The 51896-nt window shown below is 60.3% G+C and overlaps 3 protein-coding genes across 3 annotated transcripts; 1 reads left to right on the top strand and 2 right to left on the bottom strand.

Moving 5' to 3' along the window:
• Positions 1-781: 781 nt before the first annotated feature.
• Positions 782-8334, bottom strand: LOC131574131 (claudin-7-like; the record flags this gene model as incomplete). Its single annotated transcript, XM_058828520.1, has 5 exons — positions 8305-8334; positions 7857-7911; positions 7578-7821; positions 2297-2427; positions 782-880 (listed from the first exon to the last, which is right to left on the bottom strand). Coding segments are annotated over exons 3-5 (468 nt in total), but the record flags the coding sequence as incomplete, so codon positions are not given.
• Positions 8335-9868: 1534 nt separating this feature from the next.
• FIS1 (fission, mitochondrial 1) lies at positions 9869-18050 on the bottom strand. The gene is made up of 5 exons (XM_058828521.1): positions 17938-18050; positions 15701-15833; positions 12304-12380; positions 11350-11455; positions 9869-10130 (listed from the first exon to the last, which is right to left on the bottom strand). The coding sequence occupies exons 1-5, from the start codon at positions 17980-17982 to the stop codon at positions 10042-10044; spliced, it is 450 nt and encodes a 149-aa protein (XP_058684504.1). The 5' UTR covers positions 17983-18050; the 3' UTR covers positions 9869-10041.
• A 4350-nt stretch (positions 18051-22400) lies between these two features.
• LOC131574130 (polyunsaturated fatty acid lipoxygenase ALOX15B-like) lies at positions 22401-50918 on the top strand. Its single transcript, XM_058828519.1, has 16 exons — positions 22401-22421; positions 23318-23774; positions 24334-24429; positions 25006-25087; positions 25626-25742; positions 27394-27497; positions 30398-30570; positions 33248-33391; positions 36751-36831; positions 40416-40610; positions 42851-42937; positions 44336-44505; positions 45526-45647; positions 46815-46915; positions 48056-48226; positions 49842-50918. Exons 1-16 carry the CDS (start codon positions 22401-22403, stop codon positions 50019-50021), a joined length of 2301 nt encoding a protein of 766 aa, XP_058684502.1. The 3' UTR covers positions 50022-50918.
• Positions 50919-51896: the final 978 nt, after the last annotated feature.

The following is a 51896-nucleotide window of genomic DNA, read 5'->3' as shown; positions in this document are numbered from 1 at the left end:
TACCCCAAAATCCCCCCAAAATTCACCCCAGCCCCTCCCAATCCCCTCAGATTCCCCCAAAACACCCCCCGAGACCCCCCCAAGACCCCAAAATCCCCCCCAGAACCCCCCAAAACCCTTCCAGGACCCCAAATCCCCTCGAAAATCCACCCCAGCCCCCCCCAATACCCTCAGATCCCCCCCAGGATCCCCCCAAAAACTCCCCCGGGACCCCCAAAATCCCCCCAAAATCCCCTTGGAACCCCCAAAGACCCCAAATCCACCCCAGACCCCCCCCGGGACCCCAAAATCCACTCCAGCCCCCCCAAAAACTCCCCCGGGCCCCCCAAATCCCCCCAAAATCCCCCCAAAATCCCCCCCGGACCCCCCCAATCCCCTCAGAGCCCCCCGAGGACCCCCCAAACCCCCCCCGGGACCCCCCAAAACCCTTCTGGGATCCCCAAAATTCCCCCAAAATCCACCCCGGACCCCCCCGGGACCCCCAAAATCCACCCCAAAATCTTCCCAAAACTCCCCCGGGACCCCCAAAATCCCCCAAAACCCCCTTGGAATCCCCAAAATCCCCCCAAAATCCACCCCAGACCCCCCCAATCCCTTCAGATCTCCCCAAAATCCCCCCAGGACCCCAAAATCCACCCCAAAATCCCCTCAAAACTCCCCCCGGGACCCCCAAATCTCCCCAAAATCCACCCCAGACCCCCCCCGGGACCCCAAAATCCCCCCAAAAATCCCCCCCAGCCCCCCCCAACCCCCTCAGAGCCCCCCAACCCCCCCGGGGTGCCCCCGCCCCTCCCCCACCTGACCCCCAGGGTGTTGGGGTCGAAGAATTCCTGGGAGGAGCCGACCCCGAACCAGAGCGCGGCGCCCACGGCGGCCAGGCCTGCGGGGACCCCAAAATCAACCCAAAATCGGCCAAAATCGACCCAAAATCAACCCAAAATCGGCCAAAATCAACCCAAAATCGGCCAAAATTGGCCAAAATTAACCCAAAATCGGCCAAAATTGACCAAAATTAACCCAAAATCGGCAAAAATTGACCAAAATTAACCCAAAATCGGCCAAAATTAACCCAAAATTGGCAAAAATTGACCAAAATTAACCCAAAATCGGCCAAAATTGACCAAAATTAACCCAAAATCAGAAAAAATCGGCACAAAATTGACCAAAATTAACCCAAAAATGGCCAAAATCAGCCAAGATTAACCAAAATTAACCCAAAATTAACCCAAATTCGGAAAAAATCGGCCAAAATTGAGCAAAATTAACCCAAAATCAGCCCAAAATCGGCCCAAAATTGACTAAAATTAACCCAAAATCAGCCAAAATTGGCCCAAAATCGACAAAAATCGGCACAAAATTGACCAAAATTAACCCAAAATCAGAAAAAAATCGGCCAAAATTGAGCAAAATTAACCCAAAAATGGTCAAAATCAGCCAAGATTGACCAAAATCAACCCAAAATTAACCCAAAATCAGCCCAAAATCATCCAAAATCAGCCAAAATCAGACCAAAATCGGCAAAAATCGGCACAAAATTGACGAAAATTAACCCAAAATTGGAAAAAATCGGCCAAAATTAACCCAAAAATTGCCAAAATCAGCCAAAATTCACCAAAATCATCCCAAAATCAGAAAAAAATCTGCCAAAATTCACCAAACTTAACCCAAAATTGGCCAAAATCTGCAAAAGTCAGCCCCAAATCAGCCAAATTTGGCCAAAACCGGCCAAAATCAACCCCAAATTGTCCAAATTAAACCCAAATTGACCCCAAATCAAACCCAAATCAGCCCCAAATTAAACCGAAATTGGCAAAAAAAAAACCCAAATCAACCCCAAAGCGGCCAAAATCAGCCCCAAAGCAGCAAAAATCAACCCCAAATTGGCAAAAAATATCCCAAATTGGCCAAATTAAACCCAAATGGGCCAAATCAGCCCCAAATCAACCCCAAACTGGCAAAAATCATCCCCAAAGCAGCAAAAATCAACCCCAGATTGGCAAAAATTAATCCAAAACAACCCCAAATTGGCCAAAATTTACCCAAATTGACCCCAAATTACCCCCAAATCAACCCCAAATTGGCAAAAATTAACCCAAATTGGCCAAAATTAACCCGAACTGGCCAAATCAGCCCCAAATCACCCCCAAATCAACCCCAAATTTTCCAAAATTAACCCGAATTGACCCCAAATCAGCCCCAAATCGACCCCAGATCCCCCTCCCCAGATCCCCCTCCCCCCTCCTCAGATCCCCTCCCCGCCCCTCCCCTCCCCCTCCCCCCCCTGCCCCTCCCCCACCTGCCAGCAGCAGCAGCGCCCCCCCGCGGCCCGGGGTCCCCTCCTGGGTCCGGCGCAGCCCCCCAGGGTCACCCCCAGCGCCCCCAGGGCCGCCCCCAGCACGGCCAGAGCGCGGCTGCCCTGCAGGTACCCTGGGGGGAGAGACGGGCATGGAACAGCCTGGAAACAGCCTGAAAACAGCCCCAAAATACCCCCAAAACAGCCCAAAAATAACCTCCAAATATCCCCAAAACAGCCCCAAAACAGCCCCAAAACAGCCCAAAAATAACCTCCAAATATCCCCCAAAACAGCCCCAAAACAGCCCAAAAATAACCTCCAAATACCCCCCAAAACAGCCCCAAAACAGCCCAAAAATAACCTCCAAATATCCCCCAGAACAGCCCCAAAACAGCCCAAAAATAACCTCCAAATACCCCCCAAAACAGCCCCAAAACAGCCCAAAAATAACCTCCAAATACCCCCCAAAACAGCCCAAAAACAGCCCCGAGACAGCCCAAAAATAACCTCCAAATATCCCCCAAAACAGCCCCAAAACAGCCCCAAAACAGCCCAAAAATAACCTCCAAATATCCCCCAAAACAGCCCCAAAACAGCCCAAAAATAACCTCCAAATATCCCCCAGAACAGCCCCAAAACAGCCCAAAAATAACCTCCAAATATCCCCCAAAACAGCCCCAAAACAGCCCAAAAATAACCTCCAAATATCCCCCAGAACAGCCCCAAAACAGCCTGAAAACAGCCCCGAGACAGCCTGAAAACAGCCTGAAAACAGCCCCAAAATACCCCCAAAACAGCCCAAAAATAACCTCCAAATATCCCCCAAAACAGCCCCAAAACAGCCTGAAAACAGCCCCGAGACAGCCTGAAAACAGCCTGAAAACAACCTGAAAACAGCCTGGAAACAGCCCCAAAATACCCCCAAATACCCCCAAACAGCCCCAAAACAGCCCAAAAATAACCTCCAAATATCCCCCAGAACAGCCCCAAAACAGCCCAAAAATAACCTCCAAATATCCCCCAAAACAGCCCCAAAACAGCCCCAAAACAGCCCAAAAATACCCCCAAAACAGCCCCAAAACAGCCCAAAAATAACCTCCAAATACCCCCCAAAACAGCCCCAAAACAGCCCCAAAACAGCCCAAAAATAACCTCCAAATATCCCCCAGAACAGCCCCAAAACAGCCCCAAAACAGCCCAAAAATAACCTCCAAATATCCCCCAAAACAGCCCCAAAACAGCCCAAAAATAACCTCCAAATATCCCCCAAAACAGCCCCAAAACAACCCCAAAACAGCCCAAAAATAACCTCCAAATATCCCCCAAAACAGCCCAAAAACAGCCCAAAAATAACCTCCAAATATCCCCCAAAACAGCCCCAAAACAACCCCAAAACAGCCCAAAAATAACCTCCAAATATCCCCCAAAACAGCCCCAAAACAGCCCCAAAACAGCCCAAAAATAACCTCCAAATATCCCCCAAAACAGCCTGAAAACAGACAAAAAATACCCCCAAAACACCCCCAAAACAGCCCAAAAACAGCCCAAAACCAGCCTGAAAACAGCCCCGAGACAGCCTGAAAACAGCCTGGAAACAGCCTGAAAATAGCCTGAAAACAGGCTGGAAACAGCCTGGAAACAGCCCCAAAATATCCCCAAATACCCCCCAAAAATACCCCCAAACAGCCCCAAAACCAGTCCCGAAACAGCCTGAAAACAGCCTGAAACAGCCTGAAAACAGCCTGAAAATACTCCCAAAACAGCCCGAGACAGCCTGAAAACAGCCTGGAAACAGCCTGGAAACAGCCCCAAAACAGCCCAAAAACACCCCGAAAACAGCCCCGAAAACAGCCTGAAAACAGGCTGAAAACAGCCCAAAACCAACCCGAAAACAGCCTGGAAACAGCCCCAAAATACCCCCAAATACCCCCCAAAAATACCCCCAAACAGCCCCAAAAACAGCCCCGAAACAGCCTGAAAACAGCCCTGAAACAACCCAAAAACAGCCTGAAAACAGCCTGAAAACAGCCTGAAAGGAGCCCCGAAACAGACCCAAAATAACCCCCAAATACCCCCAAAACAGCCCCAAAACAGCCCCAAAATACCCCAAAAATAGCCCAAAAATAACCCCCAAATACCCCAAATAACAGCCCCAAAATACCCCAAAAATAGCCCAAAACCAGCCCCAAACCAGCCTGAAAACAGCCCAAAACCAGCCCCAAAACAGCCTGAAAATAACCCCTAAATACCCCCCAAAATACCCAAAACATCCCTGAAACGTCCCAAAAACAGCCCCGAAACAGCACCAAAACACCCCAGAAATAACCCCCAAGTACCCCTAAAACCAGCCCAAAACCAGCCTGAAAACAGCCTGAAAACAACCCAAAACCAGCCCAAAAATACCCCCCAAATACCCCCAAAAGAGCCCCAAAATACCCCGAAAACAGCCCAAAAATAACCCCCAAGTACCCCTAAAACCAGCCCAAAAACAGCCTGAAAACAGCCTGAAAACAGCCTGAAAACAACCCAAAACCAGCCCAAAAATACCCCCAAAAACAGCCTGAAAACAGCCCAAAACCAGCCCAAAAATAACCCCCAAATACCCCCAAACCAGCCCAAAACCAGCCCAAAAACAGCCTGAAAACAGCCCAAAACAGCCCCAAACCAGCCCAAAAACAGCCCGAAAACAGCCCCAAACAACCCAAAACCAGCCCAAAAATACCCCCAAAAACAGCCTGAAAACAGCCCAAAACCAGCCCAAAAATAACCCCCAAATACCCCCAAACCAGCCCAAAACCAGCCCAAAAACAGCCTGAAAACAGCCCAAAAACAACCCAAAACAGCCTGAAACCAGCCCAAAAATACCCCCAAAACCAGCCCAAAAATAACCCCCAAATACCCCCAAACCAGCCCAAAAACAGCCCAAAACCAGCCTGAAAACAGCCCAAAACCAACCCAAAACAGCCTGAAAACAGCCCAAAAATAACCCCCAAATACCTCCCAAAATACCCCAAAACAGCCCAAAACACCCCAGAAATAACCCCCAAGTACCCCTAAAACCAGCCCAAAACAGCCCCAAAACAGCCCAAAAACAGCCCAAAAATACCCCAAAAACGCTCTGAAAACAGCCCAAAAATAACCTCCAAATACCCCCCAAAACAGCCCCAAAACAACCCCAAAACAACCCCAAAACAGCCCAAAAATACTCCCAAAACCAGTCTGAAACCACCCCAAAACAGCCCCAAATAGCATCAAAATACCCCCAAAACAGCCCCAAAACAGCCCAAAACCAGCCAAAAAATACCCAAAATACCCCAAAATACCCCCAAATACCCCAAACTTACCCCCAAAACCCCCAAAACCCCCAAACAGCATCAAAATACCCCCAAAACACCCCAAAACAACCCCAAAAACACCCCCAAAACAGCCCAAAACCAGCCAAGAAATACCCAAAATACCCCAAACCACCCCAAAATACCCCCAAAAACCTAAAATACCCCAAAATCCCCCAAAATTACCCCAAAATACCCCAAAATTACCCCAAAATCCCCAACCCTCCCCAGGGTCCTCGAAACCCCCCCTGGCGCCCCCTGATGTCCCCCAAAGTGTCCCCAAAATGTCCCCAAAGTGTCCCCAAAGTGTCCCCTGGTGTCACCCCCCCAGTGTCACCCCGGTGTCATCCCCAAGGTCACCCCAAGGTCACCCCAATGTCCCCAAAGTGTCCCTAAATGTCACCCCCGCAGTGTCACCCCCCATGTCCCCGCTGTCCCCAGCGTCCCCCCAAGGTCACCCCAAGGTCACCCTGATGTCCCCAAAGTGTCCCCAAAGTGTCCCCTGGTGTCACCGAGCCACCCCCAAGGTCACCCCAAGGTCACCCCGGTGTCACCCCAATGTCCCCAAAGTGTCCCCTGGTGTCACCCCCCCCAGTGTCACCCTGGTGCCATCCCCAAGGTCACCCCAAGGTCACCCCAATGTCCCCAAAGTGTCCCCACCCCTGTGTCACCCCCCATGTCCCCGATGTCCCCAAGGTCACCCCAAGGTCACCCCAAGGTCACCCCAAGATCACCCCAAGGTCACCCCAAAGTCACCCCGATGTCCCCAAAGTGTCCCTAAATGTCACCCCCCTGATGTCACCCCCCGTGTCCCCGATGTCCCCAAGGTCCCCTCAAGGTCACCCCAAGGTCACCCCGATGTCCCCAAAGTGTCCCCAAAGTGTCCCCACCCCTGTGTCACCCCCCATGTCCCCAATGTCCCCCCAAGGTCACCCCAAGGTCACCCCAAGGTCACTCCCATGTCCCCAAAGTGTCCCCCTGCTGTCCCCCAGTGTCCCCCTCGTGTCCCCCTCGTGTCCCCCCGGTCCCCCCTCCCCCATCCCCGTGTCTCTTCCTGTCCCTTCCTGTCCCCATCCCTGTCCCCTCCCCGATGTCCCCAATGTCCCCCCGGCTCTTCCTGTCCCCCCCCGGCCCTGTCCCATTGTCCCCTCCTGTCCCCTCCCCGATGTCCCCAATGTCCCCATCCCCCCAATGTCCCCATCCCCCCAATGTCCCCAACCCCCTCCAATGTCCCCAACGTCCCCATCCCCCCAATGTCCCCAACGTCCCCAACCCCCATCCCCACTGTCCCCACTGTCCCCAATGTCCCCAATGTCCCAAATGTCCCCAACCCCCATCCCCACTGTCCCCACTGTCCCCAATGTCCCCAATGTCCCAAATGTCCCCAACCCCCATCCCCACTGTCCCCACTGTCCCCAATGTCCCCAACCCCCCTCCCCAATGTCCCCAAATGTCCCCAAAGTCTCCCCAAATGTCCCCACCCCAGTGTCACCCTCACGTCCCTGATGTCCCCCAAAGTGTCCCCAAAGTGTTCCCCAAGGTCATCCCAAGGTCACCCTGATGTCCCCAAGGTGTCCCCACCCCTGTGTCACCCCCCTGTCCCCACTGTCCCCAACCCCCCAATGTCCCCAATCCCCCCAATGTCCTCAATGTCCCCAGTGTCCCCAATGTCCCCCCCACTGTCCCCAACCCCCCCAATGTCCCCAATGTCCCCAATGTCCCCAATGTCCCCAATGTCCCCAACCCCCCAATGTCCCCAGTGTCCCCAATCCCCCCAATGTCCCCACTGTCCCCCCAGTGTCCCCAGTACCGGGCAGGGTGACCAGTGACACCAGTGGCACGCAGGACATGACCCCGCTGTCCCCAGTGTCCCCAATGTCCCCAATGTCCCCAATCCCCCCACTGTCCCCAATCCCCCCAATGTCCCCAATGTCCCCAGTGTCCCCAGTACCGGGCAGGGTGACCAGTGACACCAGTGGCACGCAGGACATGACCCCGCTGGCGTCGGTGGCGCAGTCGCTCCAGAGCCCGCGGGTGACGATGACAGCGGTGACCGCGCTGCTCTGGCCCCCGCCCATCCCCCACACCCCCGCGGCCACCGCGGCCACCAGCAGCCCCCAGCCCGTCACCCCCAGGGCCACCGCGGCCACCGCGGCCACCGGGCCCCAGCGCCACCCGCCCGGAGCCATCGGACACTGGGGACGCTGGGGACACTGGGGACACTGGTCACTGCTGGTCACTGGTGGTCACTGGTGGTCACTGGTGGTCACTGGTGGTCACTGGTGGCACCAGTAACTGGAAGTGTTGGTCACTGGTCACTGACGGTCACTGGTGGTCACTGGTCACAGGTGGTCACTGGCGGCACTGGGAGTGCTGGTGGTGGTGGTCACTGGTCACTGGTCACTGGAAGTGTTGGTCACTGGTCACTGGTGGTCACTGGTGTTCACTGATGGTCACTGGTGGTCACTGGTGTTCACTGGTGGTCACTGGTGGTCACTGGTGTCATTGGTCACTGGGCACTGGGCACTGTTGGCGCTGGTCACTGGGAGCGCTGGTGTTGGTCACTGGTCACTGGTCACTGGTGGTCACTGGTGGTCACTGGTGTTGGTGGTCACTGGTCACTGATGGTCACCGGTGGCATTGGTGGCACTGGTCACTGGGGACACTGGGAGCGCTGGTCACTGGTGGTCACTGGTGGTCACTGATGGTCACTGGTCACTGGTCACTCATGGCACTGGGAGCGCTGCTCACTGGTGTCACTGGTGTCACTGGTCACTGGTGTCACTGGTCACTGGTGTCACTGGTGTCACTGGTCAGCGGTGTCACTGGTGTCACTGGTCACTGGTGTCACTGGTCACTGGTCACTGGTGTCACTGGTCACTGGTGTCACTGGTCACTGGTGTCACTGGTGTCACTGGTCAGCGGTGTCACTGGTGTCACTGGTCACTGGTGTCACTGGTCACTGGTCACTGGTGTCACTGGTCACTGGTGTCACTGGTGTCACTGGTCAGCGGTGTCACTGGTGTCACTGGTCACTGGTGTCACTGGTCACTGGTCACTGGTGTCACTGGTCACTGGTGTCACTGGTCAGTGTCTAGAGCTGGTCAGTGCTGTCCAGAGCCAATCACTGGTGTCACTGGTATCACTGGTCACTGGTGTCACTGGTGTCACTGGTCACTGGTGTCACTGGTCACTGGTGTCCATCCAGGATGTCACTGGTCAACGCTGTCCGGCTGGGATGTCACCGGTCACTGGTCACTGGTCACTCATGGCACTGGTGTCACTGGTCAGCGCTGTCCGGAGCCGGTCACTGGTGTCACTGGTCACTGGTGTCCCTGGTCATTGTCCGGAGCCGGTCACTGGTGTCACTGGTGTCACTGGTATCACTGGTCACTGGTCACTGGTGTCACTGGTGTCCATCCAGGATGTCACTGGTCAGTGCTGTCTGGCCAGGATGTCACCGGTCACTGGTGTCACTGGTGTCACTGGGGTCACTGGTGTCACTGGTGTCACTGGTCAGCGGTCACTGGTGTCACTGGTCAGTGTTACTGGTGTCACTGGTGTTACTGGTCAGTGTTACTGGTGTCACTGGTCAGCGCTGTCCGGAGCCGGGCGTGGCCGGGGGTGGGGGAGGGGCCGCCTGGCACTGTTTGGGGGGGGGGTGCCCCCCCCGCCCCTCCCCCCTCAGGAAGGAACCAGGTGTCCGGAGCCGCCCCTCCCCCCTTCCTGTCCCCCCTCCCCCCTTCCTGCCCCTCCCCCCTTCCTGACCCCCCTCCCCCCCTCCTGCCCCTCCCCCCTTCCTGCCCCCCCTCCTGCCCCTCCCCCCCAGGGGGTCACCCGAGGGGGCGGGGCCGCCCCTCCCCCACCCGGGCCCCTTCCTGTGACGCAGATCGGGGGGGGAAGGGGCAAAGGGGGGAGGGGCAGGGACCCCAAAACCCACCGGGGGGGGTCTGGGGACATTTGGGGACACTCGGGGGGCTCTTTGGGGACACTTGGGGACACTCGGGAGGGCTCTGGGGACACTCGGGGGGGCTCTGGGGACACTTGGGGGGGTCTGGGGACACTCGGGGGGTCTTTGGGGACACTCGGGGGGGGTCAGGGGACACTCGGGGGGGGTCTGGGGACACTCGGGGGGGGTCTGGGGACACTCGGGGACACTCGGGGGTCCCAGACCAGGGTCCCGCCCCTCCCCCCTCAGTGACGTCACACTCGGAGCCCAACCAGGTTTATTTACAGCGGGGGGAGGGGACAGCGCGGGGTGGGGGAGGGGCCGGGGGTGTCCCCAAGGCACTGGGGGGAGGGGCGGGGGATGTCCCTGACGTCACTCCGCGTCGTGACGTCACTCCGCCCCGACGCAATCCGCGGGCCGCTCTTTGCGCCCCTCCCACTCCGTGACGTCACAGAGGGGGGCGTGGTCAGTGCCGGGCGCGCGCGATGGCCACGCCCAAGAGCCCGGCCACGCCCATGACCACGCCCCCAACGATGGCCGCGCCCACCAGCCCGTCTGGGGACACGGGGGGACAAAGGGGGGGGACAAAGGGGGACATTGGGGACATCACGGGGGGGACACGGGGGTGACAAAGGGGGGGGACAAAGCGGGAGGGGACACACGGGGGGGACACGGGGAGGAGACACGTCACCCACCAGGCCTCCGGAACCCCCCGTGTCCCCCCCCAATGTCCCCTCAATGTCCCCAATGATGTCCCCTCACCCCCCAATGTCCCCCGGTGTCCCCAATGTCCCCCCCCATGTCCCCAGTGTCCCCAATGTCCCCCCCAGTGTCCCCTCACCCGCAATGTCCCCAATGCCCCCAATGTCCCCCCCTCACCCCCCGATGTCCCCAGTGTCCCCGCTGATGTCCCCCCCGCTGTCCCCGCTGTCCCCTCACCCCCGATGATGTCCCCTCACCCCCGATGTCCCCAGTGATGTCCCCAATGTCCCCCCCGCTGTCCCCTCACCCCCCAATGTCCCCAATGTCCCCCCGATGTCCCCGCTGTCCCCTCACTCCCGGTGTCCCCATTGTCCCCAATGTCCCCGCTGTCCCCTCACCCCCCGCTGTCCCCGCTGTCCCCAATGTCCCCCCATTGTCCCCTCACCCCCTGCTGTCCCCAGTGATGTCCCCGCTGTCCCCAATGTCCCCCCATTGTCCCCTCACCCCCCAATGTCCCCCCGCTGTCCCCAATGTCCCCCTGCTGTCCCCGCTGTCCCCCCATTGTCCCCTCACCCCCCGATGTCCCCAGTGATGTCCCCGCTGTCCCCAATGTCCCCCCATTGTCCCCTCACCCCCCGCTGTCCCCAATGTCCCCCCGCTGTCCCCGATGTCCCCCCAGTGTCCCCCCATTGTCCCCTCACCCCCCCAATGTCCCCCCGCTGTCCCCGCTGTCCCCCCATTGTCCCCTCACCCCCAATGTCCCCAGTGATGTCCCCGCTGCATTGTCCCCTCACCCCCCGCTGTCCCCGCTGTCCCCAATGTCCCCTCACCCCCCGATGTCCCCAGTGATGTCCCCGCTGTCCCCGCTGTCCCCCCATTGTCCCCTCACCCCCCGCTGTCCCCAGTGTCCCCCCGCTGTCCCCAATGTCCCCAATGTCCCCCCGCTGTCCCCCCATTGTCCCCTCACCCCCGCTGTCCCCCCGCTGTCCCCAATGTCCCCAATGTCCCCCCATTGTCCCCTCACCCCCCGATGTCCCCAGTGATGTCCCCATTGTCCCCATTGTCCCCTCACCCCTCCTCAGGCGGTTCCGGACGCGGCTCCGCAGCCGCAGCACCTGCGGGTTCTGGGGTTCGGCCGCCAGGAGGCGCTCGAGGTGCGCCAGGGAGCGCTCGTACTCCTGAGGGGACACCTGGGGGTCACCTGGGGGTCACCTGTGTCACCTGGGGGTCACCTGTGTCATCTGAGTGTCACCTGTGTCACCCCCCTGAGCCCCCCTGCCCTGCTCCAGGTGCGCCAGGGAGCGCTCGTACTCCTGAGGGGACACCTGGGGGTCACCTGTGTCACCTGAGTGTCACCTGAGTGTCACCTGAGTGTCACCTGGGGGTCACCTGTGTCACCTGGGGGTCACCTGTGTCACCTGAGTGTCACCTGTGTGTCACCTGTGTCACCTGTGTCACCTGTGTGTCACCTGTGTCACCCCCCTGAGCCCCCCTGCCCTGCTCCAGGTGCGCCAGGGAGCGCTCGTACTCCTGAGGGGACACCTGGGGGTCACCTGTGTCACCTGAGTGTCACCTGTGTGTCACCTGTGTGTCACCTGTGTCACCTGTGTGTCACCTGTGTGTCACCTGTGTGTCACCTGTGTCACCTGTGTCACTTCCTGTGTCACCTCCTGTGTCACCTGTGTCACCTGTGTGTCACCTGTGTGACCCCCCTGAGCCCCCCTGCTCTGCTCCAGGTGCGCCAGGGAGCGCTCGTACTCCTGTCCCTGTGTCCCCCCCCTATCCCCAGGTGTCCCCAGCTGTCTCAGGTGTGTCCCCAGGTGTGTCCCCAGGTGTCTCAGGGGTGTCCCCAGGTGTCCCCAGGTGTCCCCAGGTGTCCCAGGTATCCCAGCTGTCCCCAGGTGTCCCCAGCTGTCCCCAGCTGTCTCAGGTGTGTCCCAGGTGTCCCCAGCTGTCCCCAGGTGTGTCCCCAGCTGTCCCCAGCTGTCTCAGGTGTGTCCCCAGCTGTCCCCAGGTGTGTCCCCACCTGCAGCCGGTAGTTGCCCAGGGCCAGGTAGAACAGGACGTCTCTCTGCTCCTCCGGGGGGGTCTCGGGCAGCAGCTCTGGGGGGGGGAGGGGCACGAGCGGGGTCATCAACCCCTCCCCCACCCACGGGACCCCCAAACCACCCCAAAGCACCCCAAAACCACCCCAAAACTGCCCCAAAGCCCCCAGAACCGCCCCAAAGTGCCCCAAAGCCCCCCAAACCACCCCAAAACCCCCCAAAACTGCCCCAAAGTCTCCCAAACCCCCCAGAGCCCCCTCCAAAAAACCCCGTACGGCCCCTGGAGCCCCCCAAAAGCACCCCAAAGCACCCCAAACCCCCAAAACTGCCCCAAAGTGCCCCAAAACTTCCCCACAGCCCCCCAGAACCACCCCAAAACCCCCCAAAACTGCCCCACAGCCCCCCAGAACCACACCAAAATCCCCCAAACTCCCCAGAACCCCCCAAAACTGCCCCAAATCCCCCCCAAACCACCTCAGAACCACCCCAAAACTGCCCCAAAGTCACCCAAACCCCCCAGAACTCCCCAAAACTGCCCCAACCCCCCCCCCCAACCACCCCAAAATCCTCCAAACCCCCTCCAAAAAACCCCGTACGGCCTCTGGAGCCCCCCAAACCACCCCAAAGAGCCCCCAAAACCACCAAACTGCCCCAAAGCCCCCCAGAACCACCCCAAAACCACCAAAACTGCCCCACAGCCCCCCAAAACCGCCCCAAAGTCTCCCAAACCCTGCAGAACCCCCTCCAAAAAACCCCGTACGGCCTCTGGAGCCCCCCAGAACCACCTCAAAGCACCCCAAAACCCCCAAAACTGCCCCAAAGTCTCCCAAACCCCCCAGAACCCCCTCCAAAAAACCCCGTACGGCCCCCGGAGCCCCCCAAAACCACCCCAAAGCACCCCAAAACCCCCAAACTGCCCCAAACTGCCCCAAAACTTCCCCACAGCCTCCCAGAACCACCCCAAAATCCCCCAAAACTGCCCCAAAGCCCCCCAGAACCACACCAAAATCTCCCAAACTCCCCAGAACCCCCCAAAACTGCCCCAAATCCCCCCCAAACCACCGCAGAACCACCCCAAAACTGCCCCAAAGTCACCCAAACCCCCCAGAACTCCCCCAAACTGTCCCAACCCCCCCCAACCACCCCAAAATCCTCCAAACCCCCAGAGCCCCCTCCAAAAAACCCCGTACGGCCTCTGGAGCCCCCCAAAACCACCCCAAAGAGCCCCCAAAACCCCAAACTGCCCCAAAGCCCCCAGAACCACCCCAAAGCACCCCAAAACCCCCGAGAACCACCCAAAACCACCCCAAAGCACCCCAAAATCCCCCAAAACTGACCCACAACCCCCCAAAACCACCCCAAACCCCCAAACCCCCCCATTTGTTGTGGCCACGCCCCCAAATCAGGCCCCGCCCCAAACCCCGCCCGACAGCGCCCCCCCAGCGGGCGGGGCCGGAACGGTGATGGCCACGCCCCTCTTGGCCCCGCCCATCACTGGAGAGAGACCACGCCCCTCTTGGCCCCGCCCATCACTGGAGAGAGACCACGCCCCCTTTAGCCCCGCCCATCACTGGAGAGAGGCCACGCCCCCTCTTAGCCCCGCCCATCACTGGAGAGAGGCCGTGCCCCCTCCTTAGCCCCGCCCATCACTGGGAGACCACGCCCCCTTTAGCCCCGCCCATCACCAGAGAGAGGCCGCGCCCCCTTTAGCCCCGCCCATCACTGGTGAGAGGCCACGCCCCCTCTTAGTCCCGCCCATCACCAGAGAGGCCACGCCCCCCTTAGCCCCGCCATCACCGGAGAGAGGTCACGCCCCTTTAGCCCCGCCCATCAGCGGTGAGAGGCCACGCCCCCTCCCTAACCCCACCCATCACCAGAGAGAGGCCACGCCCCCTCCTTAGCCCCGCCCCTCAATGCGAGCAGTGAGACCACACCCCTTTTAATCCTGCCCCTCACATGAGAGAGGCCACGCCCCCTCCTTAGCCCCACCCATCACCGGAGAGCAGTGAGGCCACGCCCCCTCATTAGCCCCGCCCCTCACCGGGATCAATGAGACCATGCCCCCTCCTTAGCCCCGCCCATTGCCAGAGAGGCCACGCCCCCTCCTTAGCCCCGCCACACAGGGAGCAGTGAGGCCACGCCCCTCTTAGCCCCGCCCATCACCGGAGAGAGGCCACGCCCCTCTTAGCCCCGCCCATCACTGGAGAGAGGCCACGCCCCCTCTTAGCTCCGACCATCACCAGAGAGAGGCCACGCCCCCTCCTTAGCCCCGCCCATCACCGGAGAGAGGCCACGCCCCCTCCTTAGCCCCGCCCATCACCAGAAAGAGGCCACGCCCCCTCCTTAGCCCCGCCCATCACCGGAGAGAGGCCACGCCCCCTCCTTAGCCCCGCCCATCACCGGAGAGAGGCCACGCCCCCTCCTTAGCCCCGCCAATCACCGGAGAGCAGTGAGGCCACGCCCCCTCTTTGCCCCACCCACCACACGAGAGAGGCCACGCCCCCTCATTAACCCCGCCCCCGGAGCAACGAGGCCACGCCCCTCATTGGCCCCACCCCTCAATGAGAGCAGTGAGGCCACGCCCCCTCTTTGCCCCGCCCACCACACGAGAGAGGCCACGCCCCCTCATTAGCCACGCCCCTTAGCCCCGCCCCATCGGGAGCAAGGAGACCACGCCCCCTCTCAGCCCCGCCCATCACGGGTAGGAGCGAGGCCACGCCCCCCCGTTAGCCCCGCCCCTCACCGGAGAGCAGCTCCACCCCTCGGGCCGTGTCCTCCCGGTACCGGCTCCGAACCAGGGCCCAGCCCCGCCCCCGTTAGCCCCGCCCCTCACCGGAGAGCAGCTCCACCCCTCGGGCCGTGTCCCTCCCGGTACCGGCTCCGAACCAGGGCCCAGCCCCGCCCCCCGTTAGCCCCGCCCCTCACCGGAGAGCAGCTCCACCCCTCGGGCCGTGTCCTCCGGTACCGGCTCCGAACCAGGGCCCAGCCCGCCCCCCGTTAGCCCCGCCCCTCACCGGAGAGCAGCTCCACCCCTCGGGCCGTGTCCTCCCGGTACCGGCTCCGAACCAGGGCCCAGCCCCGCCCCCCGTTAGCCCCGCCCCTCACCGGAGAGCAGCTCCACCCCTCGGGCCGTGTCCTCCCGGTACCGGCTCCGAACCAGGGCCCAGCCCCGCCCCCCGTTAGCCCCGCCCCTCACCGGAGAGCAGCTCCACCCCTCGGGCCGTGTCCTCCCGGTACCGGCTCCGAACCAGGGCCCAGCCCCGCCCCCCGTTAGCCCCGCCCCTCACCGGAGAGCAGCTCCACCCCTCGGGCCGTGTCCTCCCGGTACCGGCTCCGAACCAGGGCCCAGCCCCGCCCCCCGTTAGCCCCGCCCCTCACCGGAGAGCAGCTCCACCCCTCGGGCCGTGTCCTCCCGGTACCGGCTCCGAACCAGGGCCCAGCCGTACTCGAAGCGGCTCTGCCGGGACAGCGCCCCCTGCTGCCGCTCGGCCGCGTAGCGCCGCTCCAGCGCCTGCGCACAACGGGCGGGCACGGGACAATGCGGGGGTCAGGGGGGGCTCAGGGTGACACTGGGGGGGGGTCAGTGGGACAATGGGGGGGTCAGGGTGACACTGGGGTGACAATAGGGGGGTCAGGGGGACACTGGGGGGGGTCAGGGTGACAATGGGGGGGTCAGGGTGACAATGGGGTGACAATGGGGGGGTCAGGGTGACACTGGGGTGACACTGGGGGGTCAGGGTGACAATGGGGGGGATCGGGGGGTGTCAGGGTGACATTTGGAGGGGTCAGGGTGGCAATGGGGGGGGTCAGGGTGACACTGGGGTGACCAGGGTGACACTGTGGTGACAATGGGGGGGAACACTGGGACATGGAGGGGACACTGGGAGGGTCAGGGTGACAATGGGGGTGACAATGGGGGGGTCAGGGTGACAATGGGGGTGTCAGGGTGACAATGGGGGGGTCAGGGTGACACTGGGGTGACCAGGGTGACACTGTGGTGACAATGGGGGGAACACTGGACATGGAGGGGACACTGGGAGGGTCAGGGTGACAATGGGGTGACAATGGGGGGGTCAGGGTGACAATGGGGGGGATCAGGGTGACACTGGGGTGACACTGGGGGGGGTCAGGGTGACAATGGGGGGGATCGGGGGGTGTCAGGGTGACATTTGGAGGGGTCAGGGTGACACTGGGGGGTATAAGGGTGACACTGGGGTGACCAGGGTGACACTGTGGTGACAATGGGGGGAACACTGGGACATGGAGGGGACACTGGGAGGGTCAGGGTGACACTGGGGGGGTGAGGGTGACACTGGAGGGGGGCACGGGGACATGGAAGGGACAATGGGGGGGGTCAGGGTGACACTGGGGGGGGTCAGGGTGACACTGGGGGTGACACTGGGGGGGGTCAGGGTGACACTGGGGGGGTGAGGGTGACACTGGGGGTCCCCGGTTGTCCCCAGAGAGGCCCTGGGTGACACTGGGGGGGTCGGGGGGGTCACTGAGGAGGCACCAGCCACACTGGGGGTTACTGGGAGCACTGGGGGGGTACTGGGAGCACTGGGGGTTACTGGGAAGGCACTGGGGGTTACTGGGAAGGCACTGGGGGTTACTGGGAAGGCACTGGGGGTTACTGGGAGCACTGGGGGGTTACTGGAAGGCACTGGGGAGGCACTGGGGGTTACTGGGAGCACTGGAGGTTACTGGGAGCACTGGGGGGGTTACTGGGAGGTTACTGGGAGCACTGGGAGCACTGGGGGGCACTGGGAAGGCACTGGGGGTTACTGGGGAGGCACTGGGGTTACTGGGAAGGCACTGGGGTTACTGGGAAGGCACTGGGGGTTACTGGGAGCACTGGGGGGGGTTACTGGGAACACTGGGAGCACTGGGGGGCGGGGCTTCCCCATGTGGGCGTGGCCTCCCCAAACGGGCGGCGCTGCCGGGGGGGCCCCAAAGACCCGGGGGGGGGGGGGTCCCGGAGGGGGCGTGGTCAAGGCAGGAGGGGGCGTGGCCAAGGCGCCAAAGGGGGCGTGGCCACACAGGGGGCGTGTCCTCGGGGAAAGGGGGCGTGGCCAAACGGGGGTCACGGGCCGGGTGAAAAAAGGGGCGTGGCCCGGGGTGGGCGGGGCCGTGAGGAAGGGGCGGGGTCAAGGCGCTAAAAGGGGCGTGGCCTCGGGAAGGGGGCGGGGCTAAGCCGGAGTCGCGGGCCGGGTGCAAAGGGGGCGTGGCCCGGGGGGTCACGGGAGCTGGGGGTGCACGGGGGTGGGCGTGGCCGTGGAAAAGGGGCGTGCCGAGTCGCAAAAGGGGCGTGGCCACACAGGGGGCGTGTCCACGGGAAAGGAGGCGTGGCCAAGCCGGGGGGGTCGCGTGCCAGGTGCAAAAGGGGTGGCTCGGGGGTGGGCGTGGCCGTGAGGAAGGGGCGGAGCCAAGGCGCTAAGGGGGCGTGGCACACAGGGGGCGTGGCCTCGGGGAAGGGGGCGGGGCTAAGCCGGAGTCGCGGGCTGGTTGCAAAAGGGGCGTGGCCCGGGGGGGTCGCGGGAGTTGGGGGGTGCACGGGGGTGGGCGTGGCCGTGAGAAAGGGGCGGGGCCAGGCGCTGAGGGGGGCGTGGCCTCACCATCAGATCCTCCACCGCCACCACATCGTCGAACTCGGGGTCCATCGCACCCGGAAGCGCCGCCGGAAGTGAAGGCGGAAGTGACGGTTTAACCCCGCCCCTTTCCCCCGCCCCGCGCAGCGATTGGCCGCGCCCCGGCGCGCCGCGCTCCCATTGGCTGGGAGGCGCGTGAGGCCGGCCGCGATTGGCTCCGCCCCGCGTCAATCACCGCCGGGATCCTCCGCCATGGCCGAGTACCGGGTGCGGGTCCGCACCGGCACCGCTCCCGGCGCCGGCACCAGCGACGCCATCGCCGTGACGCTGGTGGGGAGCCGCGGGAGCAGCCCCAGGACAGCCCTGGACCGATGGGGACCGGATTTCCACTGCGGGCGGTGAGGGGAGAGCCGGCGGCGCTGAGGGGAGGGGGGGGGCTCTGAGGGGAGGGGGGGATGGGGGCGATTTGGGGACATCTGGGGGTGGCTCTGTCACCTTTAGAGGGTGTCAGGAGAGGCTTGGGAGGGATTTGGGGGCTCTGGGGGACATTTGGGGGGATTTGGGGGTCTTTGGGGACATCTGGGGGTGGCTCTGTCACCTCTGGGGGGTCAGGAGAGGCTTGGGAGGGCTTTGGGGGGATTTGGGGACATCTGGGGGTGGTTGTGTCACCCTTGGGGGGGTCAGGAGAGGTCTGGGAGGGATTTGGGGGGGTCTGGGGGACACCTGGGGGGGTTTGGGGACATCTGGGGGTGGCTGTGTCACCCCTGGGGGGGTCAGGAGAGGCTTGGGAGGGATTTTGGGGGACATTTGGGGGGATTTGGGGACATTTGGAGGTGCCTGTGTCACCTCTGGGGGGTCAGGAGAGGTCTGGGAGGGATTTGGGGGGTTTTGGGGGGATTTGGGGACGTTTGGGGGTGGCTCTGTCACCTTTAGAGGGGTCAGGAGAGGTCTGGGAGGGATTTTGGGGGCTTTGGGGGACATCAGGGGGCTCTGGGGACATTTGTGGGGATTTGGAGAACATTTGGTGGCTCTGGGTGACACCTCGGAGTCTTTGGGGACACCTGGGGGTGGCTGTGTCACCTCTGGGGTGGCTCTGTCACCTCTGGGGGTGTCAGGAGAGGCTTGGGAGGGATTTGGGGGGCTCTGGGGGACATTTGGGGGATTTGGGGGTCTTTGGGGACACCTGGGGGTGGCTGTGTCGCCTTTGAGGGTGTCAGGAGAGGCTTGGGAGGGATTTGGGGGGATTTTGGGACATTTGGGGGTGGCTGTGTCACCTCTGGGGGGGCTCTGTCATCTTTGGGGGTGTCAGGAGAGGCTTGTGAGGGATTTGGGGACTTTTGGGGGTCTGGGGGACATTTTGGGGGGTCTGGAGAACATTTGGAGGATTTGGGAACATTTGGGGGGCTCTGGAGGACGCCTGGGGGGCTTTGGGGGGACTTGGGGACGTTTTGGGGTGGCTGTGTCACCTCTGGGGGGCTCAGGAGAGGCTTGGGAGGGATTTTGGGGGACATTTGGGGGGATTTGGGGACATTTGGGGGCTCTGGGGGACACCTGGGGGGGTCTGGGTGACATCTGGGGGTGGCTGTGTCACCTCTGGGGTGGCTGTGTCACCTCTGGGGGTGTCAGGAGAGGCTTGGGAGGGATTTGGGGGGTCTGGAGGACATTTGGGGGTTTTGGGGACACCTGGGGGTGGCTCTGTCACCTTTGGGGGTGTCAGGAGAGGCCTGGGAGGAATTTGGGGGGATTTGGGGACATTTGGGGGCTCTGGGTGACACCTGGGGGGGTCTGGGTGACATCTGGGGGTGGCTGTGTCACCTCTGGGGGTGTCAGGAGAGGTCTGGGAGGGATTTTTGGGGATTTTGGGGGATTTGTGGGGGTTTGGGGGACACTTGGGGGGATTTGGGGACATCTGGGAGGGTCTGGGGGACATTTGGGGGCTCTGGGTGACACCTGGGGGTGGCTGTGTCACCCCTGGGGGGGTCAGAGGGGACCGGGGGGGTGTGGGGTGTGGGGACAGCGGGTGAGGCGCGGGTGACACCCAGGGCGGGGCTGGCACAGGCGAGGAGCCTCCGTGGGTGGCACTGGGGACACGGGGACGGTGACACAGCGGTGGTGACACGGGGACAGTGACACGGGGATGGTGACACAGTGGGGACACGGGGACAGTGACACAGTGGGGACACAGGGATGGTGACACAGTGGGGACACGGGGATGGTGACACAGTGGGGACACGGGGACGGTGACACGGTGGGGACACGGGGATGGTGGCACAGTGGGGACACGGGGATGGTGACACAGTGGGGACACGGGGATGGTGGCACAGCGGTGGGGACACGGGGACGGTGACACGGTGGGGACACGGGGACGGTGACACGGGGATGGTGACACAGTGGGGACACGGGGACGGTGACATCATCACCTGCAGGGCGGGGACAGGGACACAGGGGTGGTGACATGGGGATGGTGACACAGTGGGGACACAGGGACGGTGACACGGGGATGGTGACACAGTGGTGACACGGGGACGGTGACACAGTGGGGACACGGGGACAGTGACACAGTGGGGACACGGGGACGGTGACACAGTGGGGACACGGGGATGGTGACACAGTGGGGACACGGGGACGGTGACACAGTGGGGACACGGGGATGGTGACACAGTGGGGACACGGGGACGGTGACACAGCAGTGGGGACACAGGGATGGTGACACAGTGGGGACACGGGGATGGTGACACAGTGGGGACACGGGGACAGTGACAGTGGGGACACGGGGATGGTGACACAGTGGGGACACGGGGATGGTGACACAGTGGGGACACGGGGATGGTGACACAGCAGTGGGGACACAGGGATGGTGACACGGGGATGGTGACACAGCAGTGGGGACATGGGGACGGTGACACAGTGGGGACACGGGGACGGTGACATCATCACCTGCAGGGCGGGGACAGGGACACAGGGGTGGTGACACGGGGATGGTGACACAGTGGGGACACAGGGACGGTGACACGGGGATGGTGACACAGCAGTGGGGACATGGGGACGGTGACACAGTGGGGACACGGGGACGGTGACACAGTGGGGACACGGGGACGGTGACACAGCAGTGGGGACACGGGGACGGTGACACCATCGCTGGCAGGGTGGGGATGGTGACACGGGGATGGTGACACAGCTGTGGGGACACGGGGACGGTGACACAGTGGGAACACGGGGATGGTGACACCATCGCTGGCAGGGCGGGGACGGTGACATGGAGACGGTGACACAGGCACGGTGACATGAGCATGGTGACACCGTGGGGACACGGGGACGGTGACACCATCGCTGGCAGGGCGGGGACGGTGACACGGGGATGGTGACACGGGCACGGTGACACAGCTGTGGGGACAGTGATGGTGACAGTGGTGGCACAACAGTGGTGACAATGCTGACACAGTGGTGGTGGCACAGTGGTGACAGTGGTGGCACAGCAGTGGTGACAGTGGTGACAATGATGGTGACAATGGTGACACAATGATGGTGACAATGGGCTGACAATGGTTGTTCCTCAGGCGGTGGCAGTGGTGGCCGTGACGCGGTGGTGGTGGCACGGTGACAGTGATGGTGACACAGTGGTGGTGGCACGGTGACAGCGATGGTGACACAGTGGTGGTGGCATGGTGACAGCGATGGTGACAGCAATGGTGGCACAGCGGTGGTGGTGGCACGGTGACAGCGATGGTGACACAGTGGTGGTGGCATGGTGACAGCGATGGTGACAGCAATGGTGGCACAGCGGTGGTGGTGGCACGGTGACAGCGATGGTGACACAGTGGTGGTGGCATGGTGACAGTGATGGTGACAGCGATGGTGGCACAGCGGTGGTGGCGCAGCAATGGTGACAACGGTGGCCTGCTGATGGTGACAGCGGTGACACAGCAACGGTGGCATGGTGACAGCAATGGTGACACAGCGGTGGCCTGGTGGTGGTGACAGCGATGGTGACAGTGGTGATACAGCAACGGTGGCACGGTGACAGCAATGGTGACACAGCGGTGGCCTGGTGGTGGTGGCACGGTGACAGTGATGGTGACACAGCAGTGGTGGCACGGTGACAGTGATGGTGACACAGCAGTGGTGGTGGCACAGTGACAGCGATGGTGACAGCGGTGACACAGCGGTGGTGGTGGCACAGTGACAGCGATGGTGACAGCAGTGACACAGCGGTGGCCTGGTGGTGGTGACAGCGATGGTGACAGCAGTGACACAGCGGTGGTGGTGGCACGGTGACAGCGATGGTGACAGCAGTGACACAGCAATGGTGGCACGGTGACAGCGATGGTGACAGTGGTGAGCGGTGGTGACACAGCCACGGTGGCGGTGACAGTGGCACTGTGGTGACAACAGCCGCGCAGCAAGGTGACGGTGACACTGCCAGGCTGGGGACAGCAGTGACAACGGTGGCACGGTGCGGGTGACATCACTGTCCACGTCACAGCCTGGAGATGGTGTGTGACAGGGACACGGTGACACGGTGACAGTGACACAGTGACATAGTGACACTGACAGTGACACAGTGACATGGTGATAGTGACATAGTGACAGTGACACAGTGACAGTGACACAGTGACAGTGACACAGTGACACAGTGATACAGTGACAGTGACACAGTGACACAGTGACACAGTGACAGTGACACAGTGACAGTGACACAGTGACAGTGACACAGTGACACAGTGACAGTGACACAGTGACAGTGACACAGTGACAGTGACACAGTGACACAGTGACAGTGACACAGTGACAGTGACAGTGACACAGTGACACAGTGACGGTGACACAGTGACACACTGACAGTGACACAGTGACACAGTGACAGTGACACAGTGACAGTGACACAGTGACACTGACAATGTCCCCGTGTCCCCAGGTGACAGAGTACCGTGTCCCTGTCCCCCGTCCCCTGGGCCGCCTGTTGCTGCTCCAGGTGCACAGTGCCAGTGACACAGTGCCAGTGACACAGTGCCAGTGACACAGTGACAGTGACACAGTGACACTGACATTGTCCCCGTGTCCCCAGGTGACAGAGTACCGTGTCCCTGTCCCCCGTCCCCTGGGCCGCCTGTTGCTGCTCCAGGTGCACAGTGACAGTGACACAGTGACAGTGACAGTGACACAGTGACAGTGACACAGTGACACAGTGATACAGTGACAGTGACACAGTGACACAGTGACAGTGACAGTGACACAGTGACAGTGACAGTGACACAGTGACAGTGACAGTGACACAGTGACAGTGACACAGTGACACAGTGACAGTGACAGTGACACAGTGACACAGTGACAGTGACAGTGACACAGTGACAGTGACAGTGACACAGTGACAGTGACAGTGACACTGACAATGTCCCCATGTCCCCAGGTGACAGAGTACCGTGTCCCTGTCCCCCGTCCCCTGGGCCGCCTGTTGCTGCTCCAGGTGCACAAGGGGCCCTGTGGGGGTCTCCCCGAGAGCTCCTGGTACCTGGAGAGCGTCACCGTGTGGGGACAGCGCGGGGACACCCCCGGGGACACCCCCGGGGACACCCCTGGGGACAGCGACGGTGACAGCGACGGTGACAGCGACGGTGACAGTGACGGTGACAGCGATGGGGACAGCGACGGGGACAGCAATGGGGACAGCGATGGGGACAGCGATGGGGACAGCCAGGACGAGGAGGAGGAGGAGGAGGAGGAGGAGGAGGAAGGTGACAGTGAAGAAGAGGTGACAGAGGAGGAGGAGGAGGGGACAGGTGACAACGAGGAGGAGGTGACAGAGGAGGAGGAGCTGGAGGAGGAGCCTGAGGACAGCGCGGGTGACATCAGCACTGCCAGCACAGGTGAGGGTGGTGGCACAGGTGACACCTGGAGTGGCACAGGTGACACCTGGAGTGGCACGGGTGACATCGGCACTGCCTGCATGGGTGAGGGTGGTGGCACTGCAGTGGCACCTGTAATGGCACGGGTGACACCTACAATGGCACGGGTGACACCTGGAGTGGTACAGGTGACATCGGCACTGCCAGCACAGGTGAGGGTGGTGGCACAGGTGACACCTGCAATGGCACAGGTGACACCTGCAATGGCACGCGTGACACCTGGAGTGGCACAGGTGACATCACCAGGTGCACAGGTGACACCTGCAGTGGCACAGGTGAGGGTGGTGGCACTGCGGGGACACCTGGAGTGGCACGGGTGACACCTGGAGTGGCAGAGGTGACATCACCACGTGCACAGGTGATACCTGTAATGGCACAGGTGACAACACCAGGGGCCCAGGGGTCACCTGCAATGGCACAGGTGAGGGTGGTGGCACAGGTGACACCTGGAGTGGCACAGGTGACATCATCACCTGCAGAAGTGACACCTGTGCCGCTCCAGGTGACGTCACCCCCGCAGGTGACACCGATGACGTCGCTGACCGGGGGCCGTTCCACTTCCCGTGCTACCGCTGGCTGGAGGGGTACAACACCTGGGAACTGCCCGAGGGTACAGGTGAGCACACCTGGACAGCTGGGGACACCTGGGGACACCTGGGGACACACCTGGGACAGCTGGGGACACACCTGGGACACACCTGGACAGCTGGGGACACACCTGGGGACAGCTGGGGACACACCTGGGGACAGCTGGGGACAGCTGGGGACACACCTGGGGACAGCTGGGGACACACCTGGGACACACCTGGGGACACCTGGGGACACACCTGGGGACAGCTGGGGACAGCTGGGGACACACCTGGACAGCTTGGGACACCTGGGGACAGCTGGGGACACCTGGGACAGCTGGGGGCAGCTGGGGACACCTGGGGACAGCTGGGGACACACCTGTCACACACCTGGGGACACTTTGGGGACACACCTGTCACACCTGTCACACACCTGTCACACACCTGTCACACACCTGTACACACCTGTCACACCTGTCACACCTGTCACACCTGTCACACACCTGGGGACACACCTGTCACACACCTGTCACACACCTGTCACACCTGTCACACCTGTCACACACCTGTCACACACCTGTCACACCTGTCACACACCTGTCACACCTGTGGTGTCACCGCAGCCACCACGCCGGCCATGGAGCGACACCCGCGGCTGCAGCGGCAGCGCCGGCGACACCTGGAGCAACAGCGCCGGCGCTACAGGTGAGGGGAGGGGACAGGTGGGGCTGGCACCTGGGGGGGGGGGGGACATCGCCGGGGGTGGCCCTGCCCTGTCCCCAGGGTGTCCCCAAGTGTGTCACCTGTCCCAGGTGTGTCCCCAGGTGTGTCCCCAGGTGTGTCCCAGGGTGTCCCCAGGTGTGTCCCCAGGTGTGTCCCAAGAGTGTCACCTGTCCCAGGTGTGTCCCAGGTGTGTCCCAGGTGTGCCACCTGTCCCCATGGTGTCCCCAGGCTGGCCCCAAGTGTGCCACCTGTCCCCATGGTGTCCCCAGGCTGGCCCCAAGTGTGTCACCTGTCCCCAGGTGTGTCACCTGTCCCAGGTGTGTCCCCAGGTGTGTCACCTGTCCCAGGTGTGTCACCTGTCCCCACCTGTCCCTTGCTGTCCCCAGGTATGTCCCCAGGTGTGTCCCCAGGTGTGTCCCCAGGTGTGTCACCTGTCCCCACCTGTCCCCACCTGTCCCCACCTGTCCCCAGGTGTCCCCAGGTGTGTCACCTGTCCCCACCTGTCCCCTGCTGTCCCCAGGTTGGCCCCGTTTGCCCCCGGCCTGCCCTGGGCGCTGCCCCTGGGGACGCCGCTGGACGCTGACCTGAGCTACTCGCTGGCCAAAGCCTCGGCCTTCTACCTGCGGGGCAGCGCTGCGTGAGTGACCACTGAGTGACCACTGACCACTGACCATCCCTGAGTGACCACTGAGTGACCACTGACACACCCTGACCCACCCTGACCCCTGAGCTACTCGCTGGCCAAAGCCTCGGCCTTCTACCTGCGGGGCAGCGCTGCGTGAGTGACCACTGACCACTGACCACTGAGTGACCACTGAGTGACCACTGAGTGGCCACTGACCATCCCTGAGTGACCACTGACCACTGACTGACCATCCCTGAGTGACCACTGACCACTGAGTGACCACTGAGTGACCACTGAGTGACCACTGACCCACCCTGAGTGACCACTGACCCACCCTGACCCCTGAGCTACTCGCTGGCCAAAGCCTCGGCCTTCTACCTGAGGGGCAGTGCTGCGTGAGTGACCACTGACCACTGAGTGACCACTGACCACTGACCATCCCTGAGTGACCACTGACCACTGAGTGACCACTGACCCACCCTGAGTGACCACTGAGTGACCACTGACCCACCCTGACCCCTGAGCTACTCACTGGCCAAAGCCTCGGCCTTCTACCTGCGGGGCAGCGCTGCGTGAGTGACCACTGACCACTGAGTGACCACTGAGTGACCACTGACCATCCCTGAGTGACCACTGACTATCCCTGACCCACCCTGACCCACCCTGACCCCTGAGCTACTCGCTGGCCAAAGCCTCGGCCTTCTACCTGCGGGGCAGCGCTGCGTGAGTGACCACTGACCACTGAGTGACCACCGAGTGACCACTGACCATCCCTGAGTGACCACTGAATGACCACTGAGTGACCACTGACCACTGAGTGACCACTGACCACTGACCATCCCTGAGTGACCACTGAGTGACCACTGACCACTGACCACTGAGTGACCACTGACCACTGACCACTAAGTGACCACTGAGTGACCACTTAGTGACCCTGAGTGACCACTGAGTGATCACTGACTGACCACTGACCACTGAGTGACCACTGAGTGACCCCTGAGTGACCCCTGACCCCTGACCCTCCTCTCTGACCCCTCTCTGGCCCCTGACCCCAAACCCGCCCCTGCCCTCACCCTCCCCCCATGGGACTCAGCCAGTGCCGATGTCCCCAAATGTCCCCCAATGTCCCCAATGTCCCCAATGTCCCCAATGTCTCCAATGTCCCCAAATGTCCCCAATGTGTCCCCAATGATGTCCCCAATGTCCCCAAATGTCCCCAATGTCCCCAATGATGTCCCCAATGTCCCCAGTGATGTCCCCCCAATGTCCCCAATGTCCCCAATGTCCCCAATGTCCCCAATGTCCCCAAATGTCCCCCAATGATGTCCCCAGTGTCCCCCCAATGTCCCCCAATGATGTCCCCAGTGTGTCCCCAGTGTCCCCAATGTCCCCAGTGTCCCCCCAATGTCCCCAATGTCCCCAATGTCCCCCCAATGTCCCCAATGTCCCCAATGTCCCCAGTGTCCCCATTGTCCCCAATGTCCCCAATGTCCCCAATGTCCCCCAATGTCCCCAATGATGTCCCCAATGTCTCCAATGTCCCCCAATGTCCCCCCCAATGTCCCCAGTGTCCCCAGTGTCCCCAGTGTCCCCAGTGTCCCCAATGATGTCCCCAGTGTCCCCAGTGTCCCCAGTGTCCCCAGTGTCCCCACTGTCCCCACAGGAACCTGGAGGCCAAGCTCCGGGGGTTCCTGGCCCGGCCCAGCTCCTGGCCCAGCGTGGACGCCATGACCCGAGTGTTCCGCTCCTTCCACACCCCCGTCACCGGTACGGACACAACCGGACACAACCGGACACACGGACACACACACGGACACACACACGGACACACACACACACACCCATCACCGGTACGGACACACGGACACAACCGGACACACGGACACAGCCGGACACACGGACACACGGACACACACACACACACAGACACACACACACCCCCGTCACCGGTACGGACACAACCGGACACAACCGGACACACGGACACACGGACACACGGACACAACCGGACACAACCGGACACACGGACACACAGACACACACCCGTCACCGGTACGGACACACGGACACAACCGGACACACGGACACACACACGGACACACACAGACACACACACACCCCCGTCACCGGTACGGACACAACCGGACACACGGACACACCGGGACAGACACACGGACACACGGACACAACCGGACACACGGACACAACCGGACAGACACACGGACACACGGACACACAGACACACACACACACACCCGTCACCGGTACGGACACAACCGGACAGACACACGGACACACCGGGACACACGGACACGCACACAGACACACACACCCGTCACCGGTACGGACACAACCGGACACAACCGGACAGACACACAGACACACGGACACACACCCGTCACCGGTACGGACACACGGACACAACCGGACACACGGACACACACACGGACACACGGACACACGGACACACACACACACACACACGCACCCGTCACCGGTACGGACACAACCAGACACAACCGGACAGACACATGGACACACCGGGACACATGGACACGCACACAGACACAGGGACACACGCACACACCCCCGTCACCGGTACGGACACAACCGGACACACGGACACACGGACACACACATGGACACACGGACACAGACACACACCCGTCACCAGTACGGACACACGGACACAACCGGATAGACACACGGACACACACACACACACCCGTCACCGGTACGGACACAACCGGACAGACACACGGACACACCGGGACAGACACACGGACACATGGACACACACACACCTGTCACCGGTACGGACACACGGACACAACCGGACACACAGACACAACCGGACACACACACACCCGTCACCAGTACAGACACAACCGGACAGACACACGGACACACGGACACAGGGACACACACACGGACACGCACACACACGGACACACACCCGTCACCGGTACAGACACAACCGGACACAACCGGACACACGGACACACATACACACCCGTCACCGGTACGGACACAACCGGACACAACCGGACACACGGACACACAGACACACACAGACACACGGACACACACACACACACCCGTCACTGGTACGGACACACGGACACAACCGGACACACGGACACACACACCCAGACACACCCCCATCACCGGTACGGACACACGGACACTGGGACAGACACACGGACACACAGACACACACACGGACACACGGATACACACACGGACACATGGACACACACACGGACACACGGATACACACAGACACACGGACACACCCCCGTCACCGGTAACCACACAGCCGGACACACGGACACCGGGACAGACACAGACACACGGACACACATGGACACACACCCGTCACTGGTACACATACACCCGGACACACAGACACACCTGGACAGACACACCGGGACACACAGACACACACAGACACACACCCGTCACCGGTAACCACACAGCCGGACACACGGACACCAGGACAGACACACGGACGCACCGGGACAGACACACGGACACACCAGGACACACCCGACAGGGATACCCGACAGGGACACACGGGCAGACACACGGACACACCGGGACACACCCCCGTCACCGGTACACATACACCCGGACACACAGACACACCTGGACAGACACACCGGGACACACACACACACGGACACACGGACACACGGACACACACAGACACGGGGACAGGGGACACACGGACAGACACGGACAGACACACAGACACAGGGGGACAGGGACACACGGACACACGGGGACAGACACACAGACACAGGGGGAACAGGGGGACAGAGGGGACAGTGGGGGATTGGGGACAGAGGGACAGGGGGACACAGGGGACGGGGGGACATTGGGGACATTGGGGGGATTTGGGATAACAGGGACATTGTGGGGTTGGGGACACTGGGGACATGGGGACAGAGGGACATGGGGACATGGGGGGATTGGGGACACAGGGGACACAGGGGACAGCAGGACACAGGGGACAGGGGGACATGGGGGACATTGCGGGATTGGGGGCACTGGGGACAGGGGGACAGGAGGACAGGGGGACAGAGGGACATGGGGACATGGGGGGATTGGGGACATGGGACAGGGGGACATTGGGGACAGAGAGGACAGGGGGGACAGTGGGGACATGGGGGGAACATGGGGGGATTGGGGACACGGGGGACAGAGGGGACATGGGACATTGGAACAGGGGGACAGGGGGATAGGGGGGACAGAGGGACAGGGGGATGGGGACAGGGGGACAGAGGGGATATGGGGACACAGTGACATGGGGACAGGGGGACAGTGGGACAGCGGGAGAGGGGGGACAGTGGGATGGGGACAGAGGGGACAGTGGGGACAGGGGACAGGGGGACACAGGGGACAGTGGGACATGAGGGACAGAGGGACAGGGGATGGGGACAGTGGGACAGGGGGACAGAGGGACAGAGGGACATGGGGGGGATTGGGGACACAGGGACATTGCGGGATTGGGGACAGTGGGACACAGGGACAGTGGGACATGGGGACAGTGGGGACAGAGGGACAGTGGGACAGGGGGACACAGGGACAGGTGTCCCCAGGTGTCCCCAGGTGTCCCCAGGTGTCCCCAGGTGTCCCCAATGTCCCCATGTCCCCCCATGCAGAGTACGTGCTGCAGCACTGGCAGGAGGACGCGTTTTTCGGGGAGCAGTTCCTGAGCGGGGTGAACCCCGTCCTGCTGCGCCGCTGCCCCCGCCTGCCCCCCAACTTCCCCGTCACCAACCCCATGGTGGCCCCCAGCCTGGGCCCCCACACCTGCCTGCAGCGAGAGATGGAGGTGAGGGACACCTGGAACACTGCAAAACACCCAAAAAACACCCCAAAATACCCCAAAACACCCCAAAATACCCCAAAATACCCCCAAAACACCCCAAAATACCCCAAAAACACCCCAAAATACCCCAAAACACCCCAAAATACCCCAAAAACACAAAAAAACACCCCCAAAACCACAAAAAAACACCTCAAAATACCCTAAAAACACCACAAAATACCCCAAAAACACAAAAAAACACCCTGAAATACCCCCAAAACACCCCAAAAACCCCAGAAACACCCCAAAACCACCCCAAAAACACAAAAAAACACCTCAAAATACTCCAAAAACACCCCAAAATACCCCAAAACCCACAAAAAATCCCACAGAAAAACCCCAAACCCAAAAACCCCAAACCCAAAAACCCCAAACCCAAAAACCCCAAACCCCAAAACCCACAAAACCCCCAAACCCAAAACCCCCAAACCCCGAAGTAACAAAACCCCACAATCCCCCAAATCCCAAAAACTCCCAAACCCCAAAGTAACAAAACCCCAAATACCCCAAACCCAAAAACCTTAAAACCCACAAAAATCCCAAACCCAGAAAACCCCAAACCCAAAAACCGCCAAACCCAAAAACCCCCAAACCCCAAAATACCAAAAAACCCAAACCCAAAATCCCCCAAAATCCCCTAAAGCCCCCCAAAACTCCCAAAATCCCCTAAAGCCCCCCAAAACTCCCAAAATCCCCAAACCCCAAAATCCCCAAACCCAAAACCCCAAAACCCCAAAATCCCCAAACCCAAAACCCCGCAACCCCAAAAACCCCAAACCCCACAAAATCCCAAACCCCAAACCCCCCAAACTCCCAAAACCCCAAAACCCCAGATACCCCACACCCAAAACCCCAAATCCAAAAACCCCAAACAAATCCCAAAAACCCAAAAGACCCAAAACCCCAACCCCAAAAATCCCAAACCCCCAAAAACCCCAAACCCCAAACTCCCCAAATGCCCCAAAAACCCTTCAAAACCCCCAAAATCACCCAAAAAACCCCAAAACCCTAAACCCCCCAAAAACCCCCAAAATCACCCAAAAAACCCCAAAACCAAAACCCCAAACTCCCCCAAAACCCCAAAATCACCCAAAAAACCCCAAAACCAAAACCCCAAACTCCCCAAAAACCCCAAAAATCACCCAAAAAACCCCAAAACCAAAACCCCGAACTCCCCCAAAACCCCAAAATCACCCAAAACCCCAAAACCCCAAACCCAAAAGACCCAAAACCCCAAACCCTAAAAACCCCCAAAATCACCCAAAAAAACCCAAAACCAAAACCCCAAACCCCCCAAAACCCCTAAAAAACTCCAAAACCAAAACCCCAAACTCCCCAAAAACCCCAAAATCACCCAAAAAACCCCAAAACCAAAACCCCAAACTCCCCCAAAACCCCAAAATCACCCAAAAATCCCAAAACCCCAAAACCCCAAACCCAAAAGACCCAAAACCCCAAACCCTAAAAACCCCCAAAATCACCCAAAAAAACCCAAAACCAAAACCCCGAATTCCCCAAAAACCCCAAAAATCACCCAAAAAACCCAAAACCAAAACCCCAAACTCCCCCAAAACCCCAAAATCACCCAAAAAACCCAAAACCAAAACCCCAAACTCCCCAAACCCCCCAAAAACCCCAAACCCCAAACCCCAAACTCCCCAAACCCCCCAAAAACCCCAAACTCCCCAAATGCCCCAAAAACCCTTCAAAACCCCCAAAATCACCCAAAAAACCCCAAAACCAAAACCCCAAACCCCCCAAAACCCCCAAAATCACCCCAAAAACCCCAAAACCCCCAAACCCCAAACTCCCCAAAAACCCCAAAAATCACCCCAAAAACCCCAAAAACCAAAACCCCAAAACTCCAAATCCAGAAATGAGGGGGTCCCCCCGGTGATTTTTGGGGTCCCCCGATGATTTTTGGGGTCCCCCGGTGATTTTTGGGGTCCCCCGATGATTTTTGGGATCCCCCCGATGATTTTTGGGGTCCCCTGATGATTTTTGGGGTCCCCCGATGATTTTTGGGGTCCCCCGGATTTTTTGGGGTCCCCCCGATGATTTTTGGGGTCCCCCCATCCTTGGAACCCCCACCTGGACCCTTTTGGGGTGTTGGGATTTGGGGTTCCCAGCAGGAATTTGGGGTTTTATTCCCATTTATTCCCAATTTTTTACTTTTGGGGGATCCCAAACTGGGGGTACCCCCGGATTTTTTGGGGTCCCCGCGATGATTTTTGGGGTCCCCCGGTGATTTTTGGGGTCCCCCAGGCCGGGAACCTCTGCCTGGGGTGTTGGGATTTGGGGTTCCCAGCAGGAATTTGAGTTTTATTCCCAATAATTTCCCTGTCCCTGAGATTTGGGGGATCCCAAACTGGGGGTACCCCCGGATTTTTGGGGTCCCCCGGATTTTTTGGGGTCCCCCCGGTGATTTTTGGGGTCCCCCCAGGCAGGGAACCTCTACCTGGGGTGCTGAGATTTGGGGTTCCCAGCAGGAATTTGGGTTTTTATTCCCATTTATTCCCAATTTTTTACTTTTGGGGGATCCCAAACTGGGGGTACCCCCGGATTTTGGGGTCCCCTGGATTTTTTGGGGTCCCCCCGGTGATTTTTGGGGTCCCCCCGGTGATTTTTGGGGTGCCCCCAGGCAGGGAACGTGTACCTGGCCGATTATGGGGTGCTGCAGGGGCTCCCCACGGCGCTCATCGACGGCCGCCCCACCTTCGTGGCCGCTCCCCTCTGCCTCCTGCACCAGCGCCCCGACGGGGAAATGCTGCCCCTCGCCATCCAGGTGAGCCCCGAAACGCCCCGGGGACCCCAAAAACGGCACGGGGGACCCCGAAAACGGCACGGGGGGACCCCAAAAACGGGCGGGGGGACCCCAAAAATGGGTGGGGGACCCCGAAAACCCCCGGGGGGACCCCGAAAATGGGAGGGAATCTGAAATGGGGGGAATGGGAATCCCACTGAAAATGGGGGGTCTGGGGCTTTTATCCCATCCAGGTGAGCCCCAAAACACCCCTGGGACCCCAAAAACGGGCTCGGGGACCCCAAAAATGGGATGGGGGACCCCGAAAACGGGCTCGGGGACCCCGAAAACCCCCGGGGGACCCCAAAAATGGGTGGGAATCAGAAATGAGGGGATGGGAATGGGAGGGGTTGGGGGGGTCTGGAGGGGGTCTGGGGTTTTTATCCCATCCAGGGGGACTCCAAAACACCCCTGGGACCCCAAAAACGGGTGGGGGGACCCCAAAAACGGCACGGGGGACCCCAAAAATGGGCGGGGGGACCCCAAAAACCCCCGGGGGGACCCTAAATATGGGGGGAAACTGAAATGGGGGGATGAGAATGGGAGGGGTTGGGGGGTCTGGGGCTTTTATCCCATCCAGGGGGACCCCAAAACACCCCGGGGACCCCAAAAACGGGCTCGGGGACCCCAAAAACCCCCGGGGGGACCCCAAAAATGGGCAGAGGGACCCCAAAAATGAGCGGGAACCCTAAAAATGGGGGGAAAGCTGAAATGGGGGGATGAGAATGGGAAGGGTTGGGGAGTCTGGGGCTTTTATCCCATCCAGGGGGACCCCAAAACACCCCTGGGGACCCCAAAAAACCCCGGGGGGACCCCAAAAACCCCCAGGGGACCCCAAAAATGGGGGGGAACATAAAAATTGGGGAAAGCTGAAAGGGGAGGATGGGAATCCCACTGAAAATGGGGGGTCTGGGGCTTTTATCCCACCCAGGGGGACCCCAAAACACCCCTGGGACCCCAAAAACGGGCTCGGGGACCCCAAAAACCCCCGGGGGGACCCCAAAAACGGGCGGGGGGGACCCCAAAAATGGGTGGGAATCAGAAATGAGGGGATGGGAATGGGAGGGGTTGGGGGGGTCTGGAGGGGGTCTGGGGTTTTTATCCCATCCAGGGGGACTCCAAAACACCCCTGGGACCCCAAAAACGGGTGGGGGGACCCCAAAAACGGCACGGGGGACCCCAAAAATGGGCGGGGGGACCCCAAAAACCCCCGGGGGGACCCTAAATATGGGGGGAAACTGAAATGGGGGGATGAGAATGGGAGGGGTTGGGGGGTCTGGGGCTTTTATCCCATCCAGGGGGACCCCAAAACACCCCGGGGACCCCAAAAACGGGCTCGGGGACCCCAAAAACCCCCGGGGGGACCCCAAAAATGGGCAGAGGGACCCCAAAAATGAGCGGGAACCCTAAAAATGGGGGGAAAGCTGAAATGGGGGGATGAGAATGGGAAGGGTTGGGGAGTCTGGGGCTTTTATCCCATCCAGGGGGACCCCAAAACACCCCTGGGGACCCCAAAAAACCCCGGGGGGACCCCAAAAACCCCCAGGGGACCCCAAAAATGGGGGGGAACATAAAAATTGGGGAAAGCTGAAAGGGGAGGATGGGAATCCCACTGAAAATGGGGGGTCTGGGGCTTTTATCCCACCCAGGGGGACCCCAAAACACCCCTGGGACCCCAAAAACGGGCTCGGGGACCCCAAAAACCCCCGGGGGGACCCCAAAAACGGGCGGGGGGGACCCCAAAAATGGGTGGGAATTGGAAATGAGGGGATGAAAATGGGGGGGGGATTATGGGGTCTGGAGGGGATCTGGGGCTTTTATCCCATCCAGGGGGACCCCAAAAACCCCGGGGAGACCCCAAAAACCCCCGGGGGGATCCCAAAAACCCCCGGGGGGACCCCAAAAAACCCCAGGGAGACCCCAAAAACCCCCAGGGAGACCCCAAAAACCCCCGGGGGGACCCCAAAAAACCCCCGGGGGGACCCCAAAATGGTCAAGGAGCCCAAAACTGGGTCCCCCTGCCCCATTTGTGCCCCCTGCCCCATTTGGGATCCCCCCACCCCATTTGGGGTCTCTCACAGCCCCATTTGGGGTTTCTCACTGCCCCATCTCTCCCCCCACCCCATTTATGATCCCCCCACCCCATTTAGGGTATTTCAGTGCCCAATTGTGTCCCCCACCCCATTTGGGACCCTCCCACCCCATTTAGGGTTTCTCACTGCCCCATTTGTGGTTTCTCACTGCCCCATTTCTGCCCCCCACCCCATTTGGGATCCCCCCACCCCATTTGGGGTCTCTCACTTCCCCATCTCTCCCCCCACTGCATTTGGGATCCCTCCACCCCATTTTTCCCCCCTCACTGCCCCATTTATGGTCTCTCACAGCCCCATTTGTGCCCCCCACCCCATTTGGGATGCCCCCACCCCATTTATGGTTCCTCACTGCCCCATTTGGGGTTCCTCACTGCCCCATTTCTGCCCCCCCTGACTTATTTGGGATCTCCCCACCCCATTTGAGGTTTCTCACTGCCCCATTTGTTCCCCCCACCCCAATTAGGGTTTCTCACAGCCCCATTTATGATCCCCCCACCCCATTTATGGTCTCTCACTGCCCCATTTGGGATTTTTCGCTGCCCCATTTGAGGTCTCTCACAGCCCCATCTCTCCCCCCGCCCCATTTTTGGTCTCTCACTGCCCCATTTGTTCCCCCCACCCCATTTAGGGTATTTCACTGCCCCATTTATGATCCCCCCCACCCCATTTGGGATCCCCCTGACCCCTTTAGGGTTTCTCACAGCCCCATCTCTGCCCCATTTGGGATCCCCCCACCCCATTTAGGGTATTTCAGTGCCCCATTTGTGCCCCCCACCCCATTTATGATCCCCCCCACCCCATTTGGGGTCTCTCACTGCCCCATTTCTGCCCCATTTCTGGTTTTTCACAGCCCCATTTGTTCCCCCCACCCCATTTATGATTCCTCCACTCTATTTAGGGTTTCTCACAGCCCCATTTTTGGTCTCTCACAGCCCCATTTGTGCCCCCCACCCCATTTAGGATTTCTCACTGCCCCATTTGGGGTTTCTCACTGCCCCATTTCTGCCCCCCCTGACTTATTTGGGATCCCCCCACCCCATTTAGGGTCTCTCACTGCCCCATTTGGGATCCCCCCACCCCATTTCTGGTCTCTCACAGCCCCATTTCTCCCCCACCCCATTTAGGGTTTCTCACAGCCCCATTTGGGATTTCTCACAGCCCCATCTCTCCCCCCACCCCATTTTTGGTCTCTCACTGCCCCATCTCTCCCCCCACCCCATTTTTTCCCCCCACCCCATTTCCCCCCAGCTCTCCCAGCAGCCGGGTCCCGACTCCCCGATTTTCCTCCCCGGGGACCCCCCCTGGGTTTGGGCTCTGGCCAAGGCCTGGGTGAGTGTGGGGTGAAACAATCGCTGATGGTGACAGACTGGGTGAACTGGGAGGGACTGGGAGGGACTGGGAGGGACTGGGATGGACTGGGATGGACTGGGAGGGACTGGGATGGACTGGGATGGACTGGGATGGACTGGGATGGACTGGGAGGGACTGGGATGGACTGGGATGGACTGGGAGGGACTGGGAGGGACTGGGAGGGACTGGGGTTAACTGGGGTTAACTGGGATGGACTGGGATGGACTGGGATGGACTGGGATGGAGTGGGGTTAACTGGGATGGACTGGGATGGACTGGGATGGACTGGGAGGGACTGGGATGGACTGGGATGGACTGGGATGGACTGGGGTTAACTGGGATGGACTGGGAGGGACTGGGATGGACTGGGAGGGACTGGGATGGACTGGGATGGACTGGGAGGGACTGGGAGGGACTGGGAGGGACTGGGGTTAACTGGGGTTAACTGGGATGGACTGGGATGGACTGGGATGGACTGGGATGGACTGGGATGGACTGGGATGGAGTGGGGTTAACTGGGATGGACTGGGATGGACTGGGATGGACTGGGAGGGACTGGGATGGACTGGGGTTAACTGGGATGGACTGGGATGGACTGGGAGGGACTGGGATGGACTGGGATGGACTGGGATGGACTGGGAGGGACTGGGAGGGACTGGGATGGACTGGGAGGGACTGGGATGGACTGGGGTTAACTGGGATGGACTGGGAGGGACTGGGATGGACTGGGATGGACTGGGGTTAACTGGGATGGACTGGGAGGGACTGGGATGGACTGGGAGGGACTGGGATGGACTGGGATGGACTGGGAGGGACTGGGAGGGACTGGGGTTAACTGGGATGGACTGGGAGGGACTGGGGTTAACTGGGATGGACTGGGAGGGACTGGGATGGACTGGGATGGACTGGGATGGACTGGGAGGGACTGGGATGGACTGGGATGGACTGGGATGGACTGGGGTTAACTGGGATGGACTGGGAGGGACTGGGATGGACTGGGATGGACTGGGAGGGACTGGGATGGACTGGGGTAAACTGGGATGGACTGGGAGGGACTGGGATGGACTGGGATGGACTGGGATGGACTGGGAGGGACTGGGATGGACTGGGGTAAACTGGGATGGACTGGGAGGGACTGGGATGGACTGGGGTAAACTGGGATGGACTGGGATGGACTGGGATGGACTGGGAGGGACTGGGATGGACTGGGGTAAACTGGGATGGACTGGGAGGGACTGGGATGGACTGGGGTAAACTGGGATGGACTGGGAGGGACTGGGATGGACTGGGATGGACTGGGATGGACTGGGAGGGACTGGGGTGAACTGGGATGGACTGGGGTGAACTGGGATGGACTGGGATAGAGCCCAGCCCCAGTGAGTGAACTGGGATGAACTGGGATGGACTGGGATGGAACTGGGATGAACTGGGATAAAGCCCAGCCCCAGTGAGTGAACTGGGATGAACTGGGATGGACTGGGATGAACTGGGATGGAACTGGGATAGAGCCCAGCCCCAGTGAGTGAACTGGGATGGACTGGGATGGACTGGGATGGACTGGGATGGACTGGGATGGACTGGGATAGAGCCCAGCCCCAGTGAGTGAACTGGGATGAACTGGGATGAACTGGGATGGACTGGGATGGACTGGGATGAACTGGGATGGACTGGGATGAACTGGGATGAACTGGGATAGAACCCAGCCCCAGTGTTGGAACTGGGATGGACTGGGATGGAACTGGGATGGAACTGGGGTAGAGCCCAGCCCCAGTGAGTGAACTGGGATGGACTGGGATGGACTGGGATGGACTGGGATGGACTGGGATAGAGCCCAGCCCCAGTGAGTGAACTGGGATGGACTGGGATGGACTGGGATGGACTGGGATGGACTGGGATTAACTGGGATGAACTGGGATAGAGCCCAGCCCCAGTGAGTGAACTGGGATGAACTGGGGTTAACTGGGATGGACTGGGATGGACTGGGATGGAGCCCAGCCCCAGTGAGTGAACTGGGATAGAACTGGGATGGACTGGGATGGACTGGGATGAACTGGGATGAACTGGGATAGAGCCCAGCCCCAGTGTCCACCACCAGCCTCAGTGGTCCGGGAGAAGAGGGAGTGAGACCGGGGAGAGCAGGGGAGGAGAGGCTGGAAAAGGGGAGAGAGGGAGCGAGAGAGACAGAGGGAGAGAGGGGAAACCAGGGAGGCTGAGGAGAAACCAGGGAGGCTGAGGAGAGAGGGGAAACCAGGGAGGCTGAGGAGAAACCAGGGAGGCTGAGGAGAAACCAGGGAGGCTGAGGAGAGCAGGGGAAACCAGGGAGGCTGAGGAGAAACCAGGGAGGCTGAGGAGAGAGGGGAAACCAGGGAGGCTGAGGGGAAACCAGGGAGGCTGAGGAGAAACCAGGGAGGCTGAGGAGAAACCAGGGAGGCTGAGGAGAAACCAGGGAGGCTGAGGAGAAACCAGGGAGGCTGAGGAGAGAGGGGAAACCAGGGAGGCTGAGGGGAAACCAGGGAGGCTGAGGAGAAACCAGGGAGGCTGAGGAGAAACCAGGGAGGCTGAGGAGAAACCAGGGAGGCTGAGGAGAGAGGGGAAACCAGGGAGGCTGAGGAGAGCAGGGGAAACCAGGGAGGCTGAGGGGAAACCAGGGAGGCTGAGGAGAAACCAGGGAGGCTGAGGAGAGAGGGGAAACCAGGGAGGCTGAGGAGAGCAGGGGAAACCAGGGAGGCTGAGGGGAAACCAGGGAGGCTGAGGAGAAACCAGGGAGGCTGAGGAGAGAGGGGAAACCAGGGAGGCTGAGGAGAGAGGGGAAACCAGGGAGGCTGAGGGGAAACCAGGGAGGCTGAGGAGAAACCAGGGAGGCTGAGGAGAAACCAGGGAGGCTGAGGAGAGAGGGGAAACCAGGGAGGCTGAGGAGAGCAGGGGAAACCAGGGAGGCTGAGGGGAAACCAGGGAGGCTGAGGAGAAACCAGGGAGGCTGAGGAGAGAGGGGGGAGGCTGAGGAGAGAGGGGAAACCAGGGAGGCTGAGGAGAGCAGGGGAAACCAGGGAGGCTGAGGAGAGAGGGAGAACACAAGAGAGGGATAAAAGTTGTTCTTTGGTAAACCAGTGCTCAGTATCCTCTGACTGAGAAGGGTAAGGTTTTACTTTTTACTTAAATTAAATTAAATTAAATTAAATTAAATTAAATTAAATCGAAGGCAGGTTTTAATTTCTACTTAAATTAAATTAAATTAAATTAAATTAAATTAAATTAAATCAAAGGCAGGTTTTAATTTCTACTTAAATTAAATTAAATTAAATTAAATTAAATTAAATTAAATCAAAGGCAGGTTTTAATTTCTACTTAAATTAAATTAAATTAAATTAAATTAAATTAAATTAAATTAAATCAAAGGCAGGTTTTAATTTCTACTTAAATTAAATTAAATTAAATTAAATTAAATTAAATTAAATCAAAGGCAGGTTTTAATTTCTACTTAAATTAAATTAAATTAAATTAAATTAAATTAAATTAAATTAAATTAAATTAAAGGCAGGTTTTCATTTCTACTTTGATTCCAGCCTTCCTATTTCCAGAATCTTCTGCCAAACCACCCCATTGACGATGTTTCCCTGTTCCCCCCTCCCCCACAGGTGCGCAGCGCCGAGTTCCAGGTGCACGAGGGGCTGACGCACCTGCTGCGGGCTCACCTGCTGGGAGAGGTGTTTGCTCTGGCCACGCTGCGCCAGCTGGCCCCGCAGCACCCCCTCTTCAAGGTAACCCCGATACTCTGGGTGTGGAAAACCCCAAAATCCCCAAATTCTGGGTGTGGAAAACCCCAAAATCCCCACCCTGAAAAACCCCAAAATCCTGAAATTCTGGGTGTGGAAAACCCCAAAATCCCGAAATTCTGGGTGTGGAAAACCCCAAAATCCCGAAATTCTGGGTGTGGAAAACCCCAAAATCCCCAAATTCTGGGTGTGAAAAACCCCAAAATCCCCAAATTCTGGGTGTGAAAAACCCCAAAATCCCCAAATTCTGGGTGTGGAAAACCCCAAAATCCCGAAATTCTGGGTGTGGAAAACCCCAAAATCCCGAAATTCTGGGTGTGGAAAACCCCAAAATCCCCAAATTCTGGGTGTGGAAAACCCCAAAATCCCCAAATTCTGGGTGTGGAAAACCCCAAAATCCCGAAATTCTGGGTGTGGAAAACCCCGAAATCCTGAAATCTGCACCCTGAAAAACCCCAAAATCCCCACCCTGAAAAACCCCGAAATCCTGAAATCTGCACCCTGAAAAACCCCAAAATCCCCACCCTGAAAAACCCCAAAATCCCGAAATTCTGGGTGTGAAAAACCCCAAAAACCCGAAATTCTGGGTGTGGAAAACCCCAAAATCCTGAATTCCCCACCCTGAAAAACCCCAAAATCCTGAATTCCCCACCCTGAAAAACCCCAAAATCCTGAATTCCCCACCCTGAAAAACCCCAAAATCCCCGCCCTGAAAATCCCCAAAATCCTGAAATCCCCACCCTGAAAAACCCCAAAATCCCAAAGTCCTGGTCCTGAAAACACCAAAAATCCTGGTCCTGAAAAACCCCAAAATCCTGGGCGTGAAAAACCCCAAAATCCCTGAAAACCCTGAAAATCCCAACCCTGAAAGTCCTGGGCCTGAAAAACCCCAAAACCCTGAAATCTTCACCCTGAAAAACCCCAAAATCCCAAATTTCTCCCCCTGAACCCCCCAATCCCAACCCCCCCCATTCCCGTGCCCCCCCCAGGTGTTGTTGCCCCCTCCCCATTTCCCGGTGCCCCCCCGTGACCCCTGTGACCCCACATGACCCCCCATGACCCCCCATAACCCCCATGACCCCTCGTGACCCCCCCGTGACCCCCCCATGACCCCCGATGACCCCCCATGACCCCCCCATGACCCCCCATGACCCCCCCGTGACCCCCCATGACCCCTGTGACCCCCCATGACCCCCCCATGACCCCCCGTGACCCCCCTGTGACCCCCCATGACCCCCCCATGACCCCCTGTGACCCCCCGTGACCCCCCCATGACCCCCCATGACCCCCCATGACCCCCCCCATAACCCCCATGACCCCTCGTGACCCCCCATGACCCCCTGTGAGCCCCCCATGACCCCCCCATGACCCCCCCATGACCCCCATGACCCACATGACCCCCATGACCTCCCTGTGACCCCCCATGACCCCCCCTGACCCCCTGTGAGCCCCCCATGACCCCTGTGACCCCCCCATGACCCCCATGACCCCCCCGTGACCCCCGTGACCCCCCTGACCCCCCATGACTCCCCCCTGACCCACCATGACCCCCATGACCCCCCCTGACCTCCCTGTGACCCCCGTGACCCCCCATGACCCCCCCATGACCCCCCATACCCCCCATGACCCCCCCATGACCCCCCCATGTGCCCCCCATGACCCCCCATGACCCCCCTGTGACCCCCCCGGTGCCCCCCCATTTCTCGGTGCCCCCCGTTTCCCCGCAGCTCCTGGTGCCCCACACCCGTTTCACGGCTCAGATCGGGGTCCGGTGACCCCCCCGGTGCCCCCCCAGTGACCCCCATTTCCCGGTGCCCCCCCCGGTGCCCCCCATGACCTCCCCATGACCCCCCCATTTCCCGGTGCCCCCCCTGGTGCCCCCCATTTCCCCCCCCTTTCCCGGTGCCCCCCCCCCCATGACCCCCCCATTTCCCGGTGCCCCACACCCGTTTCACGGCTCAGATCGGTCACAGTGCCCCCCCGGTGCCCCCCATTTCCCGGTGCCCCCCCCAGTGACCCCCATTTCCCGTTTCCCCCCAGCTCCTGGTGCCCCACACCCGTTTCACGGCTCAGATCGGGGTCCAGTGCCCCCCATGACCCCCCCATTTCCCGGTGACCCCCCCATTTCCCGGTGACCCCCCCCCGGTTCCTGACCCCCCCGTTTCCCGGTGCCCCCCATTTCCCGGTGCCCCCCATGACCCCCCCATTTCCCGGTGTCCCCCCAGCTGCTGGTGCCCCACACCCGTTTCACGGCTCAGATCGGGGCCCTCGCCCGGCGTTTCCTGCTCAACCCCGGGGGGGTCTTCGACAGGGTCGGTGCCCGGGGGGGCTGGGGGGATTTGGGGGGGTCTGGGGGGGTCTGGGGGGGTCTGGGGGGGGCACTTGGGGGGGGTCTGGGGGGTCTGGGGGGGTCTGGGGGAGCTTGGGGGGGGTCTGGGGGGTCTGGAGGGGCACGGGAGGGGCTGGGGGGGTCTGGGGGGGCCTGGGGGGTCTGGGGGGGCACTTGGGGGGGGTCTGGGGGGATTTGGGGGGGCTGGGGGAGGCTTTGCGGGGGCTGGGGGTCACTTGGGGGGGTCTGGGGGGGTCTGGGGTGGCTTGGGGGGGCTTGAGGGGGGTCTGAGGTACACTGTGGGGGGCTTGGGGGGGTCTGGGGAGGTCAGGGTGTGTCAGGGGGGGTCACTTGGGGGGGTCTGGGGGGGTCTGGGGTGGGTTGGGGGGGCTTGGGGGGGTCTGAGGTACACTGTGGGGGGCTTGGGGGGGTTTGGGGGGGCACTTGGGGGGGTCTGGGGAGGGTTGGGGGCACACGGAGTGTCTGCGGGGGTCAGGGTGGGTCTGGGGGTGTCTGGGTGGGCTTGGGGGGCTTGGGGGGGGTCTGGGGGGCACTTTGGGTGGGCATGGGGGGGTCTGGGGGGCTTGGGGGGGGTCCGGGGGGTCTTAGGGGGGCACTGGGGGATTTGGGGGGCTTGGGGTGGAGCTGGGGGGGATTGGGGGGCACTTGGGGGGGTTTGGGGGGCAATGGGGAGGGTCTGGGGGGGCACCGGGAAATGGGGAGGGGGCGATTCAGGTGGGAATTTGGGTGGGAATTTTGGGTTGGAATTTGGGGATTTTGAGTGGGAATTTGGGGATTTTGGGTGGGGATTTGGGGATTTTGGGTGGGGATTTGGGGATTTTGGGTGGGGATTTGGGGATTTTGGGTTGGAATTTCAGGATTTTTGTGGGATTTTGGTGTGAATTCCCACCCTGACAATGTCCCCCCCGATGTCCCCAATGTCCCCAGGCAGTGGCCCTGGGCTGGTGGGGGCTGCTGGCCCTGGTGGCCCTGGTGGCCCTGCAGGATTTGGGTTGGAATTTGGGGATTTTGGGTGGGAATTTGGGGATTTTGGGTTGGAATTTGGGGATTTTGGGTGGGAATTTGGGGATTTTGGGTTGGAATTTGGGGATTTTGGGTTGGAATTTCAGGATTTTGGTGGGAATTCCCACCCTGACAATGTCCCCAATGTCCCCAATGTCCCCAGGCGGTGGCCCTGGGCCGGCGGGGGCTGCTGGCCCTGGTGGCCCGGGAGCTGCGGGAGCTGCGGGGTTTGGGCAGGATTTTGGGGGAATTTTGGGTTGGAATTTGGGGATTTTGGGTGGGATTTGGGGATTTTGGTGGGATTTTGGTGTGAATCCCCACCCTGACCATGTCCCCCTGATGTCCCCAATGTCCCCAGGCGGTGGCCCTGGGCCGGCGGGGGCTGCTGGCCCTGGTGGCCCGGGGGCTGCGGGAGCTGCGCTGGCGCTCGCTGGTGCTGCCGCGGGACCTGCGGCACCGGGGGGTGGCGGCCACCAAGCGCCACCACTTCGGCAACGACGCCACCAAGGTGTGGGGAGCCATCCGCAGGTGGGGACAGCGAGGGGACAGCATGGGGACAGCCTGGGGACAGTGGGACAGCCCTGGGGACACCGTGGGGACACCGTGGGGACAGCCCTGGGGACACAGGGATACTGTGGGGACACCTCTTGGGGACACTGGGACAGCCCTGGGGACACCCTGGGGACAGCCCTGGGGACACTGGGACGCCCCTTGGGGACATGGGGACACCAAGAGGACACAGCAAGGACAGCCCTGGGGACATGGGGACACAGTGGGGACACCGTGGGGACACTGGGACACCCCCTGGGGATCCAGGGACAGCCCTGGGGACACTGCAGGGACACGGGGACACCACGGGGACAGCCCTGGGGACATGGGGACACCCCCTGGGGACATGGGGACACCCCCTGGGGACACCCTGGGGAGCCCCCCCTGAGCACCCCCCTCACCCCTCACTGGGCTTGGGTTTGTCACCGGGGTGGTGGCTCTGTCCTGTCCCAGTGTCCCCAGTGTCCCCAATGTCCCCCAATGTCCCCAATGTCCCCCAATGTCCCCAATGTCCCCAGGTTTGTGTCAGGTGTTCTCCACCTGTATTACCCCAATGTCCCCAATGTCCCCAATGTCCCCAATGTCCCCAATGTCCCCAGTGTCACTCTGATGTCACCCCAGGTTTGTGTCAGGTGTTCTCCACCTGTATTACCCCAATGTCCCCAATGTCCCCAATGTCCCCTCTGATGTCCCCAGGTTCGTGTCAGGTGTTCTCCACCTGTATTACCCCAATGTCACTCTGATGTCCCCAATGTCACCCCAGGTTTGTCTCAGGTGTTCTCCACCTGTATTACCCCAATGTCCCCAATGTCCCCAATGTCCCCAATGTCCCCAGGTTTGTGTCAGGTGTTCTCCACCTGTATTACCCCAATGTCCCCAATGTCCCCAATGTCACTCTGATGTCCCCAGGTTTGTCTCAGGTGTTCTCCACCTGTATTACCCCAATGTCCCCAATGTCCCCAATGTCCCCAATGTCCCCAATGTCCCCATTGTCCCCAGGTTTGTCTCAGGTGTTCTCCACCTGTATTACCCGTCTGACGCCGCTGTCCAGGAGGACCCCGAGCTCCAGGCCTGGGTGGGGGAGATCTTCAGGAGGGGCTTCCTGGGGCGGCGGCGCTCAGGTGAGCACAGGGGGACAGGTGGGGACAGGTGGGGACAGGAGGGGACAGGAGGGGACAGGTGGGGACAGGTGACACCTCAGGTGAGCACAGGAGGGACAGGTGGGGACAGGAGGGGACAGGAGGGGACAGGTGAGCACAGGGGGGACAGGTGGGGACAGGAGGGGACAGGTGACACCTCAGGTGACACCTCAGGACAGGTGACACCTCAGGTGAGCACAGGAGGGACAGGTGGGGACAGGTGGGGACAGGTGGGGACAGGTGACACCTCAGGTGAGCACAGGGGGACAGGAGGGGACAGGTGGGGACAGGAGGGGACAGGAGGGGACAGGGGACACCTCAGGTGAGCACAGGGGGACAGGTGGGGACAGGTGACACCTCAGGAGAGGTGTGGGGACAGGTGACACCTCAGGTGACACCTCAGGTGAGCACAGGGGGACAGGTGAGGACAGGTGACACCTCAGGTGAGCACAGGGGGGACAGGTGGGGACAGGTGACACCTCAGGTGACACCTCAGGTGAGCACAGGAGGGACAGGAGGGACAAGTGACACCTCAGGTGACCCCTGTTGACCTCTGGGTGACCCCTGAGTGACCCCTGGATGACCCTTGGGTGACCCCTGGATGACCCCTGGGTGACCCCTGAGTAACCCCTGGATGACCCCCGGGTGACCCCTGGGTGACCCCAGTGACCCCTGATGACCCCTGGGTGACCCCAATGACCCCTGGGTGACCCCAGTGACCCCTGAATGACCCCAATGACCCCTGAGTGACCCCTGATGACCCCTGGGTGACCCCAATGACCCCTGAATGACCCCAATGACCCCTGAGTGACCCCTGGGTGACCCCAATGACCCCTGAGTGACCCCAGTGACCCCTGGTGACCCCAATGACCCTGGGTGACCCCTGGGTGACCCCAGTGACCCCTGAGTGAACCCTGGTGACCCCAGTGACCCCTGATGACCCCAGTGACCCCTGATGACCCCTGAGTGACCCCTGGTGACCCCAGTGACCCCTGGGTGACCCCAGTGACCCCTGGGTGACCCCTCAGTGACCCCAGTGACCCCTGAGTGACCCCTGGTGACCCCAGTGACCCCTGAGTGACCCCTGGTGACCCCAGTGACCCCTGGGTGACCCCTCAGTGACCCCAATGACCCCTGTGTGTGTCCCAGGGGTCCCGTCCCGGCTGGACTCTCGCCGTGGCCTGGTCACCTTTGTCACCACGGTGATTTACACCTGCTCTGCTCACCACGCGGCCACCAACAGCGGCCAGGTGAGAGCCACCCTGACCCTGCTGTGACCCCTGACCCCACCCTGACCTCTGACCCCGCTGTGACCCCGCCCTGACCCCTGAACCCGGACCCCACAGTGACCCCACAGTGACCACACAGTGACCCCTGACCTCATGGTGACCCCACAGTGACCCCACAGTGACCCCTGACCTCATGGTGACCCCACAGTGACCCCACAGTGACCCCAGTGACCCCACAGTGACCCCTGACCCCACAGTGATCCCACAGTGACCCCACCATGACCTCTGACCCTGCAGTGACCCCGCAGTGACCCCTGACCCTACCCTGACCCCTCAGTGACCCCACAGTGACCCCACAGTGACCTCTGACCCCAGAGTGACCCCAGAGTGACCTTTGACCCCTGACCCTGCCCTGCCCCCACAGTTCCACATTTGGGGGTCTCACATTTGGGGTTGTTTCCTGACCTTTGGGGTCTCTCGGACATTTGGGGTCTCGGGGGGGCTCATTTGGGTCTGGGGTCTCAGTTTGGGGTCTGGGGTCTCTGATTTGGGTCTGGGGTCTGTGATTTGGGTCTGGGGTCTGTGATTTGGGTCTGGGGTCTAATTTGGGTCTGGGGTCTGTGATTTGGGTCTGGGGTCTCAGTTCAGTCTCTAATTTGGGTCTGGGGTCTCAGTTTGGGTCTGGGGTCTCTGATTTGGGTCTGGGGTCTCAGTTCAGTCTCTGATTTGGGTCTGGGGTCTCAGTTCGAGCTCTCTGCGTTCCCCCCGAACGCCCCGGCCGCCATGCGTGCGCCGCCGCCTTTGGGGTCTGGGGTCTGTGATTTGGGTCTGGGGTCTCTGATTTGGGTCTGGGGTCTGTGATTTGGGTCTGGGGTCTCTAATTTGGGTCTGGGGTCTCAGTTCAGTCTCTGATTTGGGTCTGGGGTCTGTGATTTGGGTCTGGGGTCTCTAATTTGGGTCTGGGGTCTCAGTTCGAGCTCTCCGCGTTCTCCCCGAACGCCCCGGCCGCCATGCGTGCGCCGCCGCCTTTGGGGTCTGGGCTCTGTGATTTGGGTCTGGGGTCTCTGATTTGGGTCTGGGGTCTCAGTTCAGTCTCTGATTTGGGTCTGGGCTCTGTGATTTGGGTCTGGGGTCTCTGATTTGGGTCTGGGGTCTCTGCAGTTTGAGCTCTCCGCGTTCCCCCCGAACGCCCCGGCCGCCATGCGTGCGCCGCCGCCGCGCTCCAAGGCCGCGCTGTCCGAGCGGGAATTCCTGGCGGCGCTGCCGGCGATCAACACCTCGGCCACGGTGCTGGCCGTGCTCTGGGTGCTGAGGAACGAGCCCATGGACATGGTGAGACCCCTCCCCAAATTCACTGATCACATCTGAGACCCCTCCCCAAATTCACTGACCCCTCCCCAAATTCACTGACCCCTCCCCAAAATAACCCAGCCCAAAATACCCCACCCAAACTCACCCAAATCCCACCCAAACCCCCCCGGCCGTGCTCTGGGTGCTGAGGAACGAGCCCATGGACATGGTGAGACCCCTCCCCAAATTCACTGACCACACCTGAGACCCCTCCCCAAATTCACTGACCCCTCCCCAAATTAACCCACCCCAAAATAACCAAACCTGGGACCCCAAATCCACCCAAATCCCACCCAAATCCCACCCGGCCGTGCTCTGGGTGCTGAGGAACGAGCCCATGGACATGGTGAGACCCCTCCCCAAATTCACCCATCACATCTGAGACCCCTCCCCAAATTCACTGACCCCTCCCCAAAATAACCCACCCTGAAATAACCAAACCTGGGACCCCAAATCCACCCAAATCCCACCCAAACCCCCCCGGCCGTGCTCCGGGTGCTGAGGAACGAGCCCATGGACATGGTGAGACCCCTCCCCAAATTCACTGACCCCCCCTGAGACCCCTCCCCAAATTCACTGACCCCCCCTGAGACCCCTCCCCAAATTAACCCAGCCCAAATAACCCACCCAAACCCACCCTGGGACATCAAATCCCACCCAAATCCCCCCAGCCATGCTCTGGGTGCTGAGACCCCTCCCCAAATTAACCAACCCCCTGTGGGACCCCGCCCCAAAATCCCTCTGTCCGTGTCCCCACAGTGTCTCCTGGGACCCCTCCCCAAAATAACCCCAGGACCCCTCCCCAAAACAACCAACCCCCTGTGGGACCCCTCCCCAATTCCCCCCGTCCGTGTCCCCTGGGACCCCTGGGACCCCTCCCCAAAATAACCCCGGGACCCCTCCCCAAACCCCCCATTTGTGTCCCCTGGGACCCCTCCCCAAATCCCCCTGTTTGTGTCCCCTGGGACCCCTCCCCAATTTCCCGTCTGGGACCCCTGGGACCCCTCCCCAATTCCCCCCGTCCGTGTCCCTGCAGCGTCCCCTGGGACCCCTCCCCAATTCCCTGTCTGGGACCCCCGGGACCCCTGGGACCCCTCCCCAATTCCCCCCATCCGTGTCCCCTGGGACCCCTGGGACCCCTCCCCAATTCCCCATCTGGGACCCCCAGGACCCCTCCCCAATTCCCCCCATCCGTGTCCCCTGGGACCCCTGGGACCCCTCCCCAATTCCCCATCTGGGACCCCCAGGACCCCTCCCCAATTCCCCCCGTCCGTGTCCCCTGGGACCCCTCCCCAATTCCCCGTCCGTGTCCCCTGGGACCCCTGGGACCCCTCCCCAGAATAACCCCAGGACCCCTCCCCAATTCCCCGTCCGTGTCCCCTCAGTGTCCCCCGGGACCCCTCCCCAATTCCCCGTCCGTGTCCCCGCAGCGTCCCCTGGGACCCCCGGGACCCCTCCCCAATTCCCCGTCCGTGTCCCCTGGGACCCCCGGGACCCCTCCCCAATTCCCCGTCTGTGTCCCCTGGGACCCCTCCCCAATTCCCCCCGTCCGTGTCCCCCGGGACCCCTCCCCAATTCCCCGTCCGTGTCCCCGCAGCGTCCCCTGGGCCATTACCCCGAGCGCCATTTCACCGAGGCTCCCCCCCGGCGCCTGATCCGGCGCTTCCGGCGCCGCCTGCGCCGAATCTCCCGGGAAATCCGCGCCAGGAACCGCGGCCTGGAGCGGCCCTACCCCTACCTGGACCCCGCCAACATCGAGAACAGCGTGGCCATCTGAGACAGCCGGAAAACAACCGGAAATACACCCAGAAACACCCAAAATACACCCAAAATACACCCAGAAACACCCAGAAATAACCCAAAATACACCCAGAAACACCCAGAAATACACACAAAATACACCCAAAATACACCCCAACATCGAGAACAGCGTGGCCATCTGAGACAGCCGGAAAACAGCCGGAAATACACCCAAAATACACCCAGAAACACCCAGAAATACACCCAGAAACACCCAGAAACACCCAAAATACACCCTGACATCGAGAACAGCGTGGCCATCTGAGACAGCCGGAAAACAGCCGGAAAACAACCGGAAATACACCCAGAAACACCCAAAAACAACCGGAAATACACCCAGAAACACCCAGAAACACCCAAAATACAACCCGACATCGAGAACAGCGTGGCCATCTGAGACAGCCGGAAAACAGCCGGAAAACAGCCGGAAATACACCCAGAAACACCCAGAAATAACCCAAAATACACCCAAAATACACCCAGAAATACACCCAAAATACACCCTGACATTGAGAACAGCGTGGCCATCTGAGACAGCCGGAAAACAACCGGAAATACACCCAAAATACACCCAAAATACACCCCAACATCGAGAACAGCGTGGCCATCTGAGACAGCCGGAAAACAACCGGAAATACACCCAAAATACACCCAGAAACACCCAGAAACACCCAAAATACACCCCGACATCGAGAACAGCGTGGCCATCTGAGACAGCCGGAAAACAACCGGAAACACCCGGAAATACACCCAGAAACACCCAGAAATACACCCAGAAATACACCCAGAAACACCCAGAAATACACCCAGAAACACCCAAAATACACCCCGACATCGAGAACAGCGTGGCCATCTGAGACAGCCGGAAAACAACCGGAAAACAACCGGAAATACACCCAGAAACACCCAGAAATAACCCAAAATACACCCAGAAACACCCAGAAATACACCCAAAATACACCCCGACATCGAGAACAGCGTGGCCATCTGAGACAGCCGGAAAACAGCTGGAAATACACCCAAAATACACCCAGAAATAACCCAAAATACACCCAGAAATACACCTAAAATACACCCTGACATCGAGAACAGCATGGCCATCTGAGACAGCCCCAAAACAACCCAAAACCACCTGGAAATGCCCAGAAATACCCCAAAATACACCCCAAAAATACCCCAAAATTACTGGTTTGTACTGGGAGCCGTTACTGGGATTTATTAACCATTACTGGTCTGTACTGGGAGCTGTTACTGGGATTTATTAACCATTACTGGTCTGTACTGGGAGCTGTTACTGGGATTTATTAACCATTACTGGTCTGTACTGGGAGCCGTTACTGGGATTTATTAACCATTACTGGTCTGTACTGGGAGCTGTTACTGGTCTGTACTGGGAGCTGTTACTGGGATTTATTAACCATTACTGGTCTGTACTGGGAGCTGTTACTGGTCTGTACTGGGAGCCGTTACTGGGATTTATTAACCGTTACTGGTCTGTACTGGGAGCTGTTACTGGTCTGTACTGGGAGCTGTTACTGGGATTTATTAACCGTTACTGGTCTGTACTGGGAGCTGTTACTGGTCTATACTGGGAGCTGTTACTGGGATTTATTAACCATTGCTGGTCTGTACTGGTCTGTACTGGGAGCTGTTACTGGTCTGTACTGGGAGCTGTTACTGGTCTTTACTGGGAGCTGTTACTGGGATTTATTAACCATTACTGGTCTGTACTGGGAGCCGTTACTGGTCTGTACTGGGAGCTGTTACTGGTCTGTACTGGGAGCTGTTACTGGTCTGTACTGGTCTGTACTGGGAGCTGTTACTGGTCTGTACTGGGAGCTGTTACTGGGAT

This window comes from Poecile atricapillus (genome assembly GCF_030490865.1).
Source record: "Poecile atricapillus isolate bPoeAtr1 chromosome 36 unlocalized genomic scaffold, bPoeAtr1.hap1 SUPER_36_unloc_5, whole genome shotgun sequence".
NCBI classification, from domain to species: Eukaryota; Metazoa; Chordata; class Aves; order Passeriformes; family Paridae; genus Poecile; species Poecile atricapillus.
This window is presented reverse-complemented; position numbering and strand designations above follow the sequence as displayed.

Coding starts and splice junctions, on each gene's coding strand:
- FIS1 (XM_058828521.1), bottom strand. CDS start 17,982: ATGGACCCCGAGTTCGACGATGTGGTGGCGGTGGAGGATCTGATG. Junction 12,381..15,700: donor AGGGGTGGAGCTGCTCTCCG/GTGAGGGGCGGG, acceptor TCCCCCCCCCAG/AGCTGCTGCCCGAGACCCCC. Junction 10,131..11,349: donor CCGGAACCGCCTGAGGAGGG/GTGAGGGGACAA, acceptor CCGTGTCCCCAG/ACGGGCTGGTGGGCGCGGCC.
- LOC131574130 (XM_058828519.1), top strand. CDS start 22,401: ATGGTGTGTGACAGGGACACG. Junction 36,832..40,415: donor GGGCTCTGGCCAAGGCCTGG/GTGAGTGTGGGG, acceptor CTTTGATTCCAG/CCTTCCTATTTCCAGAATCT. Junction 42,938..44,335: donor CCGGGGGGGTCTTCGACAGG/GTCGGTGCCCGG, acceptor CAATGTCCCCAG/GCGGTGGCCCTGGGCCGGCG.